The sequence below is a fragment of the Homalodisca vitripennis genome, chromosome 3, assembly GCF_021130785.1.
Source record: "Homalodisca vitripennis isolate AUS2020 chromosome 3, UT_GWSS_2.1, whole genome shotgun sequence".
Classification (NCBI taxonomy): Eukaryota; Metazoa; Arthropoda; class Insecta; order Hemiptera; family Cicadellidae; genus Homalodisca; species Homalodisca vitripennis.
The window spans coordinates 27825312-27894263 of NC_060209.1; the positions used below are offsets into that span (position 1 = coordinate 27825312).

The 68952-nt window shown below is 33.5% G+C and overlaps 1 protein-coding gene across 1 annotated transcript; it reads left to right on the forward strand.

Moving 5' to 3' along the window:
- The first annotated feature begins 32029 nt into the window (after positions 1–32029).
- On the forward strand, positions 32030–60669 carry LOC124358125 (paternally-expressed gene 3 protein-like). The gene is made up of 4 exons (XM_046810418.1): positions 32030–32059; positions 33974–34090; positions 55666–57198; positions 58666–60669. Exons 1-4 carry the CDS (start codon positions 32030–32032, stop codon positions 58897–58899), a joined length of 1914 nt encoding a protein of 637 aa, XP_046666374.1. The 3' UTR covers positions 58900–60669.
- The last annotated feature ends 8283 nt before the right edge of the window (positions 60670–68952 follow it).

Below are 68952 nucleotides of genomic sequence, written 5' to 3' on the forward strand. Positions count from 1 at the left end.
GTATTGTATATGTTATATCGCTGTAGTCTATCTGTTGTTATAACTTATAGATTATGTCCTGTTATTCATTATATAGTCTATCTGTTGTTATAACTTTTATAGTTTATGCCCTGTTATTCATTATACGAGTATAGTCTATCTGTTGTTATCACTTTATAGTTTTATGTCTTGTTATATTGTTATATTACATTTCCTTGTTATTTTATTACATAGTCTAACTGATTTTATTACTTTAGCTTATGTCCCTGTTATCACATTATAGAATATATCCTTGTTATTTAATATAAAGTCTACAGATTGTGTTTTATAAAAATTATTTTTAAGAGAGTGTGGAGCATACTCCTAGTGCATGGTCTAGAACAGGATGTTGGCTCGGTTATGGGGGTATAAATTATATATAACCTATAAATAATTGTTTAATGTTACTATTTAGTAGTCTGTTTCTGGTTGTTTTGTATTGTTAAATTTTATTTTCCTTGTTATTTAGTACTATTTAACTTTATAGGCAAAAATGTTCTATAGCACGTTGTTGGTGTCAGTTTGATGTTGTGTGTTTGTTTATGATTCTTATATAAGGTGATATTTGCATGTTGGTTGTGTTGTTGAGTTTTGGCATATTTGTAAAATTTTAAAGATCTAGTAGTAATCTAAATACGATAAAAATAACTAGCTGCCACGAAGATTAAATAGATATGGTATTTGTATATTCATATTGCCCTAACCCTCGCGCGCCCTTTTGGGCGCTTGGGAGTAGGAAACATTGTGAGTTTTGTAAATTTTTTTGAATAAAAGCTTTTTGACTTTTTGACTTTTGACTTGCGGATCGTCTGGATATTTTGACAAACCAAAATGTTTTCCTATAATTTTTTTTCTTATCCCAGAGGTACAGATAACGGAAGCCAATGCCCCCTCCTTCTGTGGTCTCTCCATTTATATAGGAATTCCTAAAGAGGTAGAAAAAACGCCAGAGTGACCAGCACCTTGACCTGTACTCTAAAGCCAGCTTTCATCGGCATATCCCCAGAGATACAGGATACATCTAAGTATGTACTCATCTGACGAGGTGGTACTGAACAGAGCTTTAGCAACAGCCCAGAGCAGCATATCCCCATCGGGAAGCCCACCTCGTTGCCCAGTTCACCGTGGACATAAATGCCTCTCGAGGACCGAGGTCACACCGTCCTTAGGGTTGCAACCACCAGCACTTCGTGGGCCACTGCTTAAAGACAATCCAGACCCAAACGTATCCTTTAAATTAGCACCAGTCAAATGGAATTTTATGCTGTACCACGTATAAATGGTCGTCCTAAGTCCGGCCGTAATATCGCGCTGTGAATAGTGTTCCAGTGAGACTTCTGTGTCCTCTCTTTCTGTGCTTTGCTTCTCTAAATTCCTGTCAGGTTAATTTATGTTAATTAAAAAAAGAATACGGGGAATGTGTTAATGTCTAGAGCGAGGGACATTGTTATTTGGTCTACCACTGTCGAGTACATAACGTTGAATCACTACAGATCTCATAGTATTTGCATTAAGACAGTTACAGTCGATAAATTCCTAAGTTTTCATGAGGAGCACAAATTTTAAAGAATAAGAGGATAATTCCAATCCTCGAAATGTATTTTTATATTTTAGTAACATGAAATTACGGCAAATTAAATTGAAATACAGTGTTAGGAGAATCCTATTCGAAATCCTATTCCGTTACGAAGTTGAAATTTCAGTTACATTTTACCAAGAGACTCCGCGGTCTCAAAAAAAATGTCACTACAATAAATTATTGTGCACAGTAATTTCATTGCACTTTTGAATTGTTACAACCTTTATTACTAATACTTGGTTCTAAATCTTCTTTAGTCAAGAGTGAATGAAACTATCATCCGTCTAGCTTCAGTACAGCCACGTTCACAATATTGTACGGAATGTGATGCACCTAGCGCGTTTTTTATATAGTATAGCATAGTAACCTACATTAGTATGAAACACACTACATTTGGACACTCTCCAAATTCAAATGGTTAATAAACTATTTTTAATGCACATAGGCTTGTTGAGATATATTGGTTTAAACTTTGCATGAGTATAAACGATTCGTTTCATGTAAGTGATAACGCTAGTTTAAAATTAATATTTTAGATTCCTTTAATTAATAAATAATTCAGTTAAATGTCCAGGTTATATGAATGGCTCAATAGGATTTTTCAGGATAGGCAAGACAAATACTATGTTAAAAGATTTCTCATTTAAAATTCACCTTTAAGCTATACTATACATTCTTCAACAAAATCGTTAATTGATTGAGCGTTATTGAATGTTATGGCTCACGGGGCTGGAAAAAAATTTCATTTTTGTCTGTCTGTATATCTGTCTTTCTATCCACATGATATCTGAGAAACTAACCTATGCACTTGAAAGTTTGCATAAAGCTTTATTTCTATACAGCTAACACCGAGTTCGATAATGGTGCATGTTAGCCGGTAGGTAACATGAGACCTGGCTGAGCCAATATTTCTACATTCGTTTTATAGGTAATCATGATGGAAACGAGAAATTAGCATAATAAATAAATGTTTAAGCAAACATAGCACAATCATATGAGACATTTGCATTCATAGAGTATTATTGTTGAAAAAATAATACTTTGGAAAGTTAAAAGTCTGTGTCAAGTTTTATTTATTGTTTAAACTCTGCTATGAAACCTAACTTCATGATTTAAAATGTCAGTTGTATCTTTGGAAATATATCTTTTTTTGCAATAGGAGAAGCCGAACTCCTTTTTATACCTTATTCTGCCCATCCTCATGGGCCACTGGCCTGTGCGAGGATCTTATCAAACACAGTAAGGGGGAGAGTCGATAGGCCTACAGTACAAGGTCAATGGTACTGATAAAAAGTGCAACGGACACAGACAGGATTCGAAACTACGTTTTCTCTAACTCAGACTCCAGTCCAACGTCTTAGACCACTCGGCCATCGGCACTCCCATCACGAGAAAGGTTTAATTAATAGACTTTAAAATTTTTATGAAACTTCATTTCTACACAGACGATAATGACTTCTATGATGCTGCATATGAAACCATGAATTTGGCTGAACATCAATTGAAGCCAACCACTTAGTAGTCTGATATAATTTCTTTTGTTTTGCAGTCGGTATTATTTTACTGTATGACTGTATGTCAGTCTATCTGATCGCAGGACATTGAGAATGAAATGAGCTTCAAGTCTAAAATTGTACAAGCAATTTCAGGAAGCCTTTTAGCTACACGCGCTGTATTAAACTTAAAAGTTTCTAAGTTTTAAGTTTAAAAGTTTAAATAGTTTAATAGTTTAACAGTTTAAAAATCTCTTTCGATCTATAGGATCTTTTGGAAGGTTTTTACGAACCTTCTAACGCCAGCATACCATTAACATCAACATCACAGAAAATTGTTCAAATTGAAGGCCACAAAAAATGGAATTGTATCCTATCCTGTTCCTATGTTCGTAAAAGAATTTTGAAACTTTATGATTTTTTATCCCAGCGGTTACTTGGTAAAAGGAACACGATACAGAATTTGATTAATTCCATCAGTATAATTAATACATTTTATAAATGTTCTTGATCCTTGCTAAATATTATAACAATTGCAAAAAAAATGTCCACTGCATGTTTACTGACCTTTCATCTAATGCACTCGACCTTCTCTGGACGGTGTCCTAGGGAAAGTCATCGACTATAATCAAGAATTAATTGGTTACCGAGCCACATACATAAAGTAAGAGTGACCTTCTGCATGCTGATCAGGCGCGCGTGGCCGGCAGAGGATAAATAACGGTGAAAAAATGGCCAGGGTTCTTGTTATGAAGCTATTACACAAATTCGACCCTTGGCCCGAGACTCCCCGCTGACTCGGTTGATGAATGACTTCTCGAACACGGCCTCATCTACGTGCAGTCCACTAGTAGCCTGTTCTACATTAGCTGAATTCTATATCGCCAATATATTCGTATTTAGGATTATATAGAGCGTTTGAAGACCTTTTCAAGCCGTTTTCGGGCAGGGTACGATAAGCGGACGGCTTATTATATCGAAATTGGCAAACGATATTACTTAATCATAACCATCGATATAATCAATCGATACTGATTAATTATTTTGAACAATTGACTTAAATAATCTATATTTAACAGCTGTAAACACTTTCAAATGATACTCGTAATGTAATATTTCAATTTTATATAACTAGCCTAACATTTGATTATTAAAATTGGCAGTACATTTTAGTAAACTACATGACAATGCTTTGAAAGATGATAAACATGTTCTTCAACATGTTGGACTCGTACCGAAAAAACGTGTGTGAAATTTGTGGGAAAGAAACAACTGTAACTGTGAGAGGAGCAAATATGATTGTCTTCAGTTTTCCTAATTTTTGTTATAATAATTTGTTTGATCACTGTAAATATTAAATTCATATTTTAATTTAAAACATATGATTGTTATTGAGGACTATAGATACTTTTATATCGACTGATAGTTTAGGATTTGTGATGCGAATATTCGGTATCGATGACTACATTCTTCGATATAAAAAAACCGGGTCCGCTTATCGTACCCTACCCCCGTTTTCAATTAAGGGTAGCGATTTCAACAATACAGTAGCTGACAACAATACAATAGAGGTTAAATAATCAAACTAAAATGAATGTATTATATTTATGATTTATGAGTAATGATCACAAAACTACTATAGAGGACGTGAAAATGTGAGAGGTAAGAAACGTCAAAAACCAAATATAAGAACAAATTCTACTTTCTGAAAAAGGCGTATATTTAAACAAATGCAGTTGACGAAACAAATTTCATAATTTACCAGTACAATTAGTTTATGTTTTGTTTTTTGATACTATTTTTCATTTTAAACTAACAAAAGTAAAACGTGAGGTTTACTGTTAGGAAAGAAATAAATTGTTGAGCAGTTCTCGTTGTGCAGCTCAAAAATTCTAAGAGGTCGAACAGAGTTTTTAAACTTACTAAAACATCTCGTTATTCGTTTGACTAATACAGAAGTGGCTTTTTGGTTTAAAATAATTAATCAACCTGCTCCCAAAGTACTCAACATAGATTCCATTCAATAAAGGCAAATAATTTAAAATTTAGAACTATTTCTAGAATTAGGAGAGTATGTGCCAAATGTAAAGATAATCTGTTCAAAATGAATCATGTACCGGTACGTATCTATATTTAAAAACTTTATAAAACTACATAAAATATAATTTATGATAGGTACACACATCACTATGCCTTACTTGAGTGTTATAACGAGATCTAGAATATTTATTTTCCGTCCTGTAAATTCACTACTTAGTAAGACCATCCATTGGATATGATAAGACACACTGATATGATCCTCTGCACCGTATACAAATCATATGACATAGAAATCAAGAACGCATATCAATGTAATAGATGATTGTATAAGTATGTTAATATTCAAGAATAACAAAATGATTTGCTAGAGTTATGGTCATAGGTTACATAAAAGATATACATTTTCATCTTTTAAAAAAGCTTCAGTTTTGCAGTAAATAGCAAACAATGTATTAATTAACTGACGTGTAACTCATCTCGTGTAATTCTTTTATTTTGAGTTCAAATATTTTACTGCCTAAGTGAAAGTGCCAAAGCTGTTAATATTTATTATATAACCAATCTTCAAATAGGTTCTATTTCCTTTTGCTTTTTTAGTCAATGTTTTCGACTTATTTAGAACTTGCAGTTGATATAAAACTTCACAGACTTTTTTGGAGCACAATACAGAGTTATCAGATTGCTGAAAGCACTAACTTTTCAAACATACAAAGATTAAGATTTCAATAACTCACATTGTTTTGAATATATTCAGACACACTGATAGACGTTTTTAAAATTTCTACGTATTTAATCTTTATTATTGAATTAATATTACATGAAAACTTTTGGGACTTGTAGTGACTATAAACCGTGGTGGCTTACACTTTCTTTACTAACTATTATTACTCTGTAACTTTCGTTATGTTTTAAAACTCCTTAATGGCATCGTCAGAGTTCATGTCAGATAACACGTATGCACCTGCCGTTTCTGCAGTTACATAAACAACTGGGAAAACAGTTGATTTAAATATTAACAGAGCAAACTAATCGACTATAAATATCTATACACTACAATCGTATTTATGCAACCTGCCATTGGTGTTTACATTATGTATATTTTACATAAAAAAGAACAGTGCAAATGGAGGAAATGATTAACTACTTTTTCATTTGTGAAAATATATTTATTACCCACAAACATGTTTACGAGAACTTGGTTTGTTAGCTAAGTCGACATAGTACAAAATATGAAATGACGACATGAAAAAAATGAGAAAATATATTGCGTTTCACAGCTGAAAAACTGAGAATACATGTGAAGTTTCCCTAAAAAACATTTGTGTTTTGTGAAGTTTCCCTTAGTGCGTTTTCTGAAGGTTCTCAATTTGAGTTGAGATATACAATTAAGTATTTTTTTTCAGTGTAAATATGATAAATTATGACTTACATGGAGTGAAATCATATAATTAACTTATTAAGTACTTTTTTATTATAGTTGTTTTCACAATCATTTCACTACGATAAACCCAACATCGCTCGGCTCTGGTGGGTGGACTGCCTCAAAACTCAGGGGCTAAGTTGTTTTGGAAACTCCCCAGTCATTAAAAAAATGTAACAGAAAAAACAATTTTTAAAAAAACGAAAAGAATACCTATTAGAGGGTTGTTTTTAGTCGGTTGGGGAATTTCTAGCCTAAAAATTATTGTATTAATCATTTGTATTGTTTTATTATTTAATGTAATTTAGTTTCTTATTCTTCTTGAATTACGTACGAATATTGTATTTTTATATTTTAAGTTACAATAATATGCTACTGACATTTGTCATACATGTAATAAATATATGTCTACGACTGTAAAAAGATTTAAATTAAAATTGAAACTATTTTATTGTGAATTCCTCGTTTAATAACGTGTAATATCGATGTTAACCTTTGCAATATAGATATCAAAATTTATAATCCATATTTATTACGAATGTTTTTATGGCATCTTGATGAAGTGCAAGCTTCCGATGAAACTGGTTAGACATTATAATTTTATTACACTAGCTGGAACATCGTCCCATTGGGCCTCTAGATCTGGGCCTTTTTGTAATTCCTTGCTGATTAAAAATATAAATAGATTTAAACTGAAATAAATCTTAGCATTTTTTTCATTTATAAGGATCCGTGTTTTTAAAAATAATTTAGTGATAAACGACCGCCAAATGTATCTTCATTGGTTTTATGGACAAAAACACAATTTTGTACGAACCTCATCACGGCAGTGGGTGAGAACGGGCTGAGAGAATGTAAATTTTTATATGATTATAGCCTGGCTAAATTCATTGCCGAACACAGTGGCAATTATTCGTCAGGCACTATAAAGAGAACGCTAATTTTAAGTGTACACAGTTTTACTCTTGTGTTTAACGTGTAGTAGGCAAATCTGATAGTAGAAAAGTGGCGGTGTTGTGAGGCACTCGCAATATATCACGCCTCCGTAGCGTGGTTACCAGTGGATAATTACCCAGCAACAACCATCTGTTGCTTCTGTCAGTCCGGATTCAGAGTGATCTCACCTTAACAATAGTGTCTTAACACAACTGTATACTGTCTCTTTCAGCTATCTTTCATCACATTTGGATTATTTTGCTAGTCTACGTTGACTCGAATTTAATTTTGAACCGTTTTACAATATATCATGTAGGTATTGAGAAGTCTTAATGACACAATGTGTAGCGCCCAATCATTTACCATGACTTTAGAACTTTGTTAGTCCCGATCCTCCATTACTTAATTTTGAACTGTAAATAACACATTTTTATTTTTTGTACTGTTATACTCGAGAACACTCACAAATTGTATTGCTGAATTTTGAGCCGCGTTTAAAATAAAATTATTTTACTGTAAAAATAAAATTTTGGGCATACGTTGTATTATTATTTTCTTTAGATGACCTAGACCATCCCTGACATTTCGGTCACCCGTTACGTATTCTATAAAAGATAGAAACTTTTGTGTGAGTAATAAATGTTTAACTTTATTCAATGCCTTAATAGATGCATTTTTATTACATTTAGAATTTATTAGTTTATTGAGAAGTTAAACGGAATTTTGTTAACTTATTCAAGGTCATGCAAAAATTATGTGGCTTGTCACTAAAAGATCTTTAATTTTAATTTTATTCAATGCCTTAATAGATGCATTTTATTATATTTAGAATTAATTAGTTTATTGAGAAGTTAAACGAAAATTTGTTAACTTATTCAAGGTTATGTAAAAATTATGTGGCGTGTCACTAAAAGATCTTTGATTTTAAGAGTAGTTAGGATTCTGAAATCGGGTAACAAAAATGTTCATATTATTTCTATTCTATCAATATAAAACCTGCAAGTGTTATACCTGATTAAACTCTAATAATCGAAAAGTGGCCTGCAAAACCGAAAGGAAGTACAATATGCTTCTCTGTATGTTCTAGTTTATTAATTACTTACATTGTACCGTTTAATTTCCTAGAAGTTCGTTAAAGAAGTTAAAGAATACAGCTTTATTCTAATGTAAACCTTGTTTAACGGTTGATGTTTTTGAAATATTAAACGAAATTAATGTAAAGCTGAAGCACCGTATCGTTTAAGGTGGTACACAAACACTGATTTTAATTAAGGTGAGACAGCCGTAGGTGTAAAACCTTTAAAGGATATTAAAAAGCAAAATTTTTAATGCGACAGAAAACTGTAAACATAAATATCTCAAATTTGTGTTTTTGGACTTAACCCACTTCACGCACGTGGCACTAAATTGTAAACAACCGTTTCCAGGTCAAATAGGAATAGTAATTTAACTCCTACACTTTGCTTGTGTTTCGTAAACAAATACTTTAGCAAGAGCCCTGAGGCGGAGGTCGGGGTATGTTGTCAGTGGTTTGATATCGCGCCCGTACAGTTCGCCCACGGGCAGGTCTGTACAACAGAGATCTTCAGTGGTCAGTAGTTCTACCCCTGGATTGCCGCAGCCCCTAGGGGCTCACGGCCTCGGTTGCGTCAGAATACTGCCTGCCTCCCCCCCTTCCATACCCACAAGATTAGAGGCCTATAATTTTAATTTATTCTAAACCAGTTTAATTCTGTTGGCCTGTTTAAAACTTTTGATCAAGCAACAAATTAAATTTGGAACAAAGAGGCAATCGTTCACATAACTAGAGTCTGCTTGTTATGTAAGACCTGGTATTCATGTTATTTTGAAGATTTAATTTGATCAGTAAAATACAAATAACTGTACATATAAGTATGTACGAAAGGGTACATAATAAAGGTGGGTGACCAATTCCCTCTGCATGGCCCAACATGCAAATCTACCTTACTTAAGTTAAAATTCCGGAACAACTGCTGTAGCTGTTCACCTATAATTTAATGCATACAGCCCTTTTTTCTCAAAATGTTAGTACATTTTCTACACAAAAAGACTACAAATTTTAGTAAATGTCCTTTACATTAATCAAATTCAACGTATAAACTATAGGAATAGTATATAATCCGGAATATATAAAATATAAATTATCTAAATATACTATATTTTCAAATAAGAAAATCAAATCTTTTTAAAAATATATTCTAAGCTTCAAAATGTTATAATAATTCATCACGTCAGTTTAATGCCAACTTTTTTACGAAATGGAGGGATCGGAGTCTTAAAATTATTCATAATAACAAAACTCACTTCATATTGAGCAAAATATTCTGATAGCTTTTCTAATACGAATGTTTTAGCTTCTTAACAAATAAATCATCTTTCAAAAGAACAATCTTGTTCAGAAAGGACAGATCGACGATAGATGCCGAGATGTATCTCGACTTATCTAAAGTATTCGATTGTGTAGATCACCTCACGGAATCCCATGGCATTCGAGGCGTGTCTCTCTTGTAGAGAAACGTTCATTCACATTGAAAATGACCTTTGGAGTCCCTGAAGGATCTGTTCTCAGTCCTGTTCTCTTTCTGCTCTATTTCTATGACAAAATTATGACTATCACACGGAAGAATCCTGTAGTATACGGATGATAAGACTTTTTTTCAATGAAATTACAAAATTATATGGAAATCAAAAAGTATTTTGTTGCCTCAAAAGAGTTGTGTCAAAGTCGTGTATCACAGCGCCAATCTGAAAATGAATTCCACGTTCTAAGTTTTATCTTTGCGCTCAGTGGACTAGGAATGATGGTATGACATTTCTTCCTAGAAGAAGTCTGCTCATTGAAATTCCTTGAAATTTTACCTCGATCAAAGTTTGACATGGAATGCTTACATCGATTACGTTTGCTCCAGATTCGCCACAGACACTTATGTTTTGAGGTATCTATATAAATACCGCCCTCGTCAGTTTCTGATGTCGGCTTATTATGGCATGATTTGTTAATTTTAACCTAATTTGTAGTTATGTATTAGTTTAGTTATTTACCTGAAGAAATCATATTTCAGATCTCGAAACGTGGTGTAACTTTTTTTCACTGAACGGTGGCAAATGTCCGGAACATCCTGTTTCCTTTGTCAAACGTAGATTATATAGTCCATCTGTTTATGTTATTGCTACCAACCCAACCTTTTTCGGTCCTCAAAAGTAAAAAAAGAATATATGCGCCGGAGTTGAATGCCCAGCGACAGATGTTAAAGTTTTAAAATTCCTCTCACTGGCGCGATATATGAGTACTATGTTACCTTAAATAGCGTGTCAGATAATTCCTCGTCTCCTGACAGCTCCAACTATCGCTGCATTTATCTTTTCGAGCAAAACAGCCTGCCTGTCTCGTGTGTAACTTGTGGTATAACGTTTCGATTACTCAACTCTGCACACTTCGTGCTGCACTGCATGATTTATAAGCTTCCAATGAAGAGGGGGATGTTATTTATTTCAATCTCATATACCGTATAATCCATATCAAATGGTAATATATCAACGGCTCATGAAGATAATTTTTTTGTACTTAACTGATAAATTACTTTTAGTCAATAGTTATGTACATAACGTAGGCAGCTCACTTTTTACAAACATTTTAATGAATGCAACACATTAATAGTTTATCAGCGAAGTGTCTGAGAAATGTTGGGTAGTTTTAGTGTTTAACACGTGTACCTATAGTTACAATATTAGGCAGCAGAAAATACCAGCAGGTTGCTCTTTACGTCTTGGATTTACATCTATTTTTTTTTTATTTAAAAAATGACTAAACAAAATTTATATTTCAGAAGAATCCTGGAATAGTATGTTGCAATATCCAAGAGTTGTTATCCTATAACAATAATTTGATTTCTTATTTTGTTATCTTAAATTTCATACGACGTTTTATTAAGGCATCTATTTATTCTACTTAGTACTCAATGAAATGATGTTTTCTAATATGCATCTATAATAAAGGATCACTTATAAAGATAAAAAAATTGTACGATTATTAGTATAATGCTATACACATACATATATACACGACTTCATTCATTTTAAAAACATGTTTGGTTATTCTTTTATGGATAGTTAAAACTTGTGTTAAAATATATATTTACAGATACAACGGATGTTTAAGTTATGACAGTAAAAAGTATAATTTTGGTAAGTTTTATATGTTTTATTTTAAATAATCTGGTTATTTACTAAACATTATATTATAATTTAACATAATTAGGTCAGATTACTTAGCACAGCCAATGCTCCCAAGAATGAATGCTTTTTATGGAAAATACATCAACAGTGTGGTGCTTAACCAAATACTTTCGTTGGAACCATACTGCAATCTCTTGACACCGTAACAATACTTTTTCTGTGACATCTTTCAGAAAGACCCATTCAATTGCCCAACGAATTCAATTGCGTTATTAAAAGTGTGGTGATATCAGCTGATCAAATCACACATAGCTATTTGCAATAGACATTTTTTGCTTTATCAAAATATTCTTGTTTACTCCGTTTTAATATACTTATGTACACTGTTTGTCTTTTAGTGTAATAAATCATAAGTTGTAACAATTACTCTACGTTACACAATAGTTGTTTGTTTGTACTAATTTGCTAAACTAAAAATCCTGATACTCTAAAACATGAACACATTTTTGACACCGGTCAGATTTGACGTAGATCCACCAGCACAACTTGGAAGAAAACGTTCGAATAATTCCTGTCACATCCTGACCAATCACGTGGCTCCAAAATTCCTACTCCTAAATTGCTGATAGCACTATCTACGGCTACGGAGACGCATTCCCTACTCTTGAAGCAATGGCACGTGAAACCAAATAACGTGATTATTTGTTCGAAACAAGGAATATTTGTCATTTTATTTGATAACCAATGATTCGATAAATGCTCCAGTTGGGAAAATACAGAGCTGAAGCACTTAGACTTAGTAAAAAAGTTATTAATTTGTTTTGAAACATTTAAATTGTTGTATTTTGAACTATTGAAACGTTAGACATTAATTGCTGGGGTGTGTGCTAGATTGATATAGTGTTATTTATTTATAAACAATGTAAAAGTGCAACAACATCCGGTTTGTCGGCAGCCGGTAAAAATGTTGATCGGGGACTGTTTCAACATCTGTTATTCGGTTTTAATATGTCCATAAAATGCTCGCGTGTTCCCCAGGGCGGCCACGCGGCCAATGAGGAAACCCGGACTTGCCGTGTTGGGACATCCGTAGTCCGCACACGCAAACCACCAGATTTGAGTCTTGCTCTCCTTACCCCAGATACCTACGAAAGCAATTGGCCTCTTGAAACTTCCGCCCTTTGGAATTCTTATCTTCTATGATCCTATAGAATATTATGGGAATTTTTAATGTTGCTTAGACCGCACATAATATTAATGAAAATGTTGAGTTCAGCTCCAGTTTTATCTTCCTCTTACTGCAGCATCTGAAATCTGATGCTCCCACAGCTTCACTCCTGAAAGCTGGGAGTCTGAAGAGATCAAAAAAATCTGTGAAGAAAAAACTCCTTGCTCCTTGCATCGGAAACACTCTGTAGGCAATCAAGACCAAAATATAGACGAAGACGCAGTTGTGCTCCCAAGGAGAACACCTCTTGGTCTAGATTACACTTTGTAGTTCCTTTTGGACTTCTGGAGGCTCCTGGACTTTGGAGACTTCTGACGACTGGTAGCTTCCAGAATTTGGAAGGAAGACCTTTCCTCTAATAAATCATAGTTTCTAAAATGTCTTGTATTCGTGGTAAACGACTGCAGGCTACAGGGCTGCAGGCTTCTGACAGGTTTCGGTCACAGACAGCACTTGACTTAAGAAGTGTTAAGACAAATCTTTGATAAATATTGATTCCAATTTTGATTAAATATTTACAGCACCACTAAAACTCCACTGTAGGTCAAGAATTAAAACTTTTCCATAGTTATGAATTGATTAGTTGCTATTTATTTACAAAAATATCCACCCTAAATATTGGATACATCCAATGGATTCCACATTTTCTTGTGAATCCATCCTGGACTCTTCCAGGATTGTTGGGAAGGAATGGACTTGACTCTGAGGGGTTCGTTCTTTTGGCTCCAAGGTACTTTTACGAACTGCTCTTAGTTGCTATCCTAGATGATCATTTGTTCATGCCAATTTTGGTCAAAATCTATCTGTACGACAATGCTTCTGGAGTAGTAAAAAACTTTTTGGTTCTCAGATTTCACCTCTTCTATTTGATTGGCCCCGAAAACAAAATTAACTTATAAACCGACTTTCTTAATGGTCCTACAAATAATGATATTGTAATCGTGATGACATATAAATACATGTTTTTAACAATGCGCAAAACATCCTAAACCTGTTCAATATATATTAATTTTTTAATATGTTGTACATTATTTTTCTCATGACATTTTAAGAAAAAGTTACTATAAATTGTAAATGTAGTCTACACATTTTAGTCTACAGATGGAATCGTTCTCGAGTTATCTTGCCACATATCACATTCACATTGTTTTTAATTAAATTTGGTGTCATATGGTTGTTGAAATAATAAAATTTGATACTATAAAGTCACCATAAAATTGTTTTCGATGTGTTGAGATACATAGGTAGGGGGGTGGGGGGTAGGGTGTTGGGATAACACTTATGATGTATAAAATATGGAAATTAAGTCCCGATACGCTTGGATATATTCCAAACGGATTGAGATATCGATGTAAAATCTTAACCATATCTATTAGAAAATTTTTTTGGACTTTTTCAAGGGTTAAAAATATTTCCCGCCCTTCCTCAGAGTGGAAGAGGAAGGTCACTTTAATTTTTTAGATTGCATCCCCTATCTTGTGAGATGTCATTTGAAAGGTAAATTCAAAAGAAACACAATGACGAACAAAACGTCTCTACGGCGATCCTAGCAAAATTTATGGTAAACAACCCCTTACATCTAAGGGTGTAAATTAAGTCCTGATACGCCGGGGTATATTCCAAACGGATTCAGAAATCAATGTACAAGCTTTTATATACATAAATTTTGACAGACCGATAGAAATTAAATGTTTCTCGACTGTAGGCTTCGCTATCGCTCACCCAATAAACCTGTAATGCAAAAGTCAAGTAGACATAAATTCCAAATTAATTCCTCATTCTTCAATAAGTATAACGCTGTTCTTTTCGTACTCGACTTTACCTCATCGTCTTTATCATTTTTCTGATTTCAGTCAGAGTAGTCTGGACGAAATCGTGGCTCGTACGTCAGAACCCCCCTTCCCCCCACGTACAGTCAGCACACACACTGCTGCCATTTATTCCTGTTCGGAAAAGTACTGATCCGCAGGCCCGGTTAACTCACATGTGACCGGAGCGATGACTCATACCTTCTTCTTCGTTTATGGGCGCTAGCTGGATACCACTCCGAAAGGGGCGTTAGTAATAGGACACCGTCTCTGATTGGCTGAGAGTTTATACTGCAGTATTAATATCAAAATAAATTCATGTGGTCATTCACATTATTTATGTTATTTACTGCTTTACGTTGAGTTAGCAAGATTTATACACATTGCCACACTTGTTCATGTTTAATTTAATTTATTAAAACTGTGTTTAAGATACTCACAGACTGTTTCATGTTGCATGGCATTTGGATGTTGTATGTTTATAATATATTGAAATCTAAATCAGATAGAACGATTTTTTTAACCCAGTAGAAAATGTATTGATAGTTTTGATAGTATATATGGTAATAATATACTTGAAATTGGCGCCACGCGTAAAGTTCCGGGAAGTAAGGCTTCCGGTATCCGGTACGCTAGGCTGGGTACTAAAACGCGAAAGTGCGTTTAAATCAAAACTCTGCTACTACTTTCTTTCCACAATATAGTTTTTTTCCTTTTTACTATACTCGTATGCTAATCTGTCTCAACATCGTCTGCTGTTTTTGTAAACAAATACACGTACATTTAATTTCATTCATTTGTTATGTACACAACATGTAAATCAAGCGGGTAATAGTTGACTGTAGCTGCGTCATAACAGGAACAGCTGGTAGTCAGCAGCGATTGGCGACACCGCATCTAATTTCTTCTACTATTGTGCGGATTACAATGGCATTTATGTTGCTTTTGAACATTTACTCTTTCGCACGATAACCGGAAAGTTTATTTCTGGTCTACTTACAACAATATAATAAGAAAAGTGGTTTCAAGACATAATCATTCTAGTTTGAAATAATGCAGAATCATATGAAATAAATCGATTGATTTTCGTATCTTTAAGTTCATCTGAAGATCATTTTGAAGTGTTGTGTTGCAAAATTAAGTGGAAGTACTTAAAACATTTTTGCAAAATTACAATTTTGATTTGTACCTATTTCTAAATTATTAAGGTTGTAAAAGAATGAAGCCAGACAAAATGCCTAAGATATAAGTAAAATAATTAATTTTTGTTTCAGAAAAATTAGTAACCTTATCAGTGTGGGCAAAGATGTACAGCAAATAGTAAATTAATAAAACTGTATAACAAGAAACATTTACAAAACATTTTCCATTCAATTAATCCTTCCTCTGCTAACAGCGTCTAAGAACAAATGTTGGAGGACTTTCAAACTGCTGTAGGATAAGTAAATTTCATTAGATTTTCTTATAATTCATAATATCATAATACAATTTTTTAACTTTCGATTGCTAAAAGTGTGCTCAGAAATATTAAAAACTGTGCAATAAGTTTAAAAAAAAAATTGTTCTATTTGTCTTTTCATGTAATATGAAAAGTTTCATCTGTTGTAGACGTGTTTTTTTTTTTTTTTTTTTTTTTTTTTTTTTTTTTTTTTTTTTTTTTTTGCCATGACATATCTTAAACCAAATATTGAAACCTGCAAATATGCCTGCACACACATTTCACTCCAGTCTTACAGTCTTAACATTTGTCATAAACCTTCGTTTCTATAAAAGCAACACCGAGTTAGATAATGGTGCATATCACTCCATGGGTTTTGACTGATCATTAAGCGAGTATCTTTACATTGCTCTTAAGAGTATCGATGATGTCAACGAGAAAATAGCTGAATAAACAAACTTGTAGATACTTCAGTATAATTATAACTGGTATATTAAAAGTCCCCTCCCCCATGTTAACTTTTTTATGAATAGAGATGAATTTATTTACTTTGGGGGTATTTATATGACCAACTGAGGAGGTTTTCGACGTAAGAAAACTTTTGACTCATCCCCCTCCCTAAAATGGGGTATTTTGGGGATAATTCAACATTTTTAAATAATAACCACTGGCAACCTCATTTTAAAGGTATTACCAAAGAAGAGGGAGTACGGCGCAAAACTCTCTAATGCTACTATATCAAATTTGGTGCCCAATTAATGTGTGAAATATATATCTTTTTTCTTAATTGCAGTATACCACTGTGTAAATATAAATACTCCAAACATGTATTGTCTATCTAGTTCACTACATTATACAACTATTAAATATAACAGTACAAGTGCTATTGTAACTGTAAATGTATGTTAGATCTTGTTACATTTTCTAAACTAAACCTTTCATTGCACAAGTTTTTCTCTGAAAGTAGTCTTCATGCTGAGGAGGTTTTCGACGTAAGAAAACTTTTGACTCATCCCCCTCCCTAAAATGGGGTATTTTGGGAGTAAGCCAACATTTTAAAATAATAACCCCTGGCAACCTCATTTTAAAGGTATTACGAAAGAAGAGGGAGTACGGCGCAAAACTCTCTAATGCTACTATATCAAATTTGGTGCCCAATTAAAGTGTGAAATATATATCTTTTTTCTTATTTGCAGTATACCACTGTATAAATATAAATACTCCAAACCTGTATTTTCTATCTAGTTCACTACATTATACAACTATTAAATATAACAGCACAAGTGCTAATGTTACTTAAAAACTGTAAATGTATGTTAGATCTAGTTACATTTTCTAAACTAAACTTTTCATTGCACAAGTTTTTCTCTGAAAGTAGTCTTCATGCTACCGTTACTAATATCAAATGACACCTTCCATGTATAAAGTATCTATTTCAAATTTAAGTATTAACTCTGTTTTGGTTTGCTGTTATCGTCTATATAGATTTTATACACAGATTTCGATTCTCCAACAAACCCGAGGCCACGTAATTCATTAAGCAACATTTGTTTATAAATCTCAAAGAAACTATGAAACTTTAGCTTTATCTTTAGCTGTGAAAATATGAAACTCACTCTGTGTGTTTGTATATTTTATAGAAAATTACTTTGAAATTCCAAAACACATATTTGGGGATAGAAAGTAACGAAGGAGAGACAGTTTTGTGATATGAGATTGGCGTGAGATTGGTGTGAGATTTCTCAAATATCATGAAACGAGTAAGAGAAATTCCAATATTCATTGTGTTATTCTCAAAACATATAATATTCCGCCAGAATACATCTGAGAAAACTAGAATAATATATTACAGTATTCTTTATTTGTCAAATAAAGAAACTTTTAATGAAAAATCTTTCAAAATAGAAAAATATGGGTAAATATAACTTTATGTTTCATAAAGGTGAAAGTTCTAAAGCAGAAACAAATGTATTGTGTTCTCTTCCATAAGTGTCATTTTCAATATAATTCAACTAAAAAATCTGGCTGTCTGATGGTAGAAGGATAGCTAAATATCTCTGATAAAGCACCATAATCTACTGGTGAGCTATAATCCGCTAAAACAGAAAACAAGCGCGCTGGCCAGTTTCATAGAATCGACTGATTTTCTAATTATGTCAGTAGGAATGCCAAAGACAATTTAGTGCCTATGAAAATCAGAAATATGATATAACTCATTGCAATGAATCATCCAGATCCTCTACAAGCAATTTTACCATAACTTTCTACACTATTTTTATCACTAGTACCCTTCGAATATTAGAAAATTCTACTTTACATGAGATGATTAAAATTCGCTGTATATTATTTGATATTACAAGTATGGTATTTTAACCTGGCTAATTTACATATAGCCTATTACTGCAAATAGAGTACACAAGGGTTCCAGAATAATATTTAAAAGCAAAAATCACTGAAATTATAACAAAAAATATTTTATTTACACCGATCGGATATTTTTGAAAATTCAGATAATAGCCCACCACATTTTACAAACTTTGCCACGGTTAATTCCAGGTACTATATTTACAGGTAATAATTTAACAGTATCCGTAAATGTGTACTCTAGTATATATAGTACAGTAGATAGTACTATATTTATTGCATAAGTAAGCCATTTTTACTAGAGCTGTATTGATAACTATATTTCATCCAATAACAAGAAGATACGCTATTGGAGACTTTAACGCATGATACTGATGATGCAGCCTTAATAACATTTCGAAATAAAATTATAAAACTATTTAGTTTTCCATCAATTATCTATAGATGTAGTCCTTAAAGAGTGATGGCGCAATGTTAGAGACTGAACTGTAGCAGAAAATATTAGCACGGGGTGAGATCCAGTATGCACTGTATGAATTGGCCATAACGAATTTTAGAAAAACCCATAAGAAATTCCTTTTAAGAAAGAAATCGAAAATCAGTCGCTCTATTGTTATGGACATTGGAATGTGAGAGGAGTAAAATGGTTCAAAATATACGAAGTAATACAATTTTTACTTTTTATTTTAAGTAATTTTGAAATTTGACGCCATTTTAAAATCAATATTTAGAAATCTAAGAAATAATTGCATCAGAGTTTTGAAACAGATAAAAAATTGAAAATTACCTGAAATTCACCATCTGTGATAACACTCCCCTCTAATACCTGATAAGTATTTAGGTTAAGTATCGCCTTATAATCCGTTACTAAGTTATCCCATTAAGCTGGCTGAGAAGCTTGAGTATAAGGGAGAAAGTTTGAGAATAAAGGAGTACGAGAGTCTTTAACTGAAGTAGATAGGTTATGCAGTATGTAATACATATACATATGTTAGTCTAATGTTAACGCTACCATTAGAAATATTTTTGGCCTGGATTTGAAACAACTAATTGCTTTTTAAGTGCAAATAAACTTAAATTTGTTATTGGATTTACTGCAATTAAATACAAGTTTAGTTAAAAATATTCTTTTTTTTTCAAGTTCCAAGCAAATTATATTGTGATAACATATTCGCTGTTGTGTATAGCTATAAAAACTAATTAAATTAATTTAGGTGTGTGGTGATCCAAAAAGATAGACGTAATGAATTAAATTTTAAATTAAATTAAAATCTACGTCACAAATTTAAATATTTAAGACTAAACGAAACGACAAAGTCAGTTATTCCTATGATAGTTACTTTACACCTGAAATCAATAAAATTCAATTATTTATTAAACTTAATAATTGTATGGAAATGTTTTAACCCTAATAATTTAACTCACTAAACACCTGTGCTCGATTAAGACGGAAACAATTTCCCTGGAATTCGGCGGGCACTTGGGATAATAGTTACGTGTGAGGTGCAATACAGAAGCTGTGATAGCTAATTGATAGCGACTGTAGTAGGGCCGGGGGAGGGGGAGGGGGGAGGACACACCCACTGGGGCGATATATAAGTGACAGTACACTGCTCCAGTGGCTTGGTTCCTAGTGTGTGTGTGTCGTGTCAGTGTTCAGTGCCTTCAACATGCCGGTTACTAAGGTAAAATCATCTTTTCAATTATAATAAACAATTATTAGTTTTATCAATTTTAAATAGTTAATCACAACATCCCCTAACCAATCACTGTTTTAGAGCACCGAAAAGAATTTATCATTTTATAAAACGGGGGGGTTCATTTATTTATTTCTTTATATGACTATAGAAACTCTTAAAAGCGTATACGTCAGTTGGCCAAACTTGAAACACCACATGCCATTTCATATTTTTCATTCCATGCACGTACTTAATGTATTTAAACCATACAATATTAGATCGCTTTATATATTTTATTTCTATTTAAAATTTAATCGGATATAAGCAATTTATTTGCCGTGACTTCGGTAGTTTCTGCAAATTTGATGATAAGAACTTACTTCTGAAACTTTGCACCATCGAAGTTACATTTCTTATATTGTTTTAAACTACAAAACATTACGAAGGATGAGCAAGATTAAAAATAATACTATTTATCAAGTTATGAGTATACTTTATAAACAATCGCTTCTAAAAGATATAAGAAATAATGTATGTAAATTAATTGTTTGCTCAAAAGTTTTAATTGCTGTGAACACTTTTCGTACTTTTCCTCCCTTTCTACCAGTTAAGATATTTTTAACCTACTGACATTTAATATAGATAAATGTACAAGTATTAACAACGCTCTACACCATAAAATGGTTACATTCTGTTCGTTTACAAAGAACCTATAAAATAAACATTCATTGTAGTGAGAAATGTTACAAAACAGAGACTTTAACGCTTGGTAGAACAGATGGTGTAGCTAAGTCATTATAAGTCTGTTTGACTAAATACAATTCAATCTCGAATATTTGCAACGTATATACTTAAGCTAACACATTGCTAGTTACACTTTTACACAATTTAGTCATTCTTATGATGTAATTTCAGCAACACAAACAATTACATTATGCTTATTTAAATATAAAAAAAGTTTAATTTCTATATTATTAGCGTCAAGTATATGAAACGAAATATACAAGGATAGGTGATTTTGTCTTGTCCTGAAGAAGTCATTAAAGCTTCACGTACCCCCTGGATGTTCTAACGGAGCAAAAACGTTCGGTAGGTGAGTCATCGCTTGTCTCTGATCTCTAGTTATGTCAGCTATTATAGCCGAGTCTCTCGCACACAATCTCTACATCCTGACACCTCTACAGTTCTTCTTGGATGTTAGTAAATATAATTTTAGTAACAATTATGCATCAAAATACATAATACATTGTTAAAATTGGTACAATATATAATAATGGATAAATTACCACGGCGCTCTAGGAATCTACCAAATCAATATGTGTAAATTGAAAACGTGTTAAAAGTATGAAAGATTTTTTAAAACCAATTTTAAGGTATGGTTCACTCAAATTAAGTTAACTTGTTCATATTTAACGCATCCAAGTTTATAATTTATATAAATTTCAAATTTTTTAAATAATGTAATATTATAAATTTTAAAAACAATTATATTTTTAAATTTTGTTTTAATTATTATGTAGGCAACTTTACATATTTCTCTACGAACCAAACTTATTCTAGTAATATTAGATCTAATAAAGGCATTATTTCGAAGTTGTACATTTCATAACCAATCAATCTGCGTTGCTTATAGTATACAATAGGAAAAGATTTACAGAATACCTCTAATCTCGACAGTGTGTTTAAATATTTATTTATAAAAATATACATTAAATTGTATTTCACAAGTCCAAAAATCCTCACACAACAATAAAGATTTCATGAAACGCTCGCTAATATAAAAGTTAGTTTTATCCAGGTTGTTTGATCAAAATATAATCTTTTCGACGTTTTTGCATTCAAAAAAAGAACTGACACCTTTGATTTATGCTGTATTAATTATAATTTGCATAGTATACTTGGATTCTACCTACCACAGTATTGTCTCTTTGTGTACCAATTTTTATTATCTGAATATATTTTTTATAAATTATTTCAAAAGTTTTGAAGTGTTTTAGATGCAAACACGTGTATGAAAGAACAGTAATTTCTAATGGTTGACCACATAGTTTAAACTCCCGCCTCAGGTGGTTACATGGCACTCGCACCAGCTCACATCTGGCATGTAACGTTATGGTTAGTGGCATTGAATAGTTATTACGGCATCTGGCGAACGAGTTAATTTTAATATTTCGGTTAGAGGCCACAAGCTGTATTACATAAGGAAGTGACCCACTTACAACAAGTCATAATAACGGTAATAACTTACAATGACTATCTTATTATATTACGTGAGCCGAAAGAATGTTGTTCTCGGTTATAAAGTACCTGTTCCCGTACAACAAAGTGAACTTTAAGGGTGAACTAAAACATTATAATTTCAAATTGTTATCTTAAATATTTAAATATATTGTCAACGGAGATTCTACTCTCGTCTCATCTATAAATAATATATTGTTTGGATAATTGTTAGATTAACTTTATTAGTCACAATATTATTATTATTTTTTTTTTAATTTTAATGCAGACAGATGTATAACTTAGTTTTTTAGAACTTTGTAATATTTTTATTACATCATTGGGTAGCAAACAGTTGATATTATAAATAATTAACAACAGAAAAGTTTTAAAACTTTTCAAGAACTATCCTATATTACAATTAAAAGTTGCTTGGATGTTTTAAAGTATAATTATTGTATACTCACAAGTAATAAGTTAACAAAAATTATATAATTATATGATAAAATAAGTAAGTTAAAATAAAAAAATTTATTGCTGTTACACTCCATAAAAACTTGAAGAATTTAATTTTTTCTTTATTTTTTAGAATTTTATTATGTTATAATTGCAGGCTATACAATCTCACTTACTGCCTATAAATGTTATGTTTTTATAAATTCTAAATAAATTCTTTTTATCTACAGTTAATTTATTTTATATAATACTTTATTGGAACTTTTAAAAATATATCGACATACGATTTGAAAGTTGTTGTTAGTTATTAAATTTTATTAAAAATTAAATAATGTAACAATCGAATATTAAAAAAATATTGTGCTAGGTAGTTTAATACTAGTGACCCTATAAATATAATTAATATATTTTCTTTAAAATAAATAATTTTATTACTAATACTTTATTGAATAAATGTATTAATAACTTTAATAAATAATAGATAATTTGTTGAAGACTCTTGGAGCAATTTGAAAAAAAAATTTAAATACCAGTAAATATTATTAAAACAATACTTATTCAATATAGTTTATTATTTAAACGAGGCTTTCGAATCAAAAGGTTTTATTTGTGGAGTCACCTTATGATGAAATCTTTGGTTTCGAAAGACCTGGTCCAAAAAATAAACAATATTGGAAAAGTATTGTTTTAATAACATTTACTACTAGTTTAGACAATTTATTACTTTTTGCTACTGAGAACTCTGAAAACACTATAGGTCTCCACTGAAACATTTTAGTTAATATGAAGTGCATTAAAATTTTTTGTTTTATTCGTCTGCGATACTCGTAAATTCCCGAGTATATCGATCGCAAATGACCGAACAGTTGAACCGCACAACTCGTACCCGGTGAAAGCCCGTGCTCGCGTCCGGTTTGATTCATTGTAGGGAGTCGTAACCGGACAGGCTGGACACAAATCCGCCTACGGGCGAAAGATATACGAGTGACGGGACCGATTAGCCGTGGCCAGGCCATCAGGGGCGAATTACCGCCGCTGGATTGGCAAATTAGGCATTGAAGACAGGAATGTGCGTTGCTCCGGGAAGGCATATATTAAGATGATTGGACCCGACGAGTCGGCCTGATTTATTGGGGTAATGCGAACGAACTCGTGGAAATTAATCAGTTCGGAACCCGCGTTCACACGTAGATCGGCGCTTCGTGCCAGGTGGAAGGGCAGGATCGGTGCCGTAACAGTTCAGCCTGTGGCTAGAAATACTCGTATCATTACGGACCGGTGTGGATAACAGATTGTTATTTATTAAATCAACATGCATATTGTTCTTCAGTAGCAATTTTGGCATCTGCTGACCAATACACTCTGTGGTTGCTTCCGCCAAGATGAAAGACGCTTTCGCTGTACTCAGGACCTAATGTCGATTTTAGGAATAAGCTGTACATCTTTGAAATTAAACACACTAAATGCAGCTATATTTTTCCACTGTTTATTATTAGAAGATTAGATTAGGCGTTAATCTATGCTTACTACTCATTGCTCGCCCTAGATACTGTTAGCAGAATATGCCTAATAAACCTGCACCTTCAACGACGTCTATGCAATTCTGCTTCCAGAGTCTTCCTCCTAACTTTTACCCTGTCACAGTCCAAAATTATGTGGTTATAACTTGCGTATTTTTAAGCGTCTTCGATGGCATACTCGTAAACTAGCAGGCACTTTTACTAGTGTTATAAATGAAGTGGAGGCTCGTACATTTCTTTATATAACTCAAAGATGTTCAAGATTGCCCGAAAAATTGCATCAAAGTATTTTAGGCCTGCAAAATTTTACTTTGCCAAGAAGATATTAGGTCTATCTGTCCTTTTGGTGTCTTTGAAATTACAAAACGTTCCTCCATATTCTCAATTAAAGTATACACATCGACAATCCTCGGGAAAATTATATTACAGGACTAATAATTACTTATTAATAACAAACGCACTCTTAAATTAATGTCACTATTAAAGAAAATGTTATTAAAAGGTTAAAACTGTTGTTATTCACTATTTTTCCCACTAGATTTCTCCTGTTGGTTATGTTTGTTCGATAAGAAAATGTTTGATTTCAAGACCAGTATTCAATTTTATTTTATTTAACCATTTAGAATTTCATTTAGAATGTCTACTACTAACATGATCTCAATATATGAAATCAGAATTTTATATTCCTTTAACTTACATGAGAACCTGGGAAAACATCGCTAACAGTTTTTCATATATTTAACAGTCTTTGAACACGTTGTAGACTCACCTTCAGATAACTACCATAAATTAATCGTTAAAATTAATGATCGTATGTTTCAATCTGATATATTCTCCACAACGTATTACAGTGTTTATGGGTTTATTACAACGTTTCTGTGTTCATTTAATATTTATGATTATATTCATTATTTATTGACTAATACATTGTTGATTGCTGATCATAAATGAACTATTAAATATATAAATATTTTAATTACCTGTAGTATTTCGTACCTATAGAAATATTTATTATCATAATTAAGTATATCCTATATCTGTTCTAAGTCCAATAAAATATATTACTACTAAGAATAATAGTTAAAATCAGCTGTTTATAACTATCTAATTAATTTTGTTTGGATATATAAAACTATTTCATTAACATTATAACGATCAAACACACCTTTCTATTCGTGTGCACACTCCTAACCAATGACCATTAAAAGTATTCATTGCTTCCAGCTTATATACACTCATTACAGTTGTTTCTTCAGGTTATATTATTACTAATTACAACTGGAATTAATAATCAATATTCTCAACATCATTAAAATCACTGATTACAACAGGGTGTACTACTCCAGTTTCTCAAAATCATATATTTATATTTTTAATTGTTTTACTGTTTAATATCACTTATTAAAACAGGGTATACTACTGTTCCTCAACATCACTTATTTACATTCTATAGTTGTCTGCTCTGCTTAACATCACAAATTAAATAAAAAATTACTACCCGAGCTCCTCAATGTCATATATTTACTTGCATGGTTGTCTGCTTTGGTTAACATCACTAATTACATCAAAGATTACTAAGCGAGCTTCTAACATCATTTATTTACATTCACAGCTGTTCTGGTTACATCAATGTTTACTACAGGGCTTAAACCTAATACTCGAGCTTCTCAACATCATGTGCTTACTGTTAAGGATATGAATAAACTAAAAAAATAATACATTGATTTTATAAAATATTTTTAGGCGTAGCAATTTTAATCCGAAATGTCTTGTTTCGAAACTTACCTATGTAAAAATAATATGTACCCACTGTATTCCGTGTAAATTATAATAACTACTTAGTTTTTTTTCTCCTCACGAAGGAAGAAATATATTAAGTATCTTACATGATCCAAAGCATACCAAACATCCTACACACTTAGCTGTCAGGGAAAGTTACCAGTTGCAAGCTGCTCCAAAAATTCTTCGTTTCCAGTTTCGCTAAAAAACTCGATCTCGCTTTAGATCGAAAGTTAATCTGCTTCCTCCTAAATGAAACTTGCACTTGCACTCAGCTCGACAGGAAATCGTTATATATCGATCAGCGGAGTTCACGTAATCTCGGCCAGACCGGTCCTGCAGGACAAATCCTTCCCTCTCGTCTCGATCGGTTCATTCCCAGACGATCATCCTATTAGAGTAATGTTTATACTTTTAATATGATTACAGCTACGTATCTTGTACATAAAATTGATTCATTATTGTAACTCTGCTACAAAGTTCATACCACACAATGAATAGATGAACTTAAATATTAACTCTTAAGAAAGAGTCCAATTAAGCTTTATATAATTTTTATTTATTTTTTTTTCAAGTTTCCAATTTTATTTTTTGTATGCAGTTGCTCTAATTAATAATTTATATTTTGACAAAAATAGTTGGATGCTGTATTTGGGTTTAGCAAAAGAATTATATTTTACATATTTAAAAGGTGTATGAGTTGGTTGTATTATTCTATCTGACTGTATTATGCTCTCTAAGAAGGATTATGAAGCGGTTGGACACAATTGTACCGATGCATTCATGTTCTTCAACTATCATTTAATAGTAAGTAATAGCTAAAGTTGCAGCGATGTAATGAAATCATAAATTAATGTAACGTTGGCATTTGAATCTTTTATTTAAATGGTTACAAATCATCCCAAACTACTCTTTGTTTCGTACAATATTCGTATGTTTCAATCTTGTCATGCTGAAAAATTTCTAAAGGCAAGAAAAAAGATTAAAGTTTCAAAACAAATAACGACTGTGATAACAATTATTATTTACTTTTATGATTTTCATTATGCAATATCATGTATTTTCGGAACTGCTTAATAAGACTCTTGAATCTGCTTAACCATACTTAATCTAGCACATGAAAGCACATGAACTTTGTGAATCGCATAGAAGTCACGTGCTTTTGATATTCTAAGTTAATGTGGGAGAATATTACATTCATATGAGGCCTATTACTCAAAGAGCTAAACAATCTTGTTTTCATCAGTCAGACTGCACGATATCTCGAGAAAAATCTAACCTAGGATTCGATGGTGGTGCTTGGCATTCCATAGGATTTTAGGAAACCATACATGATGTCAAGAGAAAATGTCAAAATAAATAATTTTGTAAAACCCTTGGTACAATCATGAAGTTTTAACATCTGACATAGTAACACATTTAACCTAAGCAAATGAGCTATAGACATGAATTGTAAAAGTATGCAACACCCATGAAGCCTGTCACGCGATACCTGTGGTGGCATATATCGTATAACCTTGTATAATATCTAGGAAAACATAGTACAATTAAGGTTATCAACCTTTCAATCTATTATCACTGTTGATAAAAATATGTCTTTCTGTAGATTATCTAAGTTTCAGTTAAACGATCTAAAGTCAGTACAGTGCTATCTGAAAGACTACTAGTGATTTGCACCTTAGAGAGATTTTTGTGGAACAATTAAATTTATCCATGTTTATAAAAGTATATAAATGTTGAAGCCCTGATGGTAGTATATTACATTTATATAAAATATATGACATGAAAGTAAGTTTCATTAATGGCAATTCCGTTATGATAGAGAAACCATAACAAAATAAAATGAACATTTCAACGAACCTGTTATATGCGATCCATCTACCAATCGACGCGTTATAGAATGTTTCAATCTTTTAGTGCTTTACTCTGCTTGAAGATTTCTAGATGACCAGCGATTACAAAGCGATCTTTGTCTAATTCCATATATTCTAAAGTTATTGATAACAAATAGTTGCATACCTGTTATTTTGATGTTATAGGCAGAACTGTGTGAATTCATCAACTTTAAGTGTGTATAATTATTAAATATTTTTAATTTCTCGTACTATCTGGCGACTGGCTGACGGACAGACATACTGAGACCAACTCTAACTTAAATATCATAGAGAAACCTAAGTATATAACAGTGAGGTAACTATATTATACCAGATTCTTATTATTGCAATTAAATTCTCACTTTATGAGCAATAAATATCCAATAAACAGAAATTACTAAAAGTTTTAAAAATCATGCCAATATAAAGGCGTCCTCAAAGTCCAAAATCAAACTAAAAACCATATTAGGAAATCCAAAGAATAAAATAGATAACGATGAAAAATCTGGAATCTATCAAATTAATTGTGACAACTGTAATTTAAAATACATTGGCCAAACTAAAAGATAAAAAAGAGAGTCAAGGAACATAAGGCATGTCTGAAATATCAACAAGAGGAAAGATCGGCAATGGTAAAACATGTACAAACTGGACACTGCTTTTTGCAAGACAAATCATTAAAAGAAATACAAAATTCCATACGAATTCGCATACGAGACGATTTTTATACAGAAGAACCAAAATTATTTAGTAAATAATGAGCCTGGACCTTCCAAAAAATCCCCGTTACTGTCTTTAATCTAACTAAATATTAATTTTTTATAGTAGTTAGACATATTTCCTGGTCTTGAAAATTTTATCTCTTTGTATTTTAATGACATGTATTTTTATTGTTTGTATTATTACTTTACTTTTATTTCAGTTATGTGGGTCTGATGTGCTCATTGAACACGAAAAGCCTCACAAAAATAAAATTTCATAATTATTTGAGTGTTTGTTCATATATTAAGTGAGGTAACTGTTTTAAAATCTGCATCCTGGTGGTCCTCTCTGTGTCTCTGGGAATGTTTGAGTAAATCCATACTTCTCAACTGACTTCACTATGGAAGTGAAGTCAGTCGAGAAGTATTGCTGCCAGCTTGACCATGTGACCTGCAGTCACCGACCTGATTATTCACCCCAGTCTGCAGTCATTCTAGCCGCCGGTCAAGGCTCGGTCTATGTCCTGTGTGCCCCACACTTTTTGTCCCTGGTGCACTTTTTGTTCTCGAGTTCGGGTAACGTCCTTGCAATACAGTTGCATCTCAAATTCACTCCACTTTTTCTATTGTTTGTTTCGCCAATGATGTTGTCCTACTTTCACCTCATACCTTTCCCAGCCACCAAAGTGGTCAAAATTTCATTTATGGTTTTGCCACTAACTCATAAATATTTCTCAAATACTTTAAAAAATTAATATGAGGAATAAATATATAAGGCAACAAGCTGTCTCAAACACAAGAAATAAAATTAACATATCATTTCCATTCTACCAGCTTCTTCTTATTGGAATATTTTACTTAATTTTAAAACAAACAATAATCATAGAATTTTAATTCTCTGAGGCCTTCAAGGAAGACATCAATCAGACCCACATAACTGAAATAAAACTAGCACAATTTAGTACATAAAAACACATGTCGTTTTTAATAACACAGAAATGACATTCAATGATTATTAGATTGTTTGTTTTCAAAGTATATCATTTCCATTTTAAGATCACCTATTATTTCGCGTCGGAGATTCACTAAAGATTAATAATCTATATAATTAATAATAAGAACAAAACCCTTGAGAAAGGTTCAATACACAAACCAATATATTGTTGAGGAACCACAAGTTTTACTCGCTACATTGGCGTAAGTAGCAGTAAAGTTGGTAATCTAGAAGTTAATATTTTATAAAAACATTGGAAACTATTAGCTTTACAAGTTTGCGGAGAATCTTAACCAACTTTACATTTAAGTGTGGAGTTATATGATCATTAGTGGTATGACTGAATTACATTTTCGTGTTACATTTATCTATATTAAGAACGCCGATTAGGACGTAGACACGGGATTCCGCTACAAACTAGATCTCGCTGACCAGCAGATTATCGCAGATCCCGCTGAGCCTCACTTCAACTCGCGTAACCGGGGCTGGCAGCTGTGCGAATCCACATCACTAAATTAATATCGGATGATCTCATAAATCAGATAACAGCAACAGTCATGCTTAATGAGTCGACGATTATAACTCTTTTCCCGCCCGACTTTTTACCTTTTTTACTATTGTATTTTTTATCAAATTTTGAGAGACTGAGCAGTATGGAAATAAAATAATTATGTGAAAAGGTTTTATTAAAATTATATTGCGTTACTGTACATACAGTGTATTTAATACCTCCCAGCATTAATGTTATAATGGATTAGACAATTATACGCTTTAAAGAAATTGTGTGCATCAGTTAAGAATATTATGAATTTTTTTTTAATGGTTTCCAATATAACTTCCCCGCCTGTTGCTACTTCACTATTAGTGTAATATAAGTGTTATCATTAGAGTCGTAGTGTTTGTTGATTTACACTGAAACACTGAATCGATGCTACATTTCACACCTGTTGATACTTCACTATTAGTGTAATTTTAGTGTCGTCTTTAGATTCGCAGTGTTTATTGATGTACATACTGAACACTGACTCGGTGCTAAAATTCACACCTGTTAATTACTTCACTATTAGTGTTGTTATTAGAGTAGCAGTGTTTATTGATGTACACTGAACACTGACTCGGTGCTACATCTCCCAACTATTGATACTTCACTATTATTGTAATATTAGTGTTATTAGAGTAGCAGTGTTTATTGATGTACACTGAACACTGACTCGGTGCTACATTTCCCAACTATTGATACTTCACTATTAGTGTAATATTAGTGTTATTAGAGTAGCAGTGTTTATTGATGCACACTGAACACTGACTCGGTGCTACATTTCCCAACTATTGATACTTCACTATTATTGTAATATTAGTGTTATTAGAGTAGCAGTGTTTATTGATGTACACTGAAACACTGACTCGGTGCTACATTTCCCAACTATTGATACTTCACTATTAGTGTAATATTAGTGGTTGTTATAAGAGTTTCGCAGTGTTGGTTTATTTACACTGAACACTGACTCGGTGCTACATTTCATACCTGTTGATACTTCACTATTAGTGTTGTCATTAGAGTCGCAGTGTTTGTTGATGTACACTGAAACTTTGACTCGGTGCTAAATTTCCCAACTATTGTTGTTACTTCACTATTAGTGTAATATTAGTGTCGTCTTTAGATTCGCAGTGTTTATTGATGTACATTGAACACTGACTCGGTGCTAAATTCACACCTGTTGATTACTTCACTATTAGTGTTGTTATTAGAGTAGCTGAGTGTTTTTATTGATGTACACTGAACACTCTGACTCGGTGCTACATTTCCCAACTATTGATACTTCACTATTAGTGTAATATTAGTGTTGTCATTAGAGTCGCAGTGTTTGTTGATGTACACTGAACTTTGACACTGAACTTTGACTCGGTGCTAAAATTTCCCAACTGTTGTTTACTTCACTTATTAGTGTAATATCAGTCAGTGATATGATTCGGTGCTAAATTTTCCCAACTTTTGATACTTTCACTATTTAGTGTAAAATCAGTGTCCTTGTCATTAAAGTCGCAGTGTTTGGTTGATGTACACTGAACTTTGACTCGGTGTTAGAATTTCCCAACTGTTGTTACTTCACTATTAGTGTAATATCAGTGATATGATTCGGTGCTAAATTTCCAACTATTGATACTTCACTATTAGTGTAAATATCAGTGTGTCATTAGAGTCACAGTGAGCATTGTTGACATACCACTGAACACACTACCAACATTTATTCAAGTTACTCTGTTATTCCTTTAGAGTAATAAAGGGGATGAGTGTGCTCTCTCCGGGAGACATCGAGGTACTTTACATTTTGACCAGGAAACAAGCGCTGCATTTGAAAGAATTTCCATTAGGAGGTATACGCGGATTTGCTTCAAACTAGATCTCACACTGCATATAAGTGATCAGTTGATATCGCAAGTCCCAGACTGAGCTTCAGCTCTGCACGCTTCACACGACTGGGCTGTCAGCCAAACGAAATCCATCAGCTTCGCCTATTAACGTCAGATTATCTCCTAATTCAGACAACTTCTGCAGTCTTGTTGTGGGAACATAATAAACTATCATATGAATGTACACGAATTTGACAATAAACCCATGACATATTTTTGAACAACAACAAACTTAAAAGTAAATTAGTAAATTAAGAGTTAAGAAGCAATATACCATGAACTTGAACAAGGAACACCATGGGTGCTCTTGGTATTCACTCATACCTTTATTTGAATTATTATGTTGTTAATTTAAATAAAAGTTTCTTCGTAATGGGTCAAAATAATTATGAGTATCCAGTGAATTACGCGGTTTGTTTGGGACAAAAACTATTATATGTCCAATGTATTTGTTTTTCTGATCTTGTCTTCGAAACCTACATCAGTAATGTGTTCGGGATCGGATTTCGGCTGATTTCTTTCTTTATTTCTTTTTTTTCGTAGTCACATTTTTTAAAGATACCTTCTATGATGGCAGACAAAAAAATAAAAAAACACGTGACATAATCACTTTTCGAGTAAAAAATATGAATAGCATTTAAATAGTATTTTGGAAGATCCTGTAACTAGATCTCAAGCAAACACTACTGAAATAACAGTAAAAATCCGGTAATCCGTTTTCTGCTATAAAGAAAAGTTTCTTAAAGGGCGCCAATCTAAAACTGGTTAGATCACTTTTAAACTGGAGCTCTCTCCGTGCATCTACTTCATATTTGAAGTATTTTACTTAACCACCATCTATCTCCATGAGAAGAAGAGGACAGCTGTTCTTGGAATCAAATCTCAAACCATTACAAATAATATCGTTCAGATAATAAATTAAAACCAATCCCAATAAAATTATATAAACATTATTTTTCATTAAAAGACGACAGAAAATACTTTAAAAACTCATCTTATATACTTGTATATAATAACGTTTATTATCAAAAAACACCGTGAAAAGTATCAATTTCGATTACAAAGCATACCTACTACGTAATGCATTCCTATTTAGTTTACCACTAAATAGAAAGTATATATCTCTACCAAGTTTGTAAGACTTTACTTTTATTAATTGTCAAAGAAACCGTTCTACGGACATTTCTACTAGATAACTCCCTAGCATAACTTTAACTTCGTTATTCCTCCCCAATGTATCATATTGGTGATTACTTCTAAATATAATGTATAAATCTCGTTTAATTATGCCTAGTTCGTTATAAAATTTATATTCAATACTAACAGAAATGGTTCGACATTACGATATCTGGGGATCAATTGGAAAGAGTTCAAAAGTTTTACCCACCATCATGATTAGCTTTTTTATAAATATTTGTCTACATTTGTATAACTGCTTTACCATTTTTATTTGTTTTGTTACAAAAAACTAAATAAATAAAAAAACGTATTAGTCAAAATTAATAAACTTACTTCTCAAGGCCAGGGCTGATATCATGCTTAGACTATATTATCTATAATTTTCACTTCAGATCGCGTTGAAACATTGCGAAACATCTGAAATATTTCGGCCGTACTTAACTTGGCGGGTCTTGGTATTTTCACCGGAGATCGATCTGAATCGACAATAATGAGAACCAAGACACTGATGATATTAAAGTGGTAACATTATTTCGAGTGAACTAGTTCTTCAGTCAGTCATGATCATCTTTATTACGTACAAAACGAAGAAGACCAGAGATAACGGATGACTCAGCTGTACTTTCCCTGATGTTCCTCAGACCGGGGCCGTGATCGTGACAGTGAGGCAGAGTGCGCGGGCGGAGAAGAGCGGCAGCGCCGCGGCGGGCCGTGACGGACAGACAGACAGACAGGGCCAAGTTCGCGTCTTTGTCCGGGTGAAGGCCGCCACGAATCGCTAGATACGAGTCAGTGGTTCCGGAGGTCCTGAATCGGGTGGGACTTGTTTCTCAAACTCATCTTCTTTTCTTGCTATTATTTTGTTGTGGTCCTTGTATCGGGTGAGATCGTTTCCCAAAACGATCTTCTTTTATTGGTATTATTTTGTTGTGATCCCTGTATCGGGTGGTACTGTTTCCAAAACTCATCTTCTTTTCTTGGTTTTATTTTATTGCGAGTCTCTGTATCGGGTGGGGACTGTTTCTCAAACTCATCCCAAAACGATCTTTTTTTACTGGTATTATTTTGTTGTGGTCCTTGTATCGGGTGAGATCGTTTCCCAAAACGATCTTCTTTTTATTGGTATTATTTTGTTGTGATCCCTGTATCGGGTGGGACTGTTTCCAAAACTCATCTTCTTTTCTTGGTTTTATTTTATTGTGGTCCTTGGTATATCGCGTGAGATTGTTTCCCAAAACGATCTTTTTTACTTTGGTATTATTTTATTGTGATTCCCTGTGTTGGGTGAGACCGATTCTGAAATTCTTTTTTTTATTTTGGTATTATTTTATTGTGAGTTCCTGTATCGATAAGATTGGTTCCAAACTTATCTGTTTTCTTTTATGTTGTGTAAGTAACTGTTCCGGGAGGAGACCTTTCCTTACTTTTTCTTAGCATTATTTTAAAGTGCTTTCAGCATATTTGGCATTTCATAAACAATAGTGAAATATCCATGGACGGTCACATCCGGGGGTGGAATATGCCTTCCAGTTGAACCTACGCTGGATACAGCAAAAGCCAACTGTCACTTACATCTGGGCCACCCTATGGATGTCCAGGAGCGGCACATCACCAACCGCAAAATACTGAGATATTGGATGCAAATCGATAAGTCTAATATACTGCAGGGGGTGACTTGGAGTTGATAGGGGCTCCCTAAGTGTTAAGGGGCTGTTGCTAGCCGTACCATATGGCCGTACCAACCCTGCCTGCTTTGCCTGGAGAGCTGATACAGAGCTCCTTCTTTCAAAGAGACCTGACCCAGATCATACCCAAAATTCTTCCTAATGGATCTCGACAGGAGGCGATTGGTATGGGCCCCATACCTTACCTATACTGAATATTCCTTTCACTCCGGAAGCAGCACAAAGGTTGTTTTAGGACTAATTGCAGCTTCTAAACTTCTTGGCCTAATAGAACAAAAATAAATATTGATCTGTCCTCCTAGATCTTGAGGTTAGATTAGTCTTTCTATTTGAAATGACAATAACGTTCTTTCACCAATACCAGCAATACAAGAAGCTGGATTACATCTATAAAACACTAGTTACATCTAAACTATGTAAACTAGTTACAATTAATAGCATAGTTTGGTTTGAACGTTTGGTTTTCGACCGTTCAACTCTTGCATAATCAATATCGGTACACATAGTTTTATTAACTATGGTGGCGTATCGTGAAAGACCTAACTGCTAATTATAGAGTATCAATTTTTGAGTAAATTCATTAGAAATGGTTGTTTAATCAAACTTTATAGAAAGAAGCGTTAATAAAACCTGAGGAGTTCATGGGAACGAAAATCGAAACAAAAATGTTTGGGTTATTAAGTATATACGACAGCTTACTTTGCTTAGTCAATAACATACTAACCTAACTCTATTTCAAGTTATTCTAAATTACCGCTTAACCATTATCAATATCAAGGTCGTCTTTTTAATTAGTTTAGTTTGCAGTTTTTTGTTGAAAAACAGCCATACATTTCCAAACGTACATTTTCTTAAAAAATTGTGTTTCTTTAAGAGATTATATGAGCAAATGAAGTTTGTAACAGCCCAAGAGGAATTATGAAGTACGATTAACCATGATCAGTTTTCGTATCACTCAATAAATCAGAATCACGGAACAGAATTTAATAAGATATTTCCAAGTTATGCATCAACGTAAATACATGTTGTAACATTATTTGGCACCCTGCGACTAAAAGAATGTATAAGTTCTAAGAAGCATGAAAATAATAGTTTAAGAACCAAGTCAATTCTTCGAACTTTAGTTTCTAAGACTCTAGAGATAAACGCACAATTAACCGTAAAGTTTTTAATAATTTAATTCATGGCGTTACTAAATATTAATCTTCGTTTCATAAATTTTGGGGGAATATTACGACAGGAAAAATAACTAACAACCGAACAGATTACTAATTCTTGCCCGGAATTGAGGCAATCCCCGCTGTCATTTAAATTTCGCTCCAATGAGGGTAGACACCCCTAAAATCCTAGAGGTTACTGATAATAAATGTTACCAATCTCCAACAAATCGAATTTCTTCTTAAATAATCAACAGCGCAGGTTCTACTCAACTAACATGCTTTCATAAAATAGCTGAATTGAAACGTTATCTTCTATTGAGCATTAGTTCAGAGGTATATAACAAGTACAAATTTGTGAGACACCGTAATAGAATGATGAAAGATTAATTTTAAAAACCGAATGAAAATAAAAGTGGTGTGTTGTAAACAGTGTGAAACCTTCTAATATTGAATGACCATCAAAACCGAGACAGTTAACCCACATGTAAATCGCATGAACACCGGCCAGCCGCGGCCGCGACGGATTGCACAAGACATCGGGATCTCATCTTTAACTCCACAATATCGCGGTTCTGGCGACCGGCCGACACCTCGTCCCGGGTAATTATACGCTAAACCGCAGACAAAAACCCGCCCTACATTCCGCCCCACAGCCCCGGGGCCGCTGCTCCACATGTTTACTGGATGGTATAATGAGTTGCGCAAGGCGCTAATGTTTTGCAAATTGTGGAGGGATGCCAGCAGCTGCACTGCGACTTTCAAACCTGCCCGAGGTCCTGCCGGATACGGAAGTTTTACGCTCGACAAATGCAACTTTTTCACTACAACTTTTACAGCACGCCTCTGCTGACGTTCCGTGAGCCTGCCCTTGTACGGCATCGTCGCAGATAACTTGCAAGACTAGTTACTGTTGGTCGATTCAGCAAATGTGACATGTAATTAACTAAATCTACTCAAGCCTTCGAATTTTAAAGGATAACTGATAGTGTCGTTTCTCACATAAACGTGTTATAACCACTCAGAGAAGCGTTTCGTAACAATGGCATGTGCTTCGCCAAATGATTTGTGTGAAGTTTTTCAAACAATTAGGTAACATAACAAACTTTCAAACATTAGTTATAAAGTTTGGATTCTAGCATACGTTATCTTCTGCACTGAGTTGTATGTGATTTTGCACACATGCAATATGTCTAACATTACTTACAAGTCCACAATAATTACCTCGAAGGCGGCAAGAAAGGAAAAACAAAGAATAGGATTTCACAAAATTATAAATTCGGTTAAAAAAAAAATATTTTTACATAATTTACCACCATTTATCCACCTTTCTCGACCTATCCCGATTCAACCTTGTTCTCCAGTGCTGAACACCTGAAGAAAAAAACATACTTTCTCCCAAGGTGAACTTGGAATTTGGAATTTTATATAATAGGTTTCCTTCCTTACTGTGACAACGGTCACTACTCTTGCCCGGAATGATGCAATTCCCCTATGCTGTCATAAAATTCCACTCCAATGGGGGTAGACACCCCTAAAATCCTAGAGGTTACTGATAATCAATGTTACCAATCTCCAACAAATCACATTTCTTCGTACCATGTTGGAAAGCAAGCAGCCCTCATCAGAAACATAGCCTTGCATTATCTGATGAATTTTTAAGTACCCATTCTGCTCACCGCATAGGTCTGAAAACCTGCAAATTCCAGCAGGGTCGTCATAGGAACTTAATTTCTATAAAAACTTAACATTCTTAAACCTTTTGGACGTTTATATACGATGATAACTTTATATTATTATTTGCTGGATAGCCCTCTGAGACCATGTATTTTTTTTTTAACTTATGGTCGAGCATCACTAAAACTTATGTTATTAAGCTTAATTAAACTCATGAATGGGTCTAGACTTCTAGGTCTAGGGAAGGGAGCCTTGAGTTCAACTTAGCCAAAACCTCAGCTTCATTGGTTTACTGGGAAAAAACTTAATCGAATACTTTTGCAGCATTTCGCTGATTAAGTCAAATGGTTTTACAACCAGTTTATTCATCAGCTTAGTCATCTAAGAAGTATTTCCAGCATTTTTACATAACTCGTTTAAGTGATATAACCTAAACCTAAATCTTAAATTGGTTTTTTGGTCAAATAGTTGTCCTACAAAACTTGAAAATTATTTATTTGTGAAATCGTCTTAAATGATAGATTTATTTTAAACTCGGTAAGAATCTTGATTATAATACTTTAATATTTTTCCCCTCGAATGTTGAAGAGCCAACCTCATTATTTATCTTCGGAGCCAAAATAAACCCCGTTTTATTTAAAAAAAAATTAATAATTCTAAATACCAGCTCTAACATCGAAATTATTTTATAATCTTTGTCTTTAGCAACGTAAAAAGTAATATTTTTGTGACTCTGTGATGCAAATTTTCAAACAAACCTACCATAATAATAAGAGCTTTTTAAAAGTATTGAAAAACTTAATATTTTATTGCAAGACCCGAAGAATGGCGTCTAATTTCTTTGCCTAATATCTTCTAACCATTAAGTCCACACTTAAAACAAAACTATGTACTGCTGCCTTTACAATGACCTTGACCTGAAAGAGATGTGAGTAGTTAGTACCATACGAAGATATCTTTTTAAGATGACTCGTTTAAGCTCATCATAACTAACATATACCACTTTTTCTATCTTACCAACGAAAACTCATTATGTTTTGAATTTATTATACAAGGGAGTATTTTTATTATTTCCCGTATCGATGATAACAGAGTTATACTTACTGAAAACATAAAGGAACGATCACATGAACGATGAGTAAGAAACACATCGATACCCATAACACTGAGCTCTTCAATCTTTACTCAGCTCAAACCCGTGAAACCTGAGATTATTTTAGTCATGAATAAAAACACACATTAAATTAATAAGGTTATAATTGAAACCACTTTAGCTGTTAATGCTTCGTAGTGTATATTTTTAGAAGTTGTGTTTTTCAACCTTGTTATACTTATTAAAACTGTTTTCATTCTCACAATGTCAGGCCTCTGGACAATCTCTGTTATTGTCCGTTAGTTTTGCTTGTGGCTGTAATCAGGGCCTTAAAATCACTGATCTCTGAAAAAAATCAAATTATTCTGAAAAGAATCAAGAGATTGGAATATCTTCCAGTGAACGTTAACAATTTTTGAACATTTGTCATTTAGAAAGGATATGCTCAGCTGTACCTATTACTCAATAAGAAATCGGCTGCTAAGGCCGTGGGTAACTGCTAGTTATTTATATAACACATTTCCCCTAATAGCACATAACACACATTTCAAATAAATAGTTTTATGACAATTAAAATGTCTACAAAGAAAATAGCTTATACGGTAGATTTACACGATTTGTATTAACGTTTATCTACTATACGTTGATGTGTTTGTACTAATTTTATGTTTCATTATGTCATTTTCATTTTGTTTATCATGTTTTGTTTTGTTGCAGGTTAGTATGGCTGGTCATTGGACCTTAAGGACAAATACGTGAGTTATTACTATACATTTCTATTCCCATTTGTGCAGAATTATTGGAAAATATTAGTGAGATGTCGTAGAAATATTAGAAGCAAATCTACTATTAGTGTTATGTAGTTCTGCAAGTAGAACATTTTTTACCAATTACATTATTTAACATTTTATTTATTTTTTCGAAATCATTTAATTAATTACGCTCAATATTAGTGATTTGTTAATCAATTGAATGAATAGCTAATTTTTTAATTCAGTTTCACACTAATAAATATTATTGCATTATTTTTTAGGGCTTATATAATCTGTGGGTTAATTTAGTGAGTGCTTCTGTAGGATGAATTTATATTGAATACTTTGTGATGTACTGAAGCTCTTATCCTACACTCTGACTAATCATTGCCAACTAAATATTTACACGTTAATGTTTTAAGTAGTAAAGAGCTTCAGGTGGTCTAATAATATAAAACTAATTATTAAAAATTTAAAAAACTTAAATTAAAATTGATTGGAATTTTGATTGGAAACATTTATTTTATTTTAACTCATAGTTAATGAACTTCTAGTGACATGACTCTTTTATTGGCTGAGCTTTAGTGAAGCCTCGTGGGGCTGGAAAATTTCATATCTGTATGTATGTCTGCAATATCTAGAAAACAAACTCCTCCTTTAGATGTAGAATGGTACATGAACCTTCATGTCTCGTTTGGGGAACTCTGAGTTCGATTGTGATGCATGTCATTCCTTGGGATTTGGGCTGAGCGTTAGCAATTATTTTCACATTGGTATTATGAGTTACCATGATGGCAACGAGAAAACAGCAGAATAGCTAAATTTGTAAACAAACTCGGTACACTAATAAGAGATTTAACATATTACACGTAAAAAACATAGTAGCCTAATTGCTCTAACACATCCAATATCATTTTATGGTAACTTGGTGTGTGGACATTTAGTATTTAAATACTGGTATCATCCCAATTTAATGAAAAAAGTGCGAATATATCATGTGACAATATATCTATAGAAAAATTTTAACCGGAGACTTGAAACTTCATTTGTACATAAGAAAGAATGATTTCATGATATTGCACGCCCCAACTGAGCGTCGTTGAAGCCTATCGCTCAGTAAGGCTGACACAATATCTCTCTTTTTGATTGCGAGGAGATGTAAACATAGCTTTGCTGGATCAATAATTAAATGAGCTGTAAAACTTTAAATTTTACCTCCACATAACTGTTATACATTTGGTTGAGGCGCACTCCTACGATTTCTTTAGAGAAAATAAAAAATAAAAAATATTTACTACATATTGTCCCCACATTTTAGATTTATTTGTAACTAGAGTTACATTGTCAACTGAAGTATGTGATGATTAGATTCATTCCACATTTATTTGGATGATACTTGGACAATATTCGTAAATAATCATGAATTTACTTATAATAATAATAATGTGCTGAGGAATACCAGGACACCATGCGGTGATCCTAAATGTTATTATTATTGCCTTTGCCACTGAATAATGTACATAGCTCAATGGCACATTTCTCTGAAGTCGGAGAGTAAAACTATTTCCCACAATTCATTTAAAAGTGGATTAATACCTGTGCATAAGTTGACGAGATTTTATTTTAGTGGTTATAGAATATATATTCATTTTGTTGCGTTTAACCTATAACAAGGCTAGTTCATTTCTCACTGTATTATCTGGATGATACGGGCTAAATGATAGTAGAACAAATCATTGATCTTTATATAAACCCCGTAATATTTATATGTTTCGTGAGTTTTCCTAATTTTTAGTCTGATCAAATGAGAATAAATTCACGGGGTTTACTCATTCATACATCCTATTCAATAGTAAATGTACACCTATAAACATATAAGCGCTGAATTTTTAAAAGAACATCTCAAGGTTTCTGTTACTGTTTTATTATTTAGAACATACATGAAACTATAAAATGTAGAATATACCTATTATTATTAGTAAAATAAGTTCATATCTCAAATTATAGTTTCAGTTTCAAGCTGTGTGTATGAAAATTTCAAGTACACAGGTTATTTCTTTCTCGAGATATACCCTGTTATGGTTTTTGCTAACGCTCAGCTAAATCCTATGAAAGAATATAACACCATTTCTATATATTTGACAAAATCGTAATGAAATGCTTGCCAACTTATCAAACAAAATAACCTAATTGCATATGTTGATGTTAACAATACCTTTATATATGTACATTTCAAATAACTTTATTTGATTTGTATTACAAATTTGTTTATTCTACGATATTTAATTGTTGCCATCAATGATTACCCGTAAGACCAATGAAAAAGTTTTTCGCTAAACGTTAAACCCAATCCCATGAAGTGGTCTGTACCAACATTCAATTCAATGTTGTCTATGTAGAAATATACGCTTAAGCTTCCAAAATCCAAAATTCAAAAATTTTCCAAAATTCAAAATTCAAAATCCAAAATTCCCAAATTTAAATTCTTTTAGATCATTCCTGTTCTTCAGATGATCGTTCGGGACTTATAGACAGACAGAAATTAACTTTCTCCAGCCTCTCGAGTGATTTCGCTTTGCTGACTCTCGGCCAATAATTATGGAATGTTATTAAATAACTACTTTTTATAGATGTGTTCAAACATATGAGAGTTATTATTGTGAATTGTGAAAAAAATAAAAATTTGCAGTTATATGAGTAATTTGCTGTTTCTATCCACAAATATGAATCTTAACTACCATCTTTATTTAGTCAGTTTATACAGCATTTTGCATTACATTATTGTTATTTTGTAAATTTAACTTTTCGAATTTAAATAGAAAACTTTCAATTTAAGTACAAGTATTAAACTTACCATAAATCCAGGAACTCCCTCGGTCTCTTAAGAAACAGATGGATGAAAGGTTAGTCCTTGGGGGAAAAATAAGGGAAAAGATCGAATACTCATGTTTTATTATAAGGAATTAAAAAAAGTCAATTAATATTCTAATTAATTTAAAATTGATGGAAATCATTATAAACTTTAGTAAAAGTTGAGCTAATAAAACAATCTAATCGGTTTTCTCATGATACAATTTAGGAAATTTAGACAACCAAATAGGCTATTCCGAGTGCTTAAAGACTGCAACTGTATACGTTAAAAAAGGTTTGATCAAAGAGACATGTTAATGCAACCGTCTTGGCTTTAAGTCTTCAAGACCCATACGTCTTACAATCGTGTTAGTACAATTTGCTGTTATTATCTTGCTCAAGTGTGCTATTTGTATAGAACAATTCTCAAACTCATACCATGGCAAAATCCACACTTCAATTGCAACGCATTCCAAAGTAATAAGGAGAAAATCTCATACCCTTTCTGCTGACACATCTTCCCTTCAAGGCAAACATTACCGACAGAATATTTGAAATAAAGAATTTAAATTAAATTTCTTAACTACATTAAATCTCAGTCAGGTTAGAACTCTAATCTAAAACCATCTTGTACAGCTGGTTTTAAGTATTATAATTGCATGTATTCCAAGAAAGGGGTAGAACGCCCACTTTAAACCCTTGTTCAACAACCTAAAGGTTGGGACACACATAACCGCACCGCGCCCGACACGTCAGTCGGCCGTAATGCTGACCGTCAATACGGTGAAAGAATTTGCAGCCGCAGTATTCAACCTGCAAAGTCCAATTCATAATGTCCGCTTACCGACACCAGAACCACACGTGGCTCGCACCGTGCCCGCAACCGTCACCGATATATTATTAGTTTGAATTTTTGACGGGCTACGGTGCGGTCTTCGAAGCCCAATACATAAACTTTGTTTTTCCTGTGAGTTCATTCTTTTTTAAAAAATTTGAAGTAGTCTACACGTTCTATTTTAGACAGTGAATTATTTAGTATAGCCTACTAATTCTTAATTCCCTGTGTTCGCGATTATGATAATATAGCCTTAAATTTACTTGGCTTAAAATATTACATTTTCATAGATTTTGTTACCTTAGTAATAACTAGTCATATATTCTTATTGTCCTTATTTTCTTAGTTACAAATTATTTGAAAACCATATTCGTAACCTTAAGTGATTTTAAACAACAAGATTCGAATTATGAAAAATCTACAAACAGTTTTCATTAAATTAAAACATAACAAGCATGTAATTATTTGCGGCGAAAATCTATTTTTCTTTGATGTATTGAAGTTACATTGATAAATTTATTCGGTATTTTGTAAGTGTCATATTTAGATATGTTTCTATGGTCTTTTTTTATTTTTTTATCCTTTTCACTTCAATAAAGTAAAAATAAAAATATTTTATTTACAATAAGATTTTCAAGCAATGAAAAACCCATGTTAGAAAATAAATAATAATAAATAATTGATTTCCCCCCAATTATAACAAACTGAATGGATTACAAATAAATATTATTGCAGTGCTTAATAATAAATAATACTATGATATAACGTATTTACAATAGCAGTAAATTCAAATAAAAAAATGTTTTATACCGTGATTACTTTTTTCAAATTTATGCACTTAGAGTAATAAATATAAAAAAGTAGGTTACATCCTTTTAGATTTTTTCTTTCTTTTTTTAAACTAATAATTAGGCCAATATATTTACAGAAATAAGGGAAATGTTATGAGGTACCCGGAAGCAGGCTGATTAGCCTGTGTTTGGTTGGGATATCCTATATACAAAAAGGGTAAAAAATAAACCATACGATAATCGAGCAAGGAATGAAATGATAGAAAAATGTATTTATTGTAGCTTATGTAGTAAACAACTAATGTACTCTTACGTTTCAAAGTTTAAATTTAGTATAACCTGTGTGCTGTATTAAACTAAAAAGATTTGGCATGATTTACTTCACAATATTAGGCTTTACACATGTAGCATTAAAATATTACTACTATAAATAATTATTTTATAATGCTCTTACGTGTCTATTTAAATATTAAGGTTATAACTTAGCAGACAAGACTAACCATACACTAATGTATTATCTTAAACAAATATTCAATATCATTTTGACCGATTAACCATACTCCTATCTTTTTTTTTAGAAAATAATTATTTGTGTTTCTACTATTTTTTACTAATTCTGGCAATAAATTATTTGTCCTCGGAGCTATTTAAAGAAAAACGTTTTGTAAAAAATCTGTTTTTTGTAAGTTCTCCCAGTAATATATTTTACAAATATTTTACTATGTTTTAACAAATTATTATAAAAGGGCTTGCGACATGGCAAACTCTGTCTGGCATCCACACTATAGCTTTTGGGTTTTAACACAAAAAAACACTAATATAATTGAATAGTGTATTTGACCGAAATTTCATTGCAATGAAACACAATAAACAAGAAGTTTAAGGGGATAAAAATATAACCAAGTCTTTGTAATGATATTTACAAATTTTACATACTAGCTGATTGTACAAAGCTTTACTGTAGCATTACAATGTTTCATTCATCACAGCGATTAATAAAATAAAACAATGATATTACAATTTTTCTCAAGCAATACTTAATCTTCCGAATATTAATTTTTAAAGTAATCTGTCACTTCGAATTCAAAAGAAACATGCTCTAGTACAAACAGTGAGATTGTTGCGTATTCTCCGGACTGCATACGGACATGTGTGGCCTCCACGGTAACCGAGCCGAGCCCGCACCGTGACAATAACGGCCGACTCACGTGTCGGGCACGGTCATTATGTGTATCCCAATTAAAGCGGACTTATTATAGAACTATGGTTGGGTGACAGTAACCATATAAACTTTGTTATATAGAAATATTATAATTCATAATTTGTTTTCAGCTACTTACGAGCCAAAGGTTAGAACACAAATTTTTATCAACTTAACTTATCCACCATGTCTTTAAGATCTATATATCTATACCTTAACGGGCAATCTAGACACTCTATGAAAACTAAGGTTCTTACCAAGCCACTTGAGCTTTCACTTTACATACAACTTATTTAACGTGAGTTCATTGAACTCCTTCGTTAAAAATAGGCTGTCCACATGTATAATACAAATGCTACACCTAAGACAGCATTGATCGTCTGTAATTCCTAGAGGTTGGAATGTTTTGGATGATAACGTTAAATTGAACTGGCTTGAACATATTCGGATGTGAAATGAAACCATAGATTTTTTTACCTTAGTAATAAGTTAAAACTGCTATCAGTGCCTCGATTGTTTAGTTCATAATATTAATAGAGGATATTCGTAACTAGCTCGGATTTGGTGGTTAAAAGAAAATTCGTTCCCAACAGGATCGACTATGAAACGACTAATTAAGGGAAATCCATAATTTTAATGAGTAATTTAAAATGTTCAAACTTGTTCAAAATATAAAATTGTACAAAATATTCCAATTAAGAAACACATTTTTAATTTTTAATTCATGTTTCTTGTGTAAAAAACAAAAATATGATTTTTGGCTATAATGGCTAAATATGAAGTTTTGTTTCAATCTATTTCTACGACTAGTTTTGACAAAACCCCGCAAGTAGAAAGAATCTTTTCAGACGGGATTGAAATTAGCAAGTAAACAAATTTTTTTCTGAAAGTTCATAAATCATGACGGCATGACACGTTTGTAGGAGAAACAAAAAAAGGAAAAGTATATTTTCCCACCCTTTTTGGCAGATCAATTCCAAACAACCAAGGAAACTATAGATGTTACGGGAAGGAAGTAAGACAGTCAAGGCTTGTCTGTTTTTAAAATACTTAACACAGATGAAAATATTCGAATCATATGTATACTGTATTAGATTCTTTTAATATAGTCGATTTCCCCTATCACTAGTTCTGTAGGGCCAAGTGGTCTGTCAGACCAATGGTCAGTCTAAATTCAATTAAGAACGCGGGGCGCTATTCAAGAGTTCCACAATTTTGGGAAAATCTTGTGGTATCAGAAATCAGATTTTATGAGACACCCCGGAAGCATGCAGATTAGATGGTTCAGGTTGGGAATATCTTAAAAAGGTACACTAATATAAACCAACGATAAGAGAGCATTCCAACCTGATTGACTCTGTAAGCGTACCAAGGTATTAAAACTAGGTAGAGCTTTGGTATTTTGCTAATTTTGGTAGTTGGTATTTACTAATTTTGGGGGACCCAACGAGTCACCAAAATAGTTCAGTATCAGAAGTCAAATAAAATACTCCAATTTTTAACTCTTATTCTATTCAAGATTAAGATGTCTTACAAATTCGGACAAAAACACTGACAAATCGGTAGACGAAAACATTATCTTGTCACAAAATTAAAGGGCATTAAACAATGTACACCTTCTATGCTATGGACTTGACGTAAATTAACGAACATAATTACTGTTTTACTGATTATAAAATTCAATGAGAAATAGGTAGATTACATTTTGATCTCGGATATTTCATACCATAGGATTCAAAATGAGCACTTTTCTTAAAGTTTGTCAAGCATTTTACGCAATTTTCAGATTCATACTTATTGTTTTTTAATAACTCTTAAGGACAATTTCAAGATGTTAATCCTTTTACAGATATTATAGGTAGACAATTGAACCGTTATAAAAACTGAAATGTTTACAAGCATTAATTTCGGATATAACTGAACTAAATTGAGTTCACGTTTATGTAATGAACTTTATATACTTATTAACCGTATTGGAACAAGGTTTAAGGTTTATGAAGATTCCTACAAAAAAGTAATGGCAAACTTGAAAATCCTATTTCCTTCACTAGTTTCAAATGTATTAAAAATATTACGACAATTTTAACATGCCTTTATTAACAATGATTTAAAAAGTTTTTAGAAGATATTCTCCTATAAATATTCAAGTATTTCAGTTTGACATTTAGAGGATGACGGTCATTTAAATTGTGTGAAATATACCTGACTTCCGACTGAGTCATTAATTTTATAATTGGCAATCAAATTTTGTTTGTCTTTGAGTTGGGTGACAGTAAACCAATGCTGATAATAAAAAATTTAAAATCGCTAGATTTCCAAATAAATATATAAATGTTTTAGTTGTTAAAGTCCTCCTTGGAGTCCCAGTTGTAGAACGATCGAGGAGTGGAAAAATTTTTATTTCATGTCAAACTATACTCTATGTCAGAGTATTTTTTTTTTTTTGTATCAGACGTTTAGGGGCAGCCCTTCTGAGATACTCTCCTAGATAAATCTACTGAAACCAGAGCTGTTTAGAAGTTCGATTACACTACAAATAAAATAGGGGACAGCCTTCTGAACTTCCTCTCCTAACTTAGAAAACTTCTGAATGTAACTAGAGCTGTTAAGGTAGATTAAAATAAACTCATAATAAACATTTAGTAAAGAGATTAGATATGTTTACGTGCCAGAGTTTTCAGAGGTCGAGGGTTTAATAACTACAAGGACAAATGTTATACCCGATGAGCCTAAAGATCCTTTTTTATTTACACGATACGGTACATCCTAGACGATAAAAATGCGGCGTCTCTACTTTAAATACAGGAAACTGCTGTATTACAGTTCAACCGGAATACGATACATCCGCACATATTGTGTCACTTATAATAACGTACTTTTTGTCATAAAATGAGTCGTTAACTTTACGATTAATATAGGTTGTAAGGACGGGGCAGTCATTGTACTTTCTCATAAAATACATAATTCAAAACTTATATTCTTTTTTTATTTAATAGTGTAGTACACTAAAAATGTACTTCAATTACATGTTAATGTCATGTTTTATACGATTTGTTTTGTTAAAGAAGATAAATATTTAAAAAACAAATTGTACATTTCAAAAGCTGCTGTTTTGTGTGTAGAATTAAGTGGGTCCGATTGCAAAGCAATAATGTAAACTTTAATTGGAAGAATCACAATTGCTATTGCATTTGATTTCTAGAATTCTAAACTAAGAGCGCAATTTTTGTCTCAGATAAAATAAACAAATATGCTAGATGTTACAATGAAGAAACATCAAGGCATTATGTTGCAAGCTAGATACAATTCTGTGTGAACGATAGAGAACTACATTATCATATGTTATGTATCTAAATACTAAGTTGAAATGAAATAGTACGTGTTTACTCTGCATAAAATGTAAATTCCTACACTGTATTAGAATTTAATTATTGATAGACCTATCAGAATAACGATTAATGCTAATAGATTTTAATTTTCAAATTTCTATCAATATCAAAACTTAGATAAACTCCACTGAATGTATTATCTTTTTATATGTTTGTGCAGTATGTTTTATATTGAACTCATTTGTTTTAAACACATATACAATATTTGCCATATAGTAAATTAGTAACACCATTATGTGATTACAGATAAGGAGTTTTAGGTAGCGAAATAAATGACCAATTGAGGCGATGCAAAATGTTTTGTAATTGTTATACAATTGCACGAGTAAGTAATTATGATTGCAGGGTTTTATATTAAAGAAAGTCAAAATGGCAAGTGTGCATACATCTTTTTTTAACTACTCTTTGATTCTTTTAAATTTCTGGACAATCAACTTCCCAAACCTATCAGCCAAAACATGTTGTCTGGCAACACAGTATAATAGCAATTTAACTGGACTTCATCTAGTCTTTAAAGAAATAAAGACAACAAAAGTTATAATTTCAGTGCGTTAAAAATATCCTAAGACAAAACCAAAAATCAAAGAACCCTCACTGTGAAGTATGATTGATGACTTCAGTTAGTGGACATGTTCTTTAAATTATTTTACTTAAGTAATTGAGATTTTGTAATGAACAGTAATTTAAGACATTTCATTTCTAGAATATAATCAAGGAAACTTAGTTTTTTTTTAATAAAAACATATCATTCTAATTCGTAATGTTTCATATACCTTACCATATATAATTTTAAAAATTTAATTTCGTTGTCATCAGTTTTTCTGTGGGGATCGTTACAAGATTTATCAAGTAATACTTTAAATTCCCACAGGTTGCTCCTGAAATAACCAAAATATCTGTTATCTTCTCTCCCAGAAAGGCATCTCAAAGAGCCGTGACTAAAATATTATTTTAAAACATATTTTTTATAACTTACCAATAATTTTATCAGCTACCAAAATTGAACCTCATAAGCGCAATAACTGAAATGCAATAAATCATTGTCTTCCCGTAAGTCGAAATCTCACTTACAACATCTCATTAATTTATTCTTGAATATAGGGGTTAACGCTCTTGGGGTAAAAACGTGTATAGTATGCGTGACATACATGACATGGTTAAATAGGGCAACAACCCACATGCAACCATTTTAGGTCCTCAGAATATAAAACAATTAAGTGCGTTATGCGATCATCCAAGAAAAAGTACCTATGTTTAAGCAAACGAACAAAAAATGTGTGCGCGCCCGTGTGCGTGCGTGTGAGTGGCTGCGACAAGCAGTAGACAAATGACTCAATATTAAATTCGTAGCTGTTAATTACTAAGAGATTATTTGCCTACGCCGCCGCTCCAGGAGGCGGTCTTCGCTCGGAAACCGAGAGGTGGTGTAGTCCGGTTCTTTATATGGCAGAGCCAGGAGGACAGTTGTGGAGTTACAGCTGCGATTGGCGTATAAACTCTGTTACTGGTGTTCTCCAGTTGTTACGGTACACTTAGACGAAAAAAATGCTTTCAGTCAAATGCAGATTCTGACTTTACACTTTATAAAATGCGTTTTAATTACAAACCGTATAAAAGATCCCGACAGGTATTTATGTAATAATTAAGATTATTTATTTATTTATGACCTAACTTTGAAAAGTAATAGTAAGAATGTAATTACCAAAAGGACATTTACAAAGATCGCTTTTCGACAAAATTACGTCCTTCACGTTAAAGGTGGACGAAAAATGCTTTAACTCAGTGCAGATTCTGACTTACAATTTTATTAAATGCTTTTTAATCGCAAACCCTACAAAAAGGAATGATTCCCACAAGCAACATGTATAATTAAAATTATTTGTTTATTAATTACCTAACTTATTAGGTAATAGCCAGAATGAATTTCAAAGGGACATCTTCAAGATCTTGCGACCGATATAAAATTACGTCCTTCCACATCCCACCTTTTTAGTTTGAAAATGTTACAAGTTTTTTATAATTGCATAGTATTAGTTCCCACTGTGACATTTCCATCAGTAACTGTGGACAAAGTCAAATTCGCGACAAAAGAAAACAATTCTAAATGTGTTAAATGAAATCAAGAGAATACGATTTTACTCTACAATACTTAGATATGTTTGTATCTTAACGGTGTTAAATAGTCCTAATAATTAAATTTAGTTTAGTAACTTAAAGTTCTTAAAGTAAGGTATTTTGGATTTAAGGCACTTCATTAATTAAAACGGCTTAAATTTACGTTTATCTTGAGTTTTGTCTCGTAGTACATAAACCATTTTGATTGACATTAGCAAAACTACCTAGGGGACTGCAAAATGTCTTTTTTCAATCTTTTTGCATGTCTATCTGCAAGGAATATCTCCAGTGAATTTGAGCTTAAAATTGTATATGTTCTCATACATACCTTGTATATATGAAAATCAAAGATATATGGATTTACTAAGATCACAAACTAAAGTTGTCTAGAATTAAAATATCTGCGCTTTAAATTAAGGCCATGAAATCTTTGTGATATTCTCATCAAATACATATGACCTTGTCTAACTAAATTCAAAAAGTAAAGGTAATTTTAACGTATCACTCTGCTCTTCTTTCATTTTTAAAGGTAAACCGACCTTTTTTAAAGTATAAAAATGTTTAAACTTGTCAAACAAGTACAAAATGAAACGTTTCATAGTTTTGGACTAAATGAATGCTATGATGAATTTATTAGGACTAAATCGATGAGTATTCGACATAAACAAAAGGGGTTCCTACGTTATTCTACAGTTATAGTTTTCAATATAAAAAATGACTAATTTGATTTATTAAAACACACCCACATAAAAAATTGTTTAAATAATAAATGACGAATAATTTCCTTTACATTATAATTTTTTTTACTTTTTTGTTATAAACGTGTTGTAAAACCAAAGTGTATAACACATTGATTGATAATACCAAATTATTACATACAAAATTACATAAATCAAATGGATTTTTCTATAAATCAGGTCATCCCGTCGAATCGGCTTAAATGCCACAAAAGACATTCATTCATGTCTTCCTGTCCTTATTACACAGGTTACACGCTGTTACATATTATTACAATGCTTATAGCAAATTTGCGAATTCTTGTATGGTAAAAAGAGCACTTAGGCCGGGAGATTGGAACTGTAAATATCGAAATCTAAGAACAAGATTTCTTGCACTCTAGAATTAATGTTCCCTTATTGTCCTCAGATGGCGTTCGCGACAAAAATCAAATTAAATTAGTTTCGTAAGTCTGTGTAATCTAAACTCCCAAATCTGACACCCAATCTCGATCTGCTGCCTTTCAACTCGGAAATCCAATGATGCGGAAGTTATTCCGCATATGATGATGTCTTTATATGACTTTGACATACCACAAAATGTTTGGATGCAGCTCAAAGAGGTATTCGTGTAGTGTCTCTGTTTACGCTGGGAGGAAATACCACGTGGTAAACAGAGTCGTATGTTAGGAAGTTAGCTCAGTCATGTCAGCGGACCTCTGAGCGAAGCGAGATTATTTGTTGTTTTATTATACTTTCATTCGTATTGGCTGAGCGTTAGCGAAAGTTTATCCACTGAAGGGACCTAAAAAATTCATGTTTACCTATTGAAAATTAACCAACCTAAATACGAACTGACCTGTAGACTAAAGTAATGTCTATATCTCTATATAGATTTGAAATTTTGAATTTGATGATGGTGCATGTCCCAACATCGGATTTGGCTGAGCGTTTAGCGGAACATTCTTTAATTTTATAAGACCAATGTTGACTACGAGACCACGAGAAAATAGCAGAATAAATACATTTGTAAAACATGAACACAAAAGCATTTGGATTTTAACATACGAACGAGTGTAGAGCCTTGTTTAAACACTCATATGAAACCTAAACTTAATGATCAATAACGTGAATGTAATGTGTGAAAAGATTTCCTCTGTAGGCGTTAAATTTTTTGAATTAAACCGTTAATTTTTACACCGTAGACAAGAATGATTTTCATGATGTATACAATTTTCTTGGCTGAGCGTCACTGAAGCTCCTATCTCAGTAGGCTCACATAACTTGTCTTTTGTCTGTTGAGGTAATGTTAAAAAAAGTATCTATATCTGTACACCTGTCTGTTTGTCCGCAGGATATCTCGTGAATAAAATGGCGTAATGGACTTGAAATTGTGTACACTACCTCAGCGAAGCATGTTTTTTTAAATAACATTTAAACAAAATAAATACCTTGTTGTTTACAACTTCGAAAATTTGATAAGCAGGCAGCACGGGTAGTTTAGTATATTGAATCATTTTCTAAATGCATTTAAAACTTTAATAACATTCAACGTGCATTCCAGCGCAATTTCTTTAAAGTAAAAAAAAATATTATTTCTCACTCTTTATTAAACCGTTTTAATGAATTTCATTAAAGATATATCCTAACACTACTGCAATACACACATGCTACTTAGTTTTGATTCATGCCGATTTGGTAAATATTTAACACTATTTGGTAAAAAAAATAAATGCACTCAAGTAAGATTTTAAAATGCATAAAAGTTTTTATACTTAATCTTTATGCCAAGGAATTGAACGAATACAGCGAGACGGGGGGTTGGTGGCAAAAGTATGATGTATTTAGTTTGGAAAAATATGTCATGATACTCCAAAATAATGAGCAAATCAAGCTTTAATGTTATTTTGCCCATAATAAAATGAATGATAGAAAACTATTAATCACTTACACACAATACATTATATTGTGAACACCCTGTTTCACAAGTTATACATACATTTTTCTAGCAATAAGTAAAATTTTTACATCTCAATATAACTATGACAAACTTTAATTATTATTAATATATTTAAGTATTTAACCTCCCGATTACTTTATTATTATATAAAATCTCCTGTTTTTATTAAAAAAATTCTCCAATTCTCCCAAACAGGATAATTCCTTCTCATTTTTTATGCCTACAATATGTACCATTTGGTTTGAAATTATAGTTTTTAATGCCTAGTTTAAAATTTCTCTTCATCCTTATAGGAATTTTTGTCATATACATTTTAACACCCCGTGTTTAAATATGGGGAATAATAAGATATTTTACTTAAATGATCCATATCATGTATCAGATCTGTTATTAACATAAAAAAAAAGAAAAATCTGTGTCTGAAAAATTATTTAATCCAATCTGATATTGCATATGTTTCATTAATTAAACTGTACCGATAGGTATCTCTAGCAAAGAACAGCCTTATCTTGATGACAAGATATCCTAGGCGTCCTTATCGAACAGGTCATTACGATCTGATATTATCATTTTTCACCGCGACTTCAGCTCACATCAGGATCTCACCGTATATCCTTAAACTTGATAGAAAGTAAACAATGTAGTAAAACCAACTAATAGAGTTTTTGCATAGATTTTGAAACATGCCTTATAATTGTTATGGTAGACATATATAATCACCACCAGCCATCTTCTATGTAATAATAAAGAAATCTTTTACCCGTCAAAAATTAAGCTGAAGAGCTCACTAATGATTACTGATACTATTTGTACTGATATTCATACTGATTTATATAAATTTGTATAAAATACACAAAGACACAAAAAGCAGCGTTTTTTTAACTTCCAGTTTTAACTATTTCAACCTCGTGTCGTCGCAACGGAAGAGGGCACCTTCCAGAGGAATAATAACCGTGGATCCGCACTAGATTCCCCCTATCCAAAAACCTATACCCAGCTTTGATGACTAGAAGATAAACTAATTAATTTAGATATGTCGAAAGGTTCCCTAACACTATTTATACTTTAAAAACTTAGACCACGTACACTCACTTCTACCCGTCCACTCTACCCGATCGCTGCACAACGACTCCACCCAACCTCCGATCTCAGCCTGCTAACCTAGCAGGAATCATCCTACCAGAACCTGTCAGAAGAATTCCTTATAGTTGGAAGCTCCTATTGTTTAAAGCTATGACCTAGAGGTCGGCGCAGCTGGCTAACGTGTTCGCGGGCTAACTGAAAGATTACGCGCTGCCAATTTCATTATTCTATAGAGGCACTCGCCGCAAAACTAATCTTAAGCTCTTCATGTCTAAGTCCCTCGAGTACACTGAGGTGTTTTAAAAAATGTATGATCATCACTCCTCCTACGTTTGGTGTCTCCTACGCCACCACAAAGATTTTAATTCCAAAGGTTAACTTGCAAATTTGCCTTTATAAGACGAAAAACCTATACTATGGAATTAAAGGAAAAGTAAAAAGCTTGGCCTTTTAGTATTCAATGTATGGACATTAAATAAGCCAATTCAGTTTTCACAGATTTCACCAAAATCTGGCTAAAAACTATTATTATAGACATCTTACTTGGAAAAAGACCCACACTATATTAGATAGGTGTACGACAATTTGTCACAAATTTAAATTCTTAAGCCTAAATTTTTAATAATGAATTTCTAATATTTCAATTTGGAATTTCAAAATAGACTTATAATTAGCATTAGGAAGGTGAATGTGATAACAAATTTTATATTAGTCTATGTCTTCATGCCCAAATTAATAATAAATATATAAAAAAACAACTACGTATAGTCATTATTAAAACCCCTCTTAAGTAAAACTAATTTTTATTTTTTAATACTAGCAAATTAATTAAAAGTGTGTGTAATTATGTTGCACATTAACATAAGCACCTTTTTCCTGATAACCTTTCTATAATAACGTCGCTGATTAATTATAATATGGACACTTCGATGAGTGGTCAGTGTACTTGTTCTCTAGCTATCTTGTGCACTGTTATGACATGGTTCTGTGTGTTGCAGGGGATAGTGGTGGCCGTACTGCTTGTGCTAGGCTCCGCGAGAGCTTACTACGACCCTGACTACCCTCAGTACAAACCGGCCGCAATCCTCCCCATCGGTTCTGCCCCCCTGTGCCCACGGTCACGGGTACGGCTATGGACCAGCTGTCTCCACCTACTCCACGGGGCCTGCATACTCCAGCCTGTCCGTTACTCCGAGCTACCAGAGCTACTCTGCCACACCCGGTGTCAAATACTCGTCTGTGACCCCGGGCTACTCCAGCGTGGCCATCGCTCCTCCCTCTGTCGGTGTCTCCTACTCCACCCCACAGTACTCGTCCAAGGTCTCTCCGGCGATTCCTGCCTACTCCGCCGCGGGGTACTCCAAGTATTCGGTCTCTCCTGCTGTCGCCTCCTACTCGGTCAGTCCTGGATATTCCTCCTACTCCTCTACACCCGGGTACAAGTACTCCTCAGTGAGTCCCGCCCTGTCAGCCTACGCTGTGAAGCCAGCTGCTAAGTATGTGGCTGCTGCCGCTGTCCCGACAGTGAAGTTCCCTACTCCGACATACGCTCCTGCTCCTGCCTACGCCCCTGCCCCCGTCTACGCACCTGCCCCTACGTACGCACCTGCCCCTGCCAAATCTGCTTATTCTGCCGGCGGATACTCCTCAGGAGGCTCTTATTCTTCTAGTTCATATTCTTCCGGAGGCTCTTACTCTTCAGGAGGATCCTACTCTGCCTACAGCGCTGCCCCCGCAGTTGCCACCTACTCTGCAGGACCTTCAGTTAAATATACCGCTTCCGCTCCGTCCTACTCTGCTTACTCCGCCGGCCCTGCCGTGAAATACTCTGCGGCTGCTCCCTCATACTCCGCCTACTCTGCTGCGCCCGCTGTGGCATCATACTCGGCCGGTCCTGCTGTTAAATACGCTTCAGCCGCTCCCGCATACTCGGCCTACTCTGCTGCACCCGCCGTCTCCACATACTCTGCCGGTCCCTCTGTCAAGTACACCGCCTCTGCTCCTGCTTATTCATCATACTCGGCCGGACAAGCCGTTAAATACTCTTCAGCCGCACCTTCATACTCTAGCTACTCCGCAGGTCCTTCTGTGTCGGCTTACTCGTCTGGATCGTCGGCATACTCCTCAGGAGCACATTCATCATCTTCATATTCATCAGGCTCTTCCTCCTCGGGGTACTCCTCCGGTTACAACGCTGGACCTGCCGTAGCTTCTTACAGCTCTGGACCTGCCGTGGCTTCTTACAGCTCTGGACCTGCCGTGGCTTCTTACAGCTCCGGACCTGCCGTTGCCTCCTACAGCTCTGGTCCAGCTCTTGCCTCTTACAGTGCCGGACCATCTGTCTCAGCGTACAGCGCGGCTCCCGCTAAGGCTGCTTACTCCTCCGGATCGTACTCAAGCTCTTCCTACTCGGGCGGTGCTGGCTACGCTGCTGCCCCCGCTGCTGGCTACAGGTATGCTTCAGCCGCTCCTGCGTACGCCACCGCTGCCTACGCCCCTGCTGTGAAGGTCGCTTCTGCCTACGCTGCCAAGCCTATCGCTTCGAAGCATAACGAATATTATGTAAGTTATATTTTTCAATCTTTATATTTTTATTTTAAATTATAATACGAGAATCATACGTTCCGACGTTAAAAAACTAAAGTTTCTTTGAGATTTACATTATATTCAAAGTTGCTATAGATATCACTATATTTTTTAGGAGTAAAAAACGATCCAATAATTAATTCTATTTCTTATGAATTGAATACTTATCAAGTTATAGATTGCAAATTTTATAATTGTGAGTATTGATGTACTAGTCATTCTAGGTCAAGGTACGGCCTTGAGATCAGCTGAGTCGGCGGTGCAGTGGCACGTCGAGGTGCTGTCAGTTCAATACTCGACTCTGACTGCCGACCAGTCATATTTCTACACGCATGATGTGGTCAATGTCATGTCTTATTGTCTATATCCTTAATAAGCAGATTTCTCAGCTCAGTACGTAGTTCTCGTGATCACTTCCATGGCCAAAATATTAATATAAGTTCAACTGAAGTTTTATGAGAACGGGTAAAATAACGAATTAACCAAGAAATTAAACTCCAGAAAGTTTAAATATATCCTATTTTATTGCAAGCTTATAATGAATGTATAAGGAAACATATCAAACATTTTTATCTTAACGTTCATTTCTAAGAGAAATTGAAACTGTTATGTTTTATATAATGGCATTTTACGCATTCACTTTGTTTAACTCATTCAGATCATTTAAGATATAATGTTGCAGGGCTAATGTTTTTATATTGATTTAAATAATCACCCTCAACAATGTTATTCCCACTTACACGCAAAATACTTAGGCATCTAAAATGTTATCTACATCTTTGTTTTTTTTTTATTCGTATACTTTCTTAACTAATTTGTCTTCATCGAGTAAGTAATAGGTTAACCTATAAAACTTATTACGGCTAATGATTCCAATTGTGTAAGCTTTAAAGTTGATCGATGATCAACTGATAGTCTGTTCGCACAAATAAACAACTTAGTGCGTTATTCTGCAAATATAGAAAATTTTTTGACGAATCTAGAATTGTTAGTGTATTGAAGATTATAATAAACTATTAATTAAGAATATTAAAAGAAATACACAGCCTAGTATAAACGTGAGTTTCAAAATTAATGCCTTGGAGAATTAGCGACAAACGGACACAGTGCACTACTGAGTTACTAGTATTGAGATCGTAATGCTACAGATTCCATTATTGTTATTATTAATACAATACTAGGTACTACCATAAGAATTGTAAATTGTAATTGTAAATTTTAATTGTAATTTTTAAAAAAGAACACTTAGTCTCCTGAAAGACGTAATGAGATAATTTTGGAATGGAATCTGCAATATTTTTAGAGATACATATTTCTCCCCTCATCTAATGACCGAATGCAGAAGACGTTGACGATTCGTGTCGTAGATCTTAATTTTCATTCTATCATCCAAAAACTTATATTTAAGTATTTTAAAATGCTATATTTGAATTATTGTTACAGGACGACCACCCAAGGTACGCTTTCGAGTACGGCGTGAAGGATCCTCACACCGGCGATCACAAGCACCAGTACGAAGAGCGCGATGGTGAAGTAGTCAAGGGCCAGTACAGTCTAGTTGAGCCCGATGGTTCCGTCAGGGTGGTGGACTATACCGCCGACTGGGATAACGGCTTCCATGCCGTCGTCACCAAGACCCACGACACCAAGTCTCTGGAGCCTGTCCTCAAGTCTTAGGGAAGCCAAAGTTCATCCTAGTCTGTAGTCTTCCCTTGTGGTCTTCTTAATGCGTGGGCAGGTTAGATCGGGCACCTTCAGTCCTACCATTCGTTTAAGTCACCAAGCACTCATCTTCGATCGCTATAAGATTCTTCAAGTTTTTCATGAATCATGAATTATTATTTCATGTGCACTCTATTATTCCTTTGCTTTCTTTAATCTGCCTTGTCAACTCATTAAAGACAACGGTCTAAACCTCTTTTACTTTCGAATTATCGTAGAGGAAGTTTCAATTTCAAAAACTTCAAGTGAGATGTGAATAAAGACGATAAAGTCCACCATGCCGGATGGACTTGGAAGTGTGAGTCACCATATCTTGCTGACCTACTCACTCGCTGTCGGACATCATTAGATATTATTTATGTTGTGTCGATAGATATGCAGATGTGTGCCGACATCCGTCATGTGCCGCCAGGTCACCGCGTGTTGACGCCGACATCACTGCCTAACAAGGGCCGGCCAGCCGGTCCCGTGATGCAATTTCGGATCAAGTATTGGTAAATTGTCGGTTTTATTTGCAAATAAGAGCAAGTGACCGACTCGGGCACGGGCCTGGTTACCTAACCGGCAGGAACGGGTTCGCGATCCACTTCCTGGCCCATACCTCCCTCTGACTACTTCATAAATTCCTAGTATATCAAATGTCCACTGGCCCATTATCTCCTCTCACTCGCTTTATGAGGCGGTACCTGCAGGCCGGTGGTCATTGCTTCATTGGCGCAGGTGCTGGGGTTGCCAATCCAATTATTATTATTTTCTTATTTCTTTGTTCAATACTTTGTCCATAAATGTGATCGATTCAACCCTTCAATATTGCAGACCCCAACACAATGAAACCAATACGCTTTTAAATATTTGTGTTCGTTTTCTTCAAATTAATTAACTGATTTTCTTATGAAATTTTTAATTTCCTCTGTACACAACAAAGTACTTTTTCACGAATAAGATTCGTCATCGATAATATTTTCTTTTGCACACTTGTTTTGATTTCTAATTGAGAAACTTTTATTCTATTCTGTCATAAATGTTCAGTTATTTCCTTCATTTTCTTAGTATGCATCTTTATTCAGTTTTTTATTTTGCAAATGCAAAATTCTTTACTGCACAAAACATTTGACACCGTGTGTGTCTCCAGCTACTCACAATTTCGAATCGCCATCACTCATTCCTCCATCTATCCTCACATCGCACCCCCTCCCCCATCACTCAGCGCCCCCGCTAGCTTCTGCCTGGCATTGACTGACCACGATCATCTGTACAGTATCTCAACCGGCAACCTCTTATCCGGTCCCTCTTCGTATTCTTTGTAAAAACTGTACTGTCCTTTTTAATCATGTGTAAATATCATGAAGGGTATTGCAAGAGTGCTGCCTGATAGACGTTAGGGTGTGTTAGTTATCGTTTCATTTAGAGGAGAAATCTTTTTTATTTAATTTGCTTAACTTTTCATCTCAATTTCAATACCATTTCATCTTCCCAGCGATTCTATTACGGCCCATGAAATCACAGACAGCAAGAGTGCCATTCTTTTATCTACCATTGTTACCATTCGAAAATCGAATTACCACAATAATGTTACCATTAGACACGTAAGGCACGTTATTTCTTAGTACAAGTTTTGTATATAATTGTAACCAATTGTGATATACATTTTTATATACACATTTCTTATGGGAGTTTGTAAAACGTCAATTAGTATTTTTGTAATAAAATGTAATTATTATACTATTTCTGTTTATTTCTGATTACCCTTATACTATTCCAAAATCCTGTCACCTCTGACGTCAAATGTTTAATAAGGTTTTTGAAAACATAACTTATGCATCACATACATAATGCTACTTTTACAACAGCTTAACTTAGCTAATAGTATTAAATTCTACAATAGATTACCATACACGCAATTATGACACTACTGTATTTTTATTTCTCATAAAATATTTCGACGTCCTGCCACATTAAAACGTCCTAAATTATGTTGCATGTTCCTACTTGCAAATTTTAATTACGTTTATGTACAGTTTAACATGAAATTAGAAACTGCAGTTTTAATCGTAGTAATAGGGCCTACTACTTATGAATATTTATTCAATTATTTAACATTCTCATTAAATATAAAACACTATGTTTGAGTAAATACGCATAATAAATTCAAAGTAACCAAGAGAGAACCCCACCGAGAGAACATTAAAGCACAAGCTTGGGAGCGAGCCGGTCTCCGGGCGGGGCGTACCCGTTGACCATTAAAGGCTGCAACTTAATTACATCCGCAATATTTCAAGAATCAAAAATTCGTCTGCCGTTGAGAGCCATTGGCCATCATTGTGTAAGCGATTGGTCGGAGCCTGTCACTTATGTAAGAGGCCTAATTACCATAGGAAAGCGTGCAGAGTTGTATAATACCGGTCAGGTGTGGGGGAGGGGGAGGGGGGAGGACCTGGCCCCAATTAGGCCACTATTGCATAACCGCACTGACCACCTCTTCGGTAATTAAATTTGTAATTTCAGACCTGGAATTTTAATGGGTTTACACCGTCAGCCAGTCGCCAGGTTCAGTTTCTAGGCCGGACCACGCTGCAGCGGGGACGTGGGACATACTGTTGTCACCTCACAGTTGCTACTCGGCGGTTCTCAGCTTAGGAGCGTGTCTGACAGATACGAGTATGTCGCCCGCTTCGCTCTTAAACGGCATTGTTTCTCGGCGTTCACGCATTCTTAATGGGGTTTATTACAAATGTATTAATCAATCAGGAGAAATAAAAGCAATTAAAAGTTTAGAAAGAAACAAAACTTAGTTTTCAAGATGTATCACACTTATTACCGGTACTTATTACCAGTATCGTTCAATATGATGTTATTTGAGACACACACACACACACACACACACACACACACACACACACACACACACACACACACACACACACACACATACATTTTTTTACAGAAACAGGTTATTCTCTTCTAACAAATAAACCACGGTATATTGGTTCAATTATACATTCTATAAATTTATCGTGTATAAATATATAGGTACACTTCTTCAGACAAATATAACTTGTATAAATATTTACATAAATTGTTAAATTTAAAAAATATGGCAAGAACTCAAACAAGAAAATCAAACATTATAAATAAATACAGTAGATCAGCAGCTTGATGGTTCATGACATGACGTGTGTTAGAATAATAGAACGAAAAATAAATTTACCTTAAATTAAGACCCCTTGGATGTCTTGTCTGAAGGAACCCCCAATTGGTGTGCAGTTTCACTTTTTGTTTTCAAGCTATAAAATCTATTGAGGCTTTCGTTTGAATTTTCAGGGGATCTTAATTAGGAATATGCCAATATTGATGGTGTAACAATTTTCTATATGATTTTGTTTATGGACATTGAGAGCGTGACTGGCTAAAAGGTGTTTCTATATCGCTATGAACGTCAACTTTCAACTTATCGATGGCCAGTTACTCGTATCCAAAGATAAAGGATTACATTAAAAGGTTACACTTAGACTTGTAGATGTACACTGTGAATGATTGAGCGGATAAACCATTGTAATTTATGCTTACAGTTTCAATTACAAGATTAAATTATTCAACCTTAATATATGTTATTAATAATATTTACATCTCATTTATCTTACTACTTGTTTTACTATAGCCAGGCTTGTATTTAACAAAGAAATTCAACACACATTGCATAAGGTAGTGTAAATACTACTGGAATGTGCAACCGATCCATACAAAGTATTCGATTGTACCATCCGATTATACTTGGGCAGCATGGCCGTCACATCACGAATTGCATGTCGAGCTATCGATGGTATCACCAGACATAAATGCTCATTAAAGAAAATAAGTGGAAAATGGACTTAGTCTCTATTTGTATAATTATATTTGGAAATCAAATAGTGATTATCCATTCAGATGTAGAATAAAATATGAAACGTATTATACACAAATTAAAATACAATACGAAATGCGATATAACATACAAAGACCGGAATGAGAAGACTTCTGTTAATAAGCCAAACTAATAGTGTACTACTAGGTTGGCACAACAGCTAGTGTTAGGAATATATTTTGTTAGCCTACGTAATGTTGGAATTTAAATTCTGGCTATTTCTTCTAGAGATGATACTGGAATAGATTTTTACGTAGATTGGCCTACATCATGGAAGAATTTATTGCTAATTGTTTGCAGGATTTAAAATAAGAGTCTTGAATAATTATTTTAAAATAAAGCACAGCCCTATCAATTAGCACATCAGGTTCAAAGGGACGAACTTTAGGGAAGAAATAGATACCACAGTAACTACGACATAGCAAACTTTGGCTAGGGCCAAGCCACTCATTGCTTACTATATTCACAAGAAGTTGCAATTTTAAGTTTTGAGAAAAATTAACCTATAAGTCTAAAAGCCATGCTGTAGGATTATATTGTATTTTACAAGTACTGATTTTTGAACCAAAATTAGACTCATTACTGATTCTAAAGTTCCACCAATCTGTTACGGATACATCTTCACAATTAATATACAGTGTTTGTACCATAGCTCCAGGAAGTCGACCTCGGAATTTTGAAGATACAATTGTAAGTAGTATTAGTTATTCTTTTAAAAAACATACATGTTCATAATAAAGCATGAATAAAGTTTAGAATAATACGCAAATTTCAATATCCGTGCAATTCAATGCAACATTAGTGAAACAGATAGTGAAGTAGCCACGCCAGTAATGAACTGCACGGCCTTCAAGTCACCGACCTGACAGCTCAGCGCTAGAGGTCAGGATCAATGCCAAGGCCGTCCAGGCTCAGTACTGTTCCGAGTTCGCAGAGCACTGATTTGCAGAAAATTAGAGCAAACTAGCAGAAAATTTTCAACTACTTCCTGTTGTCTGTTAATGTAGGCTTAACTACAGAAGTGTGCCCGAGGTGATATGATCTTTAATCGGAGTTGAGGACTGTTTCATACCAATTTTAGAGCACACGGACCAATAACTAAGTGGCTCAAAGTCCACATAACACGTTGATTGTGACACTTAACTACAGAAGTGTGCCCGAGGTGATATGATGTTTAAATCGGAGTTGAGGACTGTTTCATACCAATTTTAGAAACACACGGACCAATAACTAAGTGGCTCAAAGTCCACATAACACGTTGATTGTGACACTTAACTTCAGAAGTGTGCCCGAGGTGATATGATGTTTAATCGGAGTTGAGGACTGTTTCATACCAATTTTAAAACACACGGACCAATAACTATAAGTTGCTCAAAGTCCACATAACACGTTGATTATGGCAGATGCAGTATTGCACGTGTTCTAGTGTTAGACTACTTAAGACTACTCAGTATAGAGCACCAGTGAATGTGATAATACTGTATATTCGCTATTTTTCCCTGGTCCAAGTCCAAGAACTGAGAGGTGATTTACATTGCATAGCATATAATTTATTTTATCAATAGAGAAATTTCCCGTAAGCAAGTATAACGATTATTAGCCACTAATTTTGGCGGAGGTCGAATGTGAAAGTCTCAAAAGTTGTTTAAATATCAAACGATAATTTTCTTTACCAGATCACATTTTTCTTAGCTTGCCAACGTTTTGTAAAACAAACCATCATACATGTGATTAAAATTCAAATAAGTGTCAGAAAACCATTTATTAAGACCGAATATTTAGCAGGAATTGACGATGACTTCCATCTTTTTCTAGTAGTCTCATGGCGATAAAACAATTATTCATGTATCTGGCGGTTTAAAGAGTGTCAGACTAGAAAAAAATGTGATTTGTGAAAAAATTAACGTATTATATCTATAACCGTTTCGAGGCACTCGAGCTGCTGACGGTTGATTTTCTGTATTAAGAAAATTTTTCTATCGATATCAAGAAAAACCAGGTTGTGTTATAGAATGCATATTTGTTCTCGGTTTCCTAGGCTCGACACTTTGTACGTATAATTTGATAATAACATAATTACTCAGAACATCTATGCCAATTCTAATTATTCACCTAATACATAGGGTAGACTATTCTCTTTCAGTGAAATATTTTTAAATCCTGCATGCCCTGAAGCGAAAATTAGGTTATTTTAACGGGAGGTACTGTTTAAAAAATGTTTGTGTTACGTTAAAATCTCACCTTTATGTTTTATGTAACTTTAAACAGGATGTCCGTCCGTGGCTACTCTATTTGGGTTTCAAATTGTCTTTAAGTAAAATAAGACCAGTGATAATAGTAGCAATGAGGAATGTCAAATTCATAATTCCATCAAGTTTCGCTGCACTACGCTCTATAAAATCAGAAATAGTTGACATTAACTACACTGTAATGAATGACAAGTTGTCTTTATGTACCTTCGACGACAGTGAGTTTTAGTACCCCATTTTGATTGGGATATCTTCTTGCAGCACAATTTTGGAACCTTCTGGACGCAACAAAAGGCATTGACGAGCTCTCTAAAATTGGTAACGACATAGTTATAGGCATAACATAATATCAGGCATTGGCTGAAACCCAATAAATGCACCAAACGTTCTGACCTCATTGAACATCATTGAACATCCACACGTTATTGTCTCCAAATTCCCCATGAGGACAATGCTGACATTCTGAAGAATCAATCGCATGTTATTTTATCTCACTGGAGTAAAGTAAAAGAAGTTTAGAATGACCTGAACCAAAACGTCACCAGACACCCTCACCTTGATGACACTATAACTAAAAATATATCTATGGTCAATTAGAACCATAAGGATTAGTCTCCATATTTTCAACCAACCCTATCTCACTACTCTAGGTACAAAGTTCAGGATCTTCATAGGTGCGTCATCAGACACTGTTACCTGGACGGCGCCATGTCTACAAGTATCACTATGGTCAATTAGGAAAATAAGGATCAATATCCATATCTTTAACAAAACCTATCTCACTATACTAGGAAGGATGTTTAATTTCTAAGAAAAAAGGATGTATCGAGAACCCTTACGTTGACAGCATTTGCACCATCAGATTAAATGTCAGAGACACGAAGCAACACGTGTTCTAAGATTACGTTGTTCTACGTAGTCGGTGTCGCGTAGCCACAGACATACGAAAACACACATCACTAGCGTTTACATAACTTAGCCAGTTATAAATGGGTGGGGTGGAAATTAACACGTATGATATTACAATAACAATAATTACAAGACGCGAGCTGCTTTTACCGTGTAATATTTAAATGTAATGCTTACCAGGATTAATTAATTATTAAATATTTGTATTTTCCAAAATATTAAAAGAAATCTCTTTACAAAAAGTACTTTAATCCATCTACAGAATGTGTTAGTTAACTTTAAATGTGTATAAATAATGTTATGTAAGAAAGTATAGATATTATAAAACGTCTGTGTCTAGGCAAGGACCAAAGAATTTCTAAATCTAGTTTTAAATTGCTCTTTGCTTTGTAGGAAATTTAACAATATTACGGTTCCGAAATAAAATTACACTTTCCACACTACTCTTATCGCAAACTCATTCCATACTTAAGTCCGCCATCTTTACTTAATCTATTTTCCAAATGTTAATCGACATGGTTAAGGTCTGAGTGATGTCCCTATTAGAGGTAATATGAAAAACCGTCTTGGAGCAACAGGACCGTATTCAGTACAAATATTTGTTCACTATAAGTTGTCTCAGAGTTTTACAATACGAAGTTTGCTAGTTTATTTCAAGATTCCAAAAAAACACCTGTAGGACGAGACAATGAGGATATCTCTTCGCCTGGATTGCACTACTTTTTATAGTCTGGATGTCTCTGATGTCGAAGTTATACGAGGGGAGGGGGTTCGTTTTGAGCTTCTTCGTTCTTCGTCGCCGACTATTTTAGGACCCCTTAAGACGACTCCAGATTTCAGGAGTCAAGTCGCAACAGCATCAAATTTCAGATGCTGTACTTAAGAAAAATGTGAACTGGAGCTGGACTCAACATTCGCATTGAATCAGCCCTTACCACTGTAGCTGCTTTATATGTAGAAGACATCTGTAGGAGTTCTTTGATAAATGACATGGTTTAATAAGAATATGAGATGTATTTTTCTTTCATCAGCTGCTTGAATAGTCATTGAGTAAGTTTAATATATTGCAACTAAACGTAATCTTAATTTTCACTTTAATAATGTTTCAATAAATTAGGAAGAATGTAATTTATTTTATTTAATGTTATTTAACTAAACACACATTGGGTTTAGCTTAGTAGCACTTTCCGTATATGAAGACAGAGTGAGAGAGAAAGAAGATCAGGCATTGCATAGCCCTATAGAAAGTAATATTTAAAATAACCAAGCGTCCCGAAGCCACCACACTCAGTCAGTCCTTCAGATGTCCAGCTATGGTATCTCTGCTGTAAGTAGTTCTTAACCCACCTCATGTGGCGGCTTTTGTGAGTTCTTTCTTTAAATAACAGTATTCTAATACCTCCCTCTATAATTTCATTACCAGTTTTATCTATAAAAATCTCTTTTTACCCCCTTTGCAGTGAATTTTTCAAGTGCTACAAGACGTATTGTGAAGACTTCCACCCGCGATTACCGCAGCTGTTTGGGAACTGGGAATGCGCGCTCCTAACGTAAACATCTCGTCAACCCTTTGGACACTCTCCCAGGCGTGGACTCGAACTCCCATTGGTGATAGCAGCAGAGTGATGTAATGATCCTCCGAAATAAGGTACCGCGAACCCACCACAACTTGAAAACAAGTATATTCAGTCTACGCTACTTGCAATATAATTGCGAATTGTTTATCAATCTTTATTCCATTACGTCACGAAACTCCGGCCATAACTGACCTGATAGACGTTAGGTAATGTGTGTATATATATATATATATATATATATATATATATATATATATATATATTCAAATGGCAATTTGACATGTTATACAAAAAATGTAGTATATAAAATTCAGTTTAAACAATGTCTTAAAGACTACATTGGCTCTACAACAAATAATTTAAGAATAAGAATGACAGGTCACCGTTATGATTTTAAGCATAATGATGAATCAAAACCACTAGTCATTCATAGTAAAATACACAAAGAATCTTTTGAAAATTTATATACAGTAAAACCAATACGATCAATAAAAAATAATTCAAATACATCAAAATTAAGAAATTTAGAACAAGCATGTCAAATTGTCACAAAATCTAAATTTCCATATAAATCTTCGATACATTTAAATCATCTGAACACTCATCACATCTTTACACCCACAGTTTGAACATATGTTTATCATTTCAAGAATATTATGCTTATTAATTTATTTATCTGTTTACATGTATGTTTTTAATTATTTTATGTGTTTCGTTATGTTGTTTTGACCTGAAGAAGCGTAATGCGAAATATAGTTAATTCATATTAATATGTTGGCCTTTTTCTACATATATATATATATATATATATATATATATATAATATTCTTTTATTATATATATATATACATACACATAACAATTTATAATAACAAGTTAGATTCCAATGATTCTAATATTAAAATTTGTACTTGAATATTATGCTTCAAATCGTTAATTTTCAGATAAATTCCATAAACATATTAAGCATGAAGAAATGTCTGTCTTTTAATATTACAAACAATTATATTTTACAAACTACTCGAGGAGAGATTTTTCTATTTAAATAACTAAACGACTACAATGATCAAACTATGCAAGGAAAGAATGTTCTCTTTAAATATTCGAACGTTAAATATTATATTTACGGTAATGGTATAATCCATTCTAGAGCATTAAAGATAGAAAGAAGACCGCAACGTAACGATTACTACTTGTTAACACAGCTTACCCCACAGACACTTGGGAAGTGTTTCTCCTTATGTCAGGATTCCTCGAGAAAGGCTTTAAAACTACATGTGATAATTACTCGCGTGCTGACGAGCAAGAAAGTAGAGTATACGTTGTTAGAGCCTTGTTCGTCAGTATAATATGTAAAAAGTCACAGTAGGAG

Bases quoted from the DNA above. Each gene is read 5' to 3' on its own strand.
- LOC124358125 (XM_046810418.1), top strand. From the start codon at position 32,030: ATGAGTGTGCTCTCTCCGGGAGACATCGAG. The intron at 34,091-55,665 runs GTGAAGGCCGCC...TGCTTGTGCTAG, and splicing joins AAGTTCGCGTCTTTGTCCGG to GCTCCGCGAGAGCTTACTAC. The intron at 57,199-58,665 runs GTAAGTTATATT...TTATTGTTACAG, and splicing joins CGAAGCATAACGAATATTAT to GACGACCACCCAAGGTACGC.